We start from the raw sequence: 72,089 nt of genomic DNA, 5'->3' as shown, positions 1-72,089 counted from the left end.
ATGTGGAGATGTATTCCTCATTTTCATATATCAGTTAACATTTCGTTGCATAATGACAAAATGTGCAATAAACATGTGCATCCACCTGGGAACTGAGTTACTTAATCATATCAATATCATGAAAGATGTCTAGGAGTCAGCATTCCATTTTACAAGACAAAATATTTCAATCCTTAATGAATATTTCACTTTGTTTGATGATGTCCCTTTGGGAAAATCCTACTGATTTGAGGAGTACTATGTCAATTATATTGCCTATAAACATGATAAATATGCTGAAAATTTGGAAAAAAATTGTTTCAAATGTCATTTTTTCTAGTCATGAGGAGTTGGCTATTCTTGGGGATAACTTGCCTCTGAATGAACACAATCCTCTTTTAATGTTAGGTACTTAATACAAACGTAAATATAACGGGATGTGGTATGATTGTCAAAGAGAAAACTTTCGCAAAGATACCAACAATGGATGTAAGCAGTTATACATGTCACCATTAAGCCTTCAACGGTGAGAAAAACCCGTACATGTAAAACGTAAATTGTGCAATATTTAAATGGAGAAAACCAACGAACTGATTGTTGAACGATTACAAAGTCTACAGCAGCAATTCATAGACTGAAATTATGTCAATATGTTTTGTTCCCAGATGATATCTTTGAATCAATGGTATATACACGAAAGCAAAACAGCATGGAAATGACCCCTTTATATTTAACAAGGCCAAGTTACATGCTTTAACCATAAAGTGATCAATTATTCTGATATCGGCTCGACTACTCTTGGTCCGAAGAAGATCACTATTGGTATCGGGTTAGTTGGTAAAGTTTAAGATTCATAGATAGACTGAAAATTTGGAAAGTGATTGTTTCAATTCAGTATCTTTTGAGTCAATAATTTGTTGGGGATTCAGTGTTTTGTAGTTTTAATCTTTTTTGGGTCAGAGGTTAATGTCACAGTGGTTATCAATAGACAGAAATTATTGTTGACTCTGATTTTAAAGTTTACGGACCTAAAACTGTTTTCAATCTAAGAGTTTTCCAAGCCAGTAATCCAACCACTTATCAATGACAATATTATTAGAAGGCATACGTTTTTGTGAACACCAAGAAGGCATTTGAGTTTTCAGAACAGTAATTAAATTCCCCTTTAATTAATTGTGTTTGTATCGAGTGCACTTATGTGTCAAAACAATCACCTTTGGTAGTCTGGTGCTAATGTACTAACCGGAGAGTGTTGTGGCCGTTAGATTGACCCAAAGCAGGTCCAAAGACTTGAACAATGGTATTTGCTTTATATCTGCTAGAATTCAGCATTAAGAAGTTAAAGAAAGGATTGAGACTACTAAGAATTTTCTGTGGACTATAACCTTTTGATAAAGAAATAATATCTGGCCTGGTTTTTGGCTTTACTTTATATGGATCCTTTATATCGAGCCTACATCGTGATTCCCCTTTCTGTCGTATAAGTTTTCAGTTTGTAGTTAATATGAAAATAAAAAAAAAATATGTGATTTTCAGTACAACTGTACACCTGAAATCAAATGATGTAGTTGTAAGCAATATTATGTCACCGTACGGTTTCAACAATGAGCAAAAAGTAAAATCACAAACATACTGAGCTCCGACTAAAAATTAAAAACGAAAAGTCCCTTATTAATCAAATTGAAAAATCAAAAGCTCAAACACATCAAACGAATTGATAACAACTGGCATATTACTGACTTGGTATATACGTTTTTCTATGTAGAAAATGGAGGATAAAAGCTGGTTATATAGCTAGCCAAAGCTCTCACTTGTATGACAGTTGCATCACATTCCATTATATTGACAACGATGTATGGAAAAAAGATATTGTAATGTTAATTATAAAAGGCCCCGACATACATGATAAAATACGTAATAACAATTCCAACGAGACAATCAATGACGTGATTCATTTTCAGAGAAGAAAACAAATATAGATAGCACCCAACGACCATGGAATCGCAGTCTTCTGACTCTGGATGTGTGGGTTTATACATGTTTGGGTGATACCAACCCTTTCCCTAAATTCAGATAGTGGTGTAACATCCAAACAAAGGAAATAAGGGGATTTGACATGAGCATAAAATGCAATCGTTACCAGTTAATCTCACCTTGATGTGTTTATGAATGGATTTATATGATCAACTGGAACTATTGTGCTCACTCTCCGTTAAAAGTCAAATAGCATCAACATGTCTTTGTCCTTATATGTAGTGTTTGCAACTGGACAATAAACACGAATTCTTCACCATCTTCAATTCATACACTTATCCTGTCTTGTCCGTTACAAAATGAATGAGCATTACTTAAACAAGATATTTCAAACCTGACACTACTGTCATTTTGTTAGCTTTAAAAGACAAAGTAATCAACTGTTTCCACAGTGATTCAGAGAAATATATTTACTCCGTATGTATGTGCTTCATGAAAAATTAAAAAAAAGTGAAGTTAGTATGATCAATTATTTTTTTCTTCAAAAATGAATCTTTAATTTAACTTAATACTTTCCTGAATTGTGTGAATATTCATATGTATGCAACGAATATATAAATTAAGTTCCATAAAAGGATAATTGAGATTCATAACAAATTAAACTTTATAGTTTCAACGGAACAATAATGCTTAAGCGTTTAAATGCAAAATAATGTAATTCTTAACTATAACAAAAATATATGATATGTTTGCAACGAGAAACAACATGAAACAGAAAATAACAACTACAGGAATCCGGAGGACCTTCAACAATGTGCAAAGTCTATACCGCATAGTCAGCTATAAAAGGCCCCGAAATGACAAATGACAATTCAAAGGAGAAAATTAACGGCCTGGTTTTGTACAACATGTATGTAGACGTCTTTTCCGGCTTATTTGTATTTTGCATTTAATGTTTCATTCATTTAAGACCAATCAAAGAGTGGAAGCCGAGAACGTATTCACTTTTATAATAGGCCAAACATTGAACATTTTGAATTAAATACTGAAATATAATTGATTTTCAAATTCCTTAAAATTAATTTCAATATATAAAAATAATGCTGTTTGAAATAACATGGAATAGTCGACACGTATTATGACAAGCTGTCCGTTTGTGACGTTTAATAAAAACATATCTATAGTATAGTATAGTATGAATATTTAGATGTAAGGCAGTGGCATAGTTGATTTTGATTTTTATTTGTATTAAAAAGAGAGACGAAAGATACCGAAGTGACATTCAAAATCAAAAGTCCACAATAAACTGATCGCCATGGCTTGAGCAGTAAAAAAGTGCACAAAACACAACATAGAAAATTTAGTCGGGGTTCTACTCCGTTTAGAATTGTCTCACCTTTACGCGAACATTTTTTTTAATAGCGATAATGGACGCCAATGTAAGGTTGTCACAATGTCAATTAAATATCTGGAAAACTGATAAATACCCACATAGCAATATTACATGACAGTGGTATGTCAATAGACAAATACATCTACTTGCTGTAAAGCATCATTTTACGATACTATAAATATGGTTTTCGTCAGCATAAAAAATCAATCTGATAGAATTTTCGGATGAACGGACAAACATCAAAACAATTAACAGTGTATGGTAAAATGTGGAGCAAATCATGACTGATAGATGTATACATGTACATCAATACCAGAGACAAAATAAAGTGTCATGTAGTTCTTTTCATGACGGCTATACTGTAACAATTTATAGTACGATGTAGATCTCCCAATGATCAATAGCATTCCACACCAGTTACAATTTATGCTGCCATAAAGAGCTCGTCATAACAGTCAGAATATAGCACCAGTAACACTGTATGGTGCCATGTAGAGCTCATCATGACGGACAGACCTTAACGCGAGTAACATAGAACAGTGCCATGTAGAGCTCATCATGGCGGCATACTTCCACACAAGTAAAAATGTATGGTGACATGTAAAGGTCATCATGACGGACAGACTTTAACACGAATAGCAATTTACTGTGCTATGTAGAGTTCATCATAACGAACAGACTTTAACACTACATGTAGTAACAATGTATAGTGTCATGTAGAGCTTATCATGGCGGACAGACTTCAACACGAGTAACAATGTAGGGTGCTATGTAGGGCTCATAATTGCGAACACACTTCAACACGAGTTACAATGTACAGTGCCATGTAGAGCTTATAATGATGAACAGACTTCAACACGAGTAACAATTTATGGTGCCATTCAGAGCTCATAATGACAAACAGACCTCAACACGAATTACAATGTACAGTGTCATGTAGAGCTCATAATGACGAACAGACTTCATTCAACACGAGTAACAATGAACAGTGCCATGTAGAGCTCATAATGACGAACAGACTTCAACACGAGTAACAATGTACAGTGCCATTGTTGTGATCAAAGCATATAATTAATAATACAAGAACAATATATGAAACTCACCAGGATTAGTGCAGGTGATACAGCAATTAATACACAAAATACAGTTATAATATAAACAATCAATGCAATCAATAAATGTCAATATACGATCATTGCATGTGGTTATAGGTAAAGAATTCGAATCTTGCGTTATGTGTACTACGTCACGGATTAATGTTATTGTACATATACAACATAGACTGGTTTAGTACTATATATTGGTGGTCAGCACCACAATCAACCCATCTCAGTAGAACTAGATCAGGGGTAAATAAAACGACTAGACATAACGCACTTTCTGTGAACAGTAGTCCATATACATGTAGTAATGTCGGAATAAAGGAGGTTTCATATTTCACACATGTTCATGCATAAATCCACACTTAAAAAGTTCTATATTCCTTCTTAATACAATTTAAGTAACTGAGTTCATGAAATACTCAAACTTAACAATCATTCATAATCCAATACGATAGCATGTATACATTGAAAATATGCAAAATAAACGGTCATAAGAATCAAACATGTATCTTCCTCTTCGGAAACATACTCAAATTCGAATTAATAGATAGTTTCTGTTCGACACTATTCTCTTTGATTAGCGATTGGAAAAACTTCGAAGCATTTTCTTTTACGGTCTACATACAGTTCACGGTATAATCTTAAAACCCACACTTCAAACCACGGATAGCTTACTGGACAGCATTCGAACGGAAGTGTTTGATGCTACAATTGGTTTAAAACGAAAGTGTAAAGTTTTTCCTAAAAAATGTACATTGTAATACATTATAATTTTCATCGCCAAAAAAAATCTACCAAAGCCTCTTGAACTTCACAGCTCCCACAGGTCGTTCCCAATACGTTTTCAAATGTTGCTTTAGGTCAAGGTGCATCATCTTGACCTGTGTAACTAATCCACACACAACACACTGATGTGGTCGACTTCTATATGAAGTGATGAATTTAAGTTCAACTGCTGCTGAAATAGATGCAGTACAGATAATTTTGTGGGGCCTGGGGCCCCTGAAGATCTCTGTTGGAAGACTTTCTTTCCATATATTTTATGGTTATTAGATGTGTGCACCAAGTCCAATACTGCAGTGCACGCTTTCAAAATATCAAGTCTTGTTTCGGTAATATATATCATACACACATCTAAATGCGTAGTGATATGTCCTATTGAAATGGTTGTGTTTGTGACAAAGTTGCCACTAAATGGTTGAGGTCTAATTCCCTTAATAAGTACATGTTCACGGTTTACAGGAGTGTTTAAAATACATGATCTGCTTAGTAAAGATATAACAGCAGTGTCAATCATATTCTGGAATGATATTTAATTTACTGCAAATATCAGACCACGTATACCTACAGTCTTAACCACGAGCTCTTGTAGGCTCTCTTTCTCAATGGTCAGAAGTTAGCCTAATCACCTGACCCTGTCTTGTTTAAATATTGATCTTCTGGTGTATGCACAGACGAGGTCCCCTGGAAAAAGGGTGATATGTTGTTCTATTTTTCATAAAGTTTTGGTCCTCTGTGTGGTGACGGAAAACGTGAATTAAGAAGACTCCGGAATTTTGATTGTGACATTGGTCGGGTTGTAGATATGTTACTCCTTATATCTTTTAATAACTGACCAACTATAGACACTAAGTTTTCAATATCAATTTTTAAAGATCACTCTTCTTTATCAAACCTCTGATTGTATTGCAAGGCCGAGAGCTCTGCGGAGAATGATCAGAATTACCAACATCAGAAAAGGTAACTTGTCGTTGGGTTTATAACTGAGAATAAGACTTTCGGGCTCCATAAATGGCTTTTTGATTAGCTAATGAAGACTTGATCCATTTCAGTGATTCGTTTATAGTCCTTAGATTTTTCTCTATAATAACGATCCGGGCTGCCTCCTTCTCCTGACATACACGCAGGAACGCCTTAGTACCTATTTGATCAAGGATGTCATTGTTGCTTCGGTAATACCCCTCCATTGTCAAGAAATGTATTGACTCACGCCGAAACGAAGCTTTAAAGGCCAAAACATAACTAGTGTAGTAATACAATTCAAACAGGAATACCACCGGAATATTTTATATGACAACTAGAAACGAAAAATACATATGAACCTTACCAACAGACAACAACAAGTTTACAACAGAATTCTGTCTTAGGACAATTGTTCTGAAATGCATCAGGTTTAAACATTATAACAGGGACCAGCCTTCATCTTTGCATAAGACAGTAGTGTAACATTACAACACAACATAAAGTAAAATCACAAAAATACTGAACTCTGCGGAAAATTCAAAACGGAAAGTCCCTAATCAATGGCAAAATCAAATCATAAAACACATCAAAACCTCTACTGGGACCCCCCCCCTGGCTTCCATTATTAGAATAATTTACACTTAAGCAACTTAATTAGCATTACCCTATGTAATGTTATTGTGCTTTTTATTTTAGCCTTCTCACACCAACATATATGTTTTTATATAATATACTGTTATATGTTGTTTATTGTTTATTGTCTTTTGTTCTTGTTTTGTGCCAAAAATGCATATACATTCTCTAATATCTGTTTTGTGTTTGTATGAATTATTTACAATGGAAAACCAACTCTTTGCCAAATTTATTTAATGTTGTATCTTAAGAAAAAAATACTGCTGCCAAATTCCAAATTTCAAGGACTTTCTATTATTTTTTTTTTTCTCCAGTTTTTATTTTTTTTTGTTTTTGTTTTGCATTTTGTGTTTTAATTATTTATTATTTTCTCTTCTCTTCTCACTTTCTCTCTTCTAAATAAAATTCTCACTTTATTGATCAATATTGAAATAATTGATACTATCAGATTATTACATGGCATTTTTCATATCGCATGTATTATCAGCCCTAGGTTCAATATCAGCCCAAGAGCCGCATGGCTCGAGGGCTGATATTGACCGAGGGCTGATAATACATGCGATATGAAAAATGGCATGTTATGATCTTTTTATCATATGCTTCAACAGTAGAGAAAAATAACATTATATATTGATCCTTTTACGTGGTTCCCGAAGACGTAAAAATGTTCACGGCCGTCGGACCCAAAATTGATACATTCAATATGAAATCTTTCTATCATATGCCTCAACAGAGAGAGAGAAAAAACATTTTGATATGGACAAATCGACAAAAAAATAATACAACAATATACATAATGATCATTGTTTGGAAAAGTCAACTTTCTAAAGAAACTTTCTAAATTATATTTTTTTAATTTTAATCTTTTTATTATTTTAAAGAATATACTTTCCAGTATTCAAATAATTGTTTTGTACACTACTTTGTAATGTTTTTCACTGAAAACGTAGCATTAAGGTGTATTTTCCGGAATTGGCCGAGTATTACCGGAATGCCATGTGATAACGTTACGGAAAAGCATGTGATAACAATCGAAGCATGTGATAAACTTTTCATATCAGCCCGCTAAGCACCAATTCATAAAAATATGGAATTTACGTCAATTTAATGCTATTATCATACTGGAAAATTTATATGTTATTTAGTCTAAGTATATGATAAACAATAATATACTGTATATATATTTTATAATTTTGAGTACTAACAATTACTAACAATTTTTCTAAATATACAATCTAATGTTTAACGAGGCCGGGATAAGGTACCGGTACTTTCTGTATCAAACTAACAAATGTAAAAGTTTTCAATAAAGTATGTATAATTTATAAAAAAAAAAAAAAAAAAAAAAAAAAAAAAAAATTAAACACATCAAACGAATGGGCGAATGAACATATTCCTGACTTAGTACAGGCATTTTCAAATGTAGAAAATGGTGGATTGAACCTTGTTTATAGCACTAAACCTCTCACTTGTATGACAGTCGTATCAAATTCCGTTACAACAATGCGTGAACAAAACAGACGTAATCAGTAAAATAGTCAAAATATGGTTACAGCAGTCATCAACGTGTCACAATCTCAAAACAATCAAATATTTACAAAGAAGCAAAAAAGCATCTAATTAAAAACAACACATTCATTGTTTGGCGTCAAAAAATGCAAACGTCACATAGGAGGAAATTGTGTCGTTCAATGTCAGTACAATTATAATTTCGCATGGGGAATGGTGGCATTCAGGGTAAAAAAAAAGTTATGTTAGAATTAATTTCAAAAACAGACAGAGATTTAAAATTATTCAGAAGTTCTTTAGAGTTTTTAAGAATCCATATATGGTTAATACTATTTCGCGAGTAAAATGATTGTGTCGTTTGTCGTTCAAAGTATTCTCAAATTTATAATAGAATGATATCATAATGACATATAATAGAACAATAACATAATGACGGGATTTTAAAAAGTACCGAGTCACGTTATACAATGTTATAAGAACCAAAGAAACACACGCAGTCGCATATACAATACACACCAGCAAAAATTAAACATAATACAAACCCATTTACGGGATGTATAATTACCGAGCCACGTCAAATGGATAACACATAAACTAGACCAAACAGTAAAAGTAATATTAGTAATTGAACACAGACAAATAAAAAAACCATATAACATGTATAACACGTAGACAAATAAAAGAACCATATAACACGTATTTAAGATGATAAACAACGTCAGTACGCAAAATGTATACATCAAGACCATCATGTATTATTTGTAAAGTTGATACGGAATATTTATTAACAAGGTATTGGTACCTTCCGATGATTTTCTTTATAAAAAGAATGAGACGTTCTTTGACAACCCCTGGTTCATGGATTTTTATTTCCGGCAACTTTTCAATTTCACATGGGGAATGGTGGTACACAGGGTTGAAAAATAAAAAGTTCTGATAGAACTGATTTCAGAAAGAGACCGAGATTAAAATTATCTAAAAGTTCTTTAGAATTTTTAAGAATCAACATATGGTTAATACTACTACGCGAGTAAACAGTTCCACAGTATTTATGAAGACACTCTTTCACTGCGACAGAATTTTATTCAATCTAATGGATAATTCTTTAAGTGAACATGTAAATGAGTCGGTAATGTACTGTTGTGTGTACGCAATTTTGTGAATCTTAGGTATCCAATAAAAACAAGGTAAGTACTCCGATTTGTTGGTCAATGTAATGTTCATTTCGTTAAGCAGCTTACTTCACAAACACAGATTCAAATCGTTGTCTAAAATCTAAACCCTCAAATTGAGAAACTGACAGGCTCCACGTTTATACCGTACTGTGATCTATATTTGCTTATTTTTACTACTTTAGGTCTTGGATGGAGAGTTGACATACATGTATCATTGGCAATCAAACCAAATCATAAAAAAAACCCCAACTCCTATGGAATTCATTCAAACGGTCTTTCCTGGAAATAAATATTGCATTAGACTTTGTCCTTGGCTTATGTGCTGAATTAATTCTTGATTGCGATACATCTTCCATGATGGCCAATCTAATCACCAGACTTCTTTAACACTGTTCCATTCACAAGATATTAATAAAGGTAAAAAGTCTCAAAATAACTTTTTTCCCTTAACAAATCAATCTATTGGAATAGTCTTTGTTCCATTGCAAGTAAAGCCATAAATAAAGTAATTTGCTGCAAAATGTCATTGCAGCAGTTCCGCGAAAATGGATGTCGATTTGAGGCCAAAAAATTGGACGTCGATTTGGATGCTTGTTTTATATTATGACGTATAAATTGGGCGTCGATTTGAGTCTAACATATATACTACATGTGTTCATGTACCTGTACTGTCGGGTTGGCAGACTACCGGTGATGAACATATATTTCAGCTTGGCAGCAAGAGGGTTAAGGAAAGGGCACAACCTTAATTACATGTAACTTACCACTTCAAACAGGTATCAAGGATTGGTACAGGAAAAATGTTTCTTTTGATGTTTTGAAATCAATGGCTCTATCTCCTTTACACTTTGTTGTATGGACTGGATAGGCACACTTCAAACTGTTTGTTTTCAAATAAGTCCCAAGAGAACCTCAATGGGCTTTGCAAATAAGTAGCAATTGCCTGTAGGTTGCATCTTCATAAAATAATCCATCGCGATACAATATCAGATCCTGCTCATTTACATTTTCACCTGTAGTACACACTTTAAGATATATAAATAACATCTTTTTGGTAGTCAATAAAGTCGATTATATGGTCAGAACAGTCTCCTAACCTTCTAAAACTGCAGGAGTCATTTGTTCCCTCCATGTTTCTTATAAGTTGTATACAAATGCAGTAAATGAATCTGCAGTAAATATATTTCATTTTATTTTATTTTTTCAATAAAAAGAGTTTTATCACAGTCTGTATCTGTATGTTACACAGTGCAGGATCCGATCGCGGATATAGTCTTTGTGTGTTTTTCCCAATATTGTAATTGATTATCAATGATAGAATATTAATTGTAATATTTTATTGACAAAATAACATATTCATTGAAAATATTCCCACTGGTATTCAAAGATACTAGTGTTATGATATGTTTCAAACAAAGAAATAGGCACTAATAATTGTAGATCCCAATATTTTTTTGGCTTAAGAGTATGAATTATATATTTATCTAATTATTTAAACAATTTTTACTTTTCAAATAAATGTGGAACAAAAAAAAAAAAACTTTAAAAATTGCACTTTTACAATGGACATAAAAGGTAAAACAAGGTTCTAAAACATTCCATTTTTTTTTAGACTATATCAAATTTTCATCCAAAAAATAAATACACACCATTTGTTGCATCTAATAACAAGGCCATTTAATGCAAGAAAACTAATTTCAAGAAAATTTAATGTGCCAACATTTATGCATCCCTTACCTGGTTTTCAAATGGACAGCCTCTTAAATCTATTCACATTGGTCCTCTTCATTTGTATTGACAGTATGAAAACAGTTTTTTTTACGATAAGAGCCCCACAATTAATGAAATTAATGAAACATGGGAAATCATAAAAATTGTGTTCTTTCAAAGGAATATGAATGGTTTCATCAACAATATTGTTTTAGCCATATAAGCCTAAAATCAGCTTAGGAAAAAAGTAAAAATTTAGAAATATTGGTTCCTTAGAGGTGAACATCCTAAATTTAAAACTTAGATTTTTAATTTGAATGAATTTTTAAATATCTATGACATGTATGACTTCTGCACAAATCATTATGAATGGTAGTATTGTACTTATATTGAGTGGAGCGTATGCTCCATATGAATTCCCTTCAATTTGAAAAGGTAATGATATTTGTAGCATGAAAACAAGTAACCAATCATTGACAACATAATCAGATAATTACTATTCTAATGCAATTATTTTGTAACAATTGTTCTGATTGGATGACAGCAAGCGTAAAATTCTCTATCTCCTTGTCTGTAACTAAGGAAGCCGACATTTTGAATTTCGGAATGAATTGACATGTTATTTCTACAATAATAAACAAAAAACTCACTTGTTGCGCCTAAAAATCTTCTTTTTATCAAGTTTTATTACATTCTGAAGCGGCACAGAAGCCAGAAAACGCCTGGTGTTTATGTTTGACGCCGGAAGCATACATATGACGTCACGTAGTGTAGGGACCAAAGAAGATAACATCTTTTCGCGGAATTTTCTTTAATGAAGATTTTACACTGAAAGTATGATTGAAATTTAATTATGAACTTGTTTTGCATTAGAATAGAGATAACTGTATTGTATTTGAAGCTTTTCGGACGTCCATCGGTAGTTTTACTGTCGCAAATACCCGTTTACCTGTCTCCGCTCCGCGTCGCCAGGTAAACTAAATTTGCGACAGTAAAACTACCGATGGACGTCCTTAAAGCTTCAAATACAAACAGTTATCTCTTAATTGCCCTGTATTTAGGCAATGTATGTATTGATGCAAATCATATTCTTTTAAATGCTTAACGAAGACATCGGTCTTTAATGTAGGTGGACTTTGAAATGCATTTATTCGGATATCAAATAAATTCAACCTGTATATGACACATCAACATAATCAAAAAATTATATTCAGGCAATGTACTAATGATATTCCTTTAAAGGCTCAACTTAAACACCATAAAATTACACTGTTTATACTTTTACCTAAAATTATAGTTGAGGTCTCTCTTTATTCCTTAGCACATTTTGCAATAACAGGTAACCAAAGAAAATTTAAAGTACTTACTACTTATACCAATTATTGTTCTTTTGTTTGTTGATAACTCACATCAACCGTTGTTTTTCGATAGTGATACAATTGTTATTCAAAACAAATGTTTATTTAGTATGTATCAATATACATTTGAATATGTCCGGGACCGGGACAAATTTATCATCATATGAAGTATATGATGAATGTATAATATATGTAACTGCATTATATTTTTCCCTGTTTTTCTATTTCCTTTGTTTTTTAATTTTCGATACAGATTCACAATGATTGACATATTTTTAAATTTTCAGTTTTGAATGTGTTCTATATCTTTTCCGTATTAGTTCATTTGGGAAGTATCGGTAGACATATTCACTTACCTACCCATTGTTCTGCATACAATACTAGACATATTTAAATAGTTTTGAATGACGAAGTAGGAATGTATATATACGCATGCGCAACACATTTAGAGAAAGACACACTTCTTATTCATCTTTTATTTAGTAACGCGGACACATTATATAGTAATTCAGACGTGGGTAGTGATTGCAATGTTTCCTGCATTGTTATTTACAGATCCATATTTGAATCAGATATAACATGCCTTGAAGTAAGTAGTCTCATTTTTTTTCTTCAACTAAATTTGTTTTATAATGTTCACAGTAAGTACTAGTATAGTGTCTAGCTGAGAACGTGTGTTTTATCTTCTTTTTTAAGTGTTACGCTTTTTTTCTCGAGTGACTATGATAGATACAATTGAGAATGGACAAATTTAATCAATCAGACATCCATTCTTGTAAAACTTTAGAATATAATATAATCTTATATACAAGGTCTTACTATGTTACTAACGACTCTCTCTTCACAACCCATTTCAACTGACATGTACTTGTTTGTCTCACTAAGCCACACGGATACCCTCTTATTTTCATTTATTATTTGTGCTGCACAGAGAAGGACCTGTGTGTTCATACATTTTTAGCCATATACTCATTTAAGGCATGACTGTAATATGTTTTCTGTCTTTGAAAAAATAACATACAAAATGTTGTGCACACTAGAAAACCCGTATAGCAGGTTATTCAAAAGTGCTTGCCACATTATTTCTTGTTATTTCGTATAGGCAGAACCAATATTACAGTCATTTCTTATAATTCAATTCCTAATTCCATTTTAAACCGGAGTGAATCATGAAAAATCACTGATGACATCATGGTCTCATAACAAAATTATGTTTTTGAACTAATAAACAAAACGACGTCAACTAATCAGAAGACGCATCCAAAATTAAATCATTCTTCAATTCCCCGTGAAGGCATGCAGTTTTATAACGGTTTGTTATAAATTATGCCTAAAATGACTATTGAGCTGATGAGTACCGGCACAAATATTAAAAACAAAGTTAAGAGGGCGTCCGTTTGGCTTAGTGAGACACCCCAGTACACAACCGCGTCTGGTCAAAATGGAATTCGAAGAGAGAAGGAATGTCACGCTCCCTATGTGTAAATAAGTATAACAACAACTTGTTCTTGGGTCCAGCGGTGGCCTGTAACAAGCCAAATGTTTATCTCTATTCAATTTTTACCCATTTCCTTTTAGCATTCCGAATTGCCCTACCTTCATATCGGTGTCTAAGACCTTCCTGTTTTATTTATTGTTAGTTTGTTCTCATCCTAAACATGAATAACAAATTTGTCACTGGACATTAAGGGAACAATACTCAATCATTTCCAAAGTTGAACCTTAGATGGAGTTGTTATGTTTATTTTCATTTGGTAAATTAGCTCTTTAACTGTTTTTGATTCTGTTACTTTCCTGGAATTGTTTTTTTTTTTTTCATTAGGAATTCAGGATGAAAGTGAGACCAGAAAAACGCTTTAGACAACAAATATTATGAAGTATTATTTAATGTTGACAAGACATTTTATTCAAATTAAAGTCAGACGTATTGTCAATTAGAAAGAAGACAATGGTGGATTATGTTTCATATTTTAGTGTATTTACCTATTGTGACGTCGGACTCTGACTTCTTTAAAATGTATTAATGTGCGTATTGGTGTGTGTTTTTTTTTATTCTACATTAGCTAGAGGTATAAGTAAAGGGTTGACATCTCATAAAACATGTTGAAACCAACCGCATGTGTGCGCCTGTTCCATGTCAAGAGCATGTGGCCGTTGCATGTCTTGTGTGGTTTTTTTTAATTTAAGTCCTATTAACTGTTTTTGAGTTTAGTATGATGTCCATTTTTACTGCACTAGTATCAATTTGTTTTAGGTTCGATCTAAAGACTGTCTCTGGATCCTGAATTTTCTCGCTGTGTTGGACCCAATGGTTCATTTGGTTGGTTTCTGCTCTTAAAGAGGATTGTTGTCTCTTTGACATATTCCTCATTTCCATATTCTCTACACCGTACATGACTTATTCTCTTTTGTAGAATTTAAATATACTGGATTGTCAAGTAAATACACTGACATATTTTATGTTTCTCAATAATTTATCAATTTGAACTATTATATCTGTATCACTTGTTGCATATACATTAATCTTTAGTCTGCAATAAAACCATTTGTTTGGGTAAAATCAAAGACACAAATTTCTGACCGTGTTGTCGGACAGACTAAACAATAGCTAAACCGAAAATTTGTTTTTATATCAAGTAAAAAAACGAAAAATAGTCGTTAACTCCATCTTTCTTTCAAACCATGTTCATTTGTAGCCCTATATTAAAAAATGTAGATTCTTGTATTTACCCCTTTATTCTTGTTTATCAACAATGTATTTAATTTCGAATATACAAATAGTGTATTACTTTTGTATTTTACTTTGATATGATATTTTTAAAAATCAGAAATAGATTTTGTACAATAGGGTCACTACATGAATATTTGTGAATGTTAGTTAATTCCACAAGCAAACACATCAGTGTAAACAAACATTTTTGTAAAGCAAAACGTGCACAAATATTTTTGTCAAGGTGTCGATTCTAGTTGGAATCTTTTTATGAACTTGTGTAATATAATATATCCTTACACGCTAACATTGTGTTAGTTTTTGTATAAATGTGTAGTTGATATACAATAACACTGCACACTGATACATAGCATGTGTATACTTAATAATAGACTTTAGAAAAATTTACCAAGTGGACATTTCCTCAATAACATTATGCTTTACAAACTTTAAATCAAAATACAGCTTGGGCTATTGATTTGTGAGGCGTTGAAATAATGTTTAGAAGAAGATGATACACTTGTCGTCCGACAATGTTGATAGCTTCTCTTTTAAAATACCAGTAGATCATTTGTAAGAATATAATGTACTAAATATGTCCATGTAACACTAAACATTTCAAAAGGCAGGATTGTTGAGCGTTTTCTTTCTTTACTTAATTCATGGTTGGAATGAAATAGGTTGAAGTGCTTCGATTGAACGTTGATATACGTCGATTTAATGTGGTGGCAAATTAGGTAACGATTGAGGCAGTGTCGAGAGCATATTGTCTCGACTTTTGAATGCCACTTATCGGATTTTCATTTGCCGTACCCGCTATATCGTCAACTTATCATTAAACTAATAGATGTACCTTTCGTAAGGTGGATGTGACGATTGCTATCATTTAAAATGGTTAATGGAATATTGTCTTTTCCAATTACGTGCAAAAATATTACACGACTAGTCCGCATACATGGCTCTTTTATTAGTTTTAATTTTAACAGACATTTTAAAGTTTTACGGAACTGTGATGGGTCGTTTTATGCAAACTTTTCGAAGTTGAACTATCACATCCACTGTAAACAAATGCTGCATTTATTACTGTGTTATTAATGGTAAGTGTGGGAGTACTCAGATTTATCACTGAGCCCAATGTATCCGAAATACCTAGTCCAAATTTAAGATTGTCAGTTAACGGCGCTTGCACACATCCCTTGTATGTTTACTTTATCAATGTCGAGATAGGTGTTCTTTATAATCTTTCCAGTAACCAGCTGCTCACCCAAACCACGTAGCGTTCCGGTCTTCGAATCTTCGTTATTTGTTTATAATTAATTACTTATTCATCTTTAATAACAAGGACACAATATATAGTATTTTAGACGTGGTAGAAATTGAAAAGTCTCATTTTTGAATCAGATGTAAGTAGTCTTATCTTTTTTCTTCAACTTTTTTTGGCTAAGTGAGACATACAAGAAGATATCCACGTCCGAAATAAATGAGATATGATGCAAGAGAGTGCATGCTCGGTGCACGTAAATAAGCCTAACAACAACTTGTTTTGGGTCCAGTGGTTGCCTGCAGCAATACAATAACATTGATTACTGATACAGATCATATATCTACTTAATATTAGACTATAGAAAATATACCCAGTTGATGCCTCCTCAATAACATCATGCTTCTTAAAGTTTGACACCAAATAATAGTAATAATCTTTAAATCATTCGCCTTTGATTCGATGAGTGTCATATTTACAATTATTTGAGAGGCATTGAAATGCTGTTTAAAAGAAGAAGAATTAAATTGTCGTGATCACTGTAGATCATTTGTAACAATACAATAATGTCAAAATTATGTTCGTGTAATACTAAACGTTTTTAAAGGAAGGCTTTTTTTTGTATGTCTTTGTGATTTATTTATTTTTAACAATAACATCACGTATTTAAATTTTAAAACATTCTAAAAACCTTCCTAATACTTATTCTGTAAAATGATTCTAAAATTAAGTTCTCAACCCTTACATGCAACGTTGCTCTAAGACGGATTACGCTATTAAATTTGATCCTTTTTAGTCATCACGCTCTTTACTGTTTCGGTTTCGGTAAGAAGAAAATGAAAGAAAAAAAAATATAATTTTCAACATTTTTTGCCTACATTTTGGAACCGGAAGTAACTTTTTCGTCATGTATATATTGTTTCATCGTACTAAAGGAACAGTTATCTACGTTTTATCAAAACTTAATTTGGAATGATTTACGAAATGTAGCCTATTGGATATGACGCCATTTGTAAAATGAGCGGTGGCCATCTTGAAAAAATGGATTTTTCTTTTATGGTTAGAAGCTGATTTTTTTTTAAATTATCTTTTAGTCAACCTTTATTTCAAACGGCATGCGTGTATCATGATTTGAACAATTATTTTCATAATATCTCCTACTATATAGAAAGCGTTTGGTGAAAAAAAATGTCAATAAAGAACAAAAGTATGTTGTAATGTCACACGGATTCCAATTGTATCTTCATTCAACTCCACAACGAACCAAACAGTACACTTAAGTTGTATATACCCAATGCAATGTCCATACTATTGATTGGTTATACCAAATTACTCTGTTAAAAAGTCGTATCTGTCATCTCGGATTTTAATTAGTATTTTTAAAAGTTCAACTTATATTATTTTGTCCCTTTTCACTAACTCATTGACACCATCTATTGAAGAACTAACTTAAGATAAAATTGAAAATGTACCCGGAATTCACAGAGGGAAAATAATGACAAATATCCGTTATTAACACGTTCCCGCATTCTCTGGGACTAACAGAGGGAAAATAATGACAAATAATCGTCTATAACACGTTATAATTATTTGAATCACGCGATTAACATTTATTGCATACCCCATATAATTCTTTTCACAGCTCATTACAAAAATCTTTCTCGTATGCGGAAAACATATAAACAGTATGGTGAATGGTTAACACATATCTGGTCCTGAAAATAATAATTTACCAATTGAGACAATATCCCTAATGCGCCTTGAAATGAGGAACTCAAAAGTCACGTGTAAACAAAAAATAAATCTCTGTGTAGTGATATCTGACACATTTTCTATGATAAACAAATGACTGAGCTGAACCATTTGTGTTAATTTAGAAAGTAAGGGAACACAGAATAAATTTGTAAAAACTATGGAGTTATTAAATGTGTTTAAAGTATTAAACTTTTAAAGAACTTATTGTGTCAAAAATGGGATTTTTTACCATGAGGAGCCACATCGCAAAAGGATACTCGGGGTTTGCTAATTTACGGAAAAATGAATCACGTATTCCGAAAATTTAACCACATATGTAAACATTTCTCAGCTTCGAAACAAGCCATCATACTTATACAAGTTTATGATATGGGCTGAGCAACAGAAGGAAAACGTTACCATTACCGCCTATGTAGAAACAATTGCGCATATTGCCCCAATTGGTGCAATCCTTACCTGTACAGCAATCAAACTTGACACCAAGTCATTTGAACTGGTCAAAGTTAAACTGTAAAATGATTTAGGACCGTTCTTACATCCACAATCTAGTTAACCTGAAAAGCAGACTTTGTGTTATACTGTTTGTATGTCTGTCGAAAAGTTTATGCTGTGTATTTTTATGTAACTTGTTGATTTTCTTTGTGTATCTGTTGACTGGTGATTTGCTGTGAGTATTTCTGTATATCTCTGTGTATTGTTGATTTTCTGCATGTAGTTCTGTGGACTGTTGGTGTCCTAAGTGTACTCGTGTAGGCTATTGATTTGCTGTGTCTAATTCTGTATATTGGCTGTAGGTTTTTTGTCTGTTTAGTTTGCTATGTGTTTTTCTGTGTGTATTTCTGTAGACTGTTGTTTTTCTGTGTGTATTTCTGTAGACTAATGATTGTCTGTATGTTTATCTGTAGACTTTTGATCTGTTGTGTGTATTTCTGAGTATTTCTGTAGACTGTTAATTTTCTGTGTTTATTTATGTAGACTGTTGATTTGCTATATGATGGGTCTGGTGATAAGGTTGATTTTAATTCCCACTTTTGAGCAAATGCTATCATCAATAATTATTATGAATATGAACAGGGGATTTACCTTACTGCTGCTCTTCAGTGTCTTCAGCGGTTTACCAACTGATATGAACATGAATTATGATACCCTAGTGAAATCATTTGAAGAGCATTTTGCTCCTCCAAATCGGAACGAAGTATATAGAGATCAGTTGAAGGAGACACGATAGCTCGCAAGTGAAATCTTGCCAGAACTAGGACAAACTATACGGCTATAAGTAAACAACGCATACCTACTAGCACCAATGAAGACAAAGACACTTTAGCAAAGGACTATTTGTTTATGCATTACACGATAGTGAGATGAGGATAAACATTAAACAATCCAGACCGCAAAACTTAAACCAAGCAAATTGTTTACCTGTCGCACTTGAGGTGTTCTGCAAAGCAGAGAAAAGACAAGAGTTTATAAAACCTCAGATACGGGCTACGCATGCAGATGCTAGTATCCAAGAAATGTCTAAGAACGATAAGTTTACAGAAATGATGGATTCGTTTACAAAGCAATTATAATCACTTCGAATGGAGTGAATATTATTATTTTAAACGAATATGTAGGCTACAAAAGCAGGGCGGAAACGTCAATACAAGAACTATGAGAGTTGCTTCGCTAAGCCAGTGCATTCTTACACAAGAACACAGCGGAGAAAACAAATTAAATTGAAGGTAAAATAAATCAACGACAGAAGCAGGGGGATATATAAACGTAAGTATAGGATGCATAAAGTCCAGTTTTCAGGTAGACACAGGCACTGTCACTCTTATATCAAATAACTTATTCAATTTTTTGAGAGGGGTAGATATGTCAAAGCTAAATCAAGTGCTTCAAACTATTACGTCCGCTAACGAATTGAACTTTACGTTGCCGGAAAAGGAGAATTTCAATTTTGGATTGGTTAAAACATGTACTATAAGAGGCAGTAGTAGGGGATTTTGCTATTGACGGTATAATTAGTGATTAATTTACAAAAAGAACATATGGTTTGCCATAACCAAGTGATACCACTGAACTTCACTGTACAGATTGGTTGTTATAGTCTTCAACGACTGAACAACCAGTAACATAAAGATCGCCCAAACTGCATTTGCCTCCCAACGGAAACTGTTTCAATTTCGAAAACCTGGTGATTGTTCCAAATTAAAATTGAGAAAGGAAATGGTGAATGTTTCAAAGCGACAACAACCCGACCATAGAGCAGACAACAGCCGAGGCCACCAATTGGTCTTCACTGTAGCGAGAATTCCCGCACCTGCAGGTGTCCTTCAGCTGGCCCCTAAAAAATATGTATACTAGTACAGTGATAATGGACGGCATACTAAACTCCGAATTATACACAAGAAACTAAAACTTAAAACATACAAGACTAACAAAGGGCAGAGGCTCCTGACTTGGGACAGGCGCAAAAATGCGGCGGGGTTAAACATGTTTATGAGATCTCAACTCTCCGCCTATACCTCTAGCCAATGTAGAAAAGTAAACGCATTACAATACGGACATTAAAATTCAGTTCAAGAGAAATCCGAGTCCGATGTAAAAAGATGTAACAAAAGAAAATAAATAAAATGACAATAATACATACATAACAACAGACTATTGTCAGTTAACTGACATGCAGCTCCAAGCCTCAATTCAACTGATTGAAAGATTATGTCTTCATCATATGAATATCAGGTACAATCCCTCCCGTTAGGAGTTAGTATCATACTATCATAAAATATATGAGAAGAGCATTACCCGTGTCATGCCAACAACTGATTTTTAGAAATAGATGTGTTTAGTTCCGATGCAAAGACCCTATAAGCGAATCAATATTAAAGCCAAAATATGCAATCTTTAATGACCTGACAACAGTATCGTAACTATATCCCTTTTTAATAAGTCTATTTAAAGCTTTTGTTCGTTTCTGAGGTGAATACTGACATTTTTGTGCTTTATAAAGAATATTTCCATAAAAAATTGGATGTGAAATACCTGAACATATAAGATGTCTGCATGTTACTTGAATATTCTTTTTCCTCAGAGAATATTCGTTAACTGTGGTAGATGGGGTCGACCACAGGTGATACATGTAGATAGAATGAGGTTGTACAAGGGCTAACGTCTTAGAGGAGAAACAGAGATGAACGAAAACGAAAATCAGGATGACATTTTTGAGCCGGAAAGAGTAATGTCCGAAATTTCTAATGATAACCTTGAAAGTGCGGACACTGTTGCATGGAGTACCATGCTTTGTTCACGTTGAAGGTCCATTTCAACAAGCTATTTGAGTGGTCCATAAGTTGCCGCTTGTTAGGCAACATAGTTTCATACCAATTTTGGCTTTGCGTTGTTTTCAGTGGTTTTCAAAGTAGTATTTGGCTTGTTGTTTAAATGGTTAAAATTTGGTTGCTCAAAAGTCTGTCAGCATGCAAATTTAAAATCCAGATGTAAAACGACTTAAAGGAGATTAGTATAAAGTTGATGTTTTTATGCTGATGCCCATGTAAAATGAGTTATCCAATGTAAAGATGACACTATACAGTTGAGTGGGCATCTTGGCATGTCGGGTAGATCATACATCTACGAGTTGTTCTAGTGGTTAGATACTGAAGAAGTAACAGTTGTGAATTTTGAATGACATGACTTGAAGCAATACATTGATACAGTTTGGGACAGACAAATGTCCTCTTGATTTAGATGTGCTGAATTGATTTCGATGCGGGGTGACCTTATCCTTTATTTTGTATATATATGTTTTTTTTATATTATGCAATTTTCATACTTTTAAGGATGAGCGAATCAAGTGAGTGGGTGTGTTCGTATGCTGTATGACATTGTACTTATTGTTTTGAGGAAGGTTAATTTCTGGTAGTACGTAAGCATCAACATTCTAATATACGGTCAGAAAGTTAGGACCTCAAATTTCAATGAAACTTGGTAGTTAATACTCATATGTCACCCTTGTTTTAAAGTTGGTATAATAGAGTTGCGGTTGTCATGGTTACCATACATCATGAAATTATTTTAATCCAAGGGGCCTACCTGTTAAAGCAATTATTCTTTTGTGTTTTTCATTTTACATCTTATACCAAGCTTAATACATGCAGTTTTAACATCAAAGCAACTGGAAACAACACTCATGATTTTCTTATTATCTAACTAGGATTTGCTTTGAAATTGGATGTGAACGTGTCGGGTGCAATCGGAACTTGGGTACGAACATGTAGGGTGCGAAAGCGTATTGGACGTGAACGGATCTGATACCGTGCGAGCACATATATCTGTTAAACATATAGGTTTTAAAAGGTTGTAAAAGACTTAAAGTATAAAATATTTGCTGGTTGTGATGGTATAACACACGAAATGATAAGAGTGTAATGTTGTAAATTAGTTAAACCATATGTGTTGATTTTCAATTTGATATTTAAGGGTGAAATCTTTCTTTCTATATGGAAAGAAAACATCTTAAGCCTATATTTAAAGGAGGATGTGTAAATGGTCCCTCGAACTAAATGGTCAAGCTTTTTCTAGCTGTTCAGGTAAAAAAAATACTTATACGAAAATCCGATTATGTAGAAATATGCATAATGTCCATCTATATCATATCTACCATGTCTACATTGAAGCGCTAACCGTTATTGTAAATGGTTGGCAGATATTATATCATTATCATTTTAAAGGCGAAGGAATAAAACTGTTTTGAAGTCTAAACTTTGAATAATCAAGAAAAATATTTGTTGGAATTAAATAAAAGCAGCTTGATTAAAAGTTAATATCATAAATAATAATTATGAATCAATTACAATATATCTAAATAGAATTGCAGTGTGTGCTACAATTGTGAAAATACATGAATAGTAAAATATAGGTCACTTACTAAAAACAGCTGATCTGTCTGCGATCTAATTTGAAACTGAATATACTTTTCTCTAAACGTTTAAAAGATCAAGTTAATCAATACACCTAAAAATAGTACGTGTGTAAGAAATCCATTTCTTGTTCTATATTTTCCTTCTGCAACTTGGATTCTTTGAAAAGAATATCAATATCAAAATCTGCTGACTCAGCATCTTCATTTCTCATCCCTAAGGCTGACACTTGGCCAACAGTCCCAGCCTCTACTTGTTTAAAGAATTCTCTTCAGTGCTATTCTTATACTGTTGTTGATCATTTTTCTTATTTGGGCAGTCCCTGCTGTAATGCCCTGCTTGATTGCATGAATAGCATTTGGAGTTGGGTTTCTGTTGTTTTTCACTAACTGCTCTCTTCTCTGTGGTTAGATTCATCATCTTTTCCTCCACTATTTCTCCAACTGCCTTTATTATATCTCTGGTCATAAACTCTTTCATGTCCCTACCAAACTGATTCAGTCTCTCCTCAGTTACGAATCTCTGGGGACCTGCTTTTCTGCAGTTGAGGTCTTCATAGTCATATTCTTCTTCTCCTTCTATTGTCTCCACTTTACGGATCTGAGTTTTGCCTTTCATGCCATTCTTACATGTTAGATGCCAAGTCACCAGGTTTATCTTTTCTTCCATGGTTTTTGGTCGCTTGGTCAGCACATCATATGCCAGACTCTGATCAGGTAATCCAGACAACATATATTCAATACTGATATTATTGTCCATTCCAGGGTAAGCCTTTCTAACCATGCCTTCTATCCTAGCAGTATATTCATGGATGCTTTCTTTATATTGTTTCTTGGTGGTCTGTAATTCACGTCTGTAGGTCTCTGGAAAACTGTTGTTTCCAAAACGTCGTTCCATTTCTGAGTTAAACAGCATAAAGGAAGTGCGAACTTCTGGAGCTAACTCTGTGGCAAAAGTAAGGGCCTCATCTTTAAGGACTAGAAGGATTTCGTCTGTTTGCTGTCGTGGACTCCAGTTATTACGTTCTGCAGTTATCTGGAACTGTACCATAAAAGCTTTCCAGTCTCCTTTACCATTAAAAAATGGAAGTCTTGACTTATAGGAATCTTGACTTGCAAATGATTCTGTTAGATTTCGCATCGGATAGGCGGTCTCACTAAATCTTGTGGCAGGGTAGTATGTGGAATTTTGTTGATTCCATCTATATGGTTGTTGTTCACCGTTACCATGGTTATCATAATTTCTATATTGTGACTGCATACTATGTGCTGAAGGTTGGGACTCAGTAGTCATTGTTTGCCTTGTATTAAATTCTTTCTCTCTTTCAAGTTCTTGTATCCATCACTTCATCTGGTTGATGATTCACATGATATGTTGATCTGTTCAGATTGCTGTCACTCAAAGAAGATGTTCTGGGCCGTGATAGGTTTGTCATGGTATTTGTCTGATTTGCTGTCATTGGTTTTGTCAAATTAGTAGTACTATTCCTTGGATTTGAATAAGAACTTACATTTATACTATTAGTACTAATATTTGTATGTACCCCCAAGCAGGATATGACTGACTGTTTAACCTAGTACTAGGTGAACTTATAGTATTAAAGCTTGAAATGCTGGGACCAGCCATTGAACTTTCAAAATTATTAACACTTGTAACTGAAGGGTAAGTATCAGAATTAATACCACTAGCCCCTGGTGCACTATTCGAAACAAATTGTGTCTCATTTTCTCTTGTTAAACCCGAAAAATTGGAATTAACACTACATAAGGAAGCTCTTGGGGACCCTACATTATTTAAAAACATAGGAGGTGGTAGTTGTCTGTGTCTTAAATTCATATTTAATATACCAGACTGAATTAATACTTAATTTCAGTTACCCTTATATTATCAAAATATTTTAAGAAAAAATACACCTTGAGTTTCAATAACTCTTGGTGCTCAATAATTTATTGATGGAAAAATACACCTTGAATTTCAATAACTCTTGGTGTTCAATAATTTATTTATCGAAAAATACACCTTGAGTTTCAATAACTCTTGGTGCTCAATAATATCATATGTAAACCACAGTTTGAGTTTCAATATAAGCTGATTTGTATGTTGATGTTGTTTTTTTTTAAATTAATGAATTCCTTTTTTCCTCTCTTTCTTTTTTTTTAAATGTTCTTTTTACCGCTGCCACCAATTGAAGCACCAACCGTTATTGTAAATGATTGGCAGATATTATATAAATATCAGTTTAAAGTCGAAGGAATAAGATTTGTTGGAATTAAATAAAAGCAGCTTTATTAAAAGTTAATATCATAAATAATAATTATGAATCAATTACAATATATCTAAATAGAATTGCAGTGTGTGCTACAATAGTGAAAATACATGAATAGTAAAATCTAAGTCACTTACTAAAAACAGCTGAACTATAGAAAATCATTACGCATAACAAGCAAGTGTACAAAAAGTGAAAACATGTATGACCTAGTTTCGCGGAAAAAATACGCCGGGAAATACCAATGTATGAAGGTTACTATTAAAAGAATACTGCAAATAATCGTGGCACAACATACATGAACTTCAGTTGTTTTGTTGATGTCACCTTCGACCTTTAATAAAGAATCTACATATGTTTACAATGCACACTCGTGTCTTTTTCCATCCGGTTTCATAACAATATCATTGGAGCCTCCTAGTTACAATTGCTATACCGTTTTCATGTTTAGTGACATCTTTTGTTTTTGCAGGAATCCATGAACCATTAAGCTACAACGATAAAGGGTTCTTTTGTAAAACGAATCTGAAATCATGGCACCTCTTTCTATAGAAGAGGAGAATTATGTCCGACTAGCGTTATTGTTAAAAGGGGTGACACCTAGAGCAGTCCGTACTCATTTTGACAAAGAATTCCCACCTACCTCTCTACCCTCAACATTAAGTACAAGCCACAACACTCTTTTAGACTTGAAAATAAAGAGAATCATAAATCAGGCTCAGTGGAAAATTTTGATTCCAAGAAATGGTAAGTTTTTATTTGACTGCAGCCATTTTATGGATCACGATTTCACTTACCAGTAGCGGAGGCTAGTGGCATTAAGTCTTACCATTGTCCATCTGTATGTTCGTACGTCCGTACGTCCCAAAATTGGTTTCCGTTTTTTAAACTTGAGATTACCTCAACCTAAATATTTTTTTTAAAAACTTATATACAATGCTTACTACTGCTAAATACAGATCAAGCTTGAATTTTGGTAGTGTCACTCTAAAATTTTTAGAAGAATGACCCTTTATAAATGGAAAAAGTAAAAAGAAAATAGTTTCCGTTCTCCTTTGCTTAAGTTTGCCTCCACCAAATGTTATGACACTTTTACAAAATGCTTAATACTACAAAGCACAGATCAATTTTGAATTTTGGTGGCGTCACTTAAGGTAGCACAATACAAAGATTTTATAACTCCAACTCCCAAGTTTTAAAATGCTGTAACTTTCTTAATAATGCTTGAAAATTTATAAAAGTTGTAGTTTTGGATAGCTAACAGATTACTCTTACAAATAAATGCAGTGTTAGTATTATGCAATAATTATGTAACCAATTATAATGTTAACTGTGTCTAAAATATTGTTCACCAAATTTCCACTTTCAAATGAAATTAGCTTCTGCATAGGTATCTCTAGAGGGTTGATTTGTATTATATGTTGTTCCTATGGCCATTATCTACAAAAGGGTGTCTCAGATTTTAGATAGAATGTATAGAACAAATTTTACACCTAATTAAACATTATCTTCTTTTATGTGGTTAGGATGTTTACACTAATTAGAGATTTATGAGAGAATGGAATACCATAGAGACAATCTGAGACACCCTTTTGAAGCCCATGATGTGTTGATTAAGATTTCGTTAAAATTTTCTGTATAGTTAAAGAGATGATAGAGCTAATGAACTTACCCAGATTTTGCCACTAATTACATAATAATTGATTACATAATGATTGCATAATAAAAATATGTCATTCATTTAAAAGATTAATCTTTTATCTATCTATATATACCTCTTTTATTAGTTTCTATGCATTCATAAGAAAGTTACAGCATTTCAAAGGTTAGTGATTTGAAGTAAACAAATCTTTGTATTGTGCTACCTTAAATGGTTCTAATGTTATGCCTCTTTATAAGGCCAACTAAAATTAATAAGTAGATTTTCATCCAAATTTTTGAAAAAAATGGGGCGGATGGGAGGATTTTATTTTTTAAATTTTATTTCATATGAAACCTTCTTGTCACGTGTTTTTCATATATGCAAGTGTAATAACAAGCCTGTATCATGTAAATACATCCATAAGGTATAGTGTATAAGACAATAACAATCAAAACCAAGGAGTAACCAAAGACTCATAAAACCAAAAGACATTTACATCAACAGCTACAAATAATAAGTAGGAAACATCACGAACTCTACTAAAACCAGGTGCTCCGGAAGGGTAAGCATTTCCTGCACCGTATACGGTACCCGTCATGTTATATTTTTGTTCAGTTCGGTAATGATGGAAGGTTGTTATGACTGAGGAAGAATATCACTGAGATATGATTTCTAACACACTTTTGTCATTATGGCATATCAGCTTATGATGGTGGCCATAAAATTGTTTGAGTGATCACTTTAATTTGATTGATTCATAGCCCTGTCTTTGAAATTTTTGAGAAGGAAGTATACCTCGTTCAACAAAATCAACATACTTTGAGCTAGCTCTAGAGTAACGTATCAATTGAGACACACACATATATACTCCATATGCTGATGCCGCTTTTTCAAATTCATAAATATATATCTGATTGGCAACCACTGTTCTACATGTAATTGCCGCTGTAGAAACCTATCTTATAGTAAACAGCAGAAATGTGAACAAATGCTCTTTTCAGTTGGACAACCTACATCAAATGTATTTTGCTTTTGAATCCGGGCAATGTTTTGTTATCCTAATAAAATGAAGCAAATGCAATGATATGCAACACGAGTACGATGAGTACAGAATAAAATGAAAAAACTCAAACAGTGTTGAAATATAAAGTTGGTCCTTAATATAATTATACAAGATGCAAATATAATTACAAATTGAATGTAGAACATAAAGTTGTTTAGTGACTCTATCGTGGGTATTGGGACAGAGGATGTTTGCTGTTTTTTTCTACAAAAAAATAAAGGCGCCATTGCTAAATCTAAATCTAAGAGCTTGCTATAAATTAATAAATTAAAAATGCTTATGTTTGTCCATTTTCTAAACTCAATATACGGTCACCATTCTAAAAAGATCATGCTTGTGTCAATTTCTTTATTCCAGTCAAATGTGTTCCACGATTCTTACGCTTTTGGGTTTCATTCACAGTCCAAATTTCTTGACACAAAGTCATGTCAGTCATTGTATAAATAAAATAAATCCAAGGTGTTTTACTCACAAACATTTGTGTCATTAAGTTATGACATACGGCGATTTGCGTTCTTGGACACAGCGTTTTACACGTTACCCGAATATTTCATGCCCTTCTCGTAATCATTCTCTATTCTCGGTAAATGATAAGAATACTCTCTCTAAGAAATACGAAAACCGAAATTGGAAACAGGAAGTTTTACATGAAACGAAATTATCGACGGTTACCGGTAACAGAAATGAACAAAATCCGGGAATCGTTATTTTTTATAAAATAAAAAAAATCGGGGTGGGAAGATTTCAGAGGGGCGGGCGGGGATGAAAATCTATCAATTAATTTTAATTGGCCTAAATGGAAAAAAATTGCTAAATTTTTAGTTTCCGTTCTCTAACATTTTGCCTCAACCAAATGTTATGAAAGTTTTACACCACATGCTTATTATCACTTAATACAGATCAAGTTTGAAATTTGGTGGTGTCACTTTTACTGTTCTGGATTTATGCCCCTTTATAAACATAAAAAAATAATGATTTTTTTGTTTTGTTCTCTCACTTTAGTTTACCTCAACCAATGTTATGAGAACAAAGTAAAATCACAGAAATACTGAACAATCCCTCATCAAATGGCAAAATCAAATGAAAAAGCACATCAAATGTATAGACAACAATGTCCTGTCATATTCAGCGTGTTTAGACTTATTAACAAAACACACATTTGCATTACCTCACTTATACTGCTTTTAAATTATGTATTTGGAAATAATGTCCAGTTAGCATTGTTGTTTAAAGGAGTGACACCTAGAGCAATCCGTACTTATTTTGACAGAGAATTTTGAACATTTGCCAATAACTTTAATATAATAAACTCCATTGAAAGTTTGCCAGTAATTATAGTATATTAAACTCCATTGAAAGTTTGCCAATAACTTTAGTATAATAAACTCCATTGAAAATTTGCCAATAACTTTAATATAATAAACTTTATTGAAAATTGGCCAATAACTTTAGTATAAGTAGATATAAATTTATGAAATTTAAACACAAGGGTTTTAAATCACAAAACGAAGGTTAGAATTGATATGGGGAGTTATGGTCCCTATGGCTCAGGAATAAGTGACCAAAAAGGGTCCAAATCAGCATTTTTCTAGTGTCCAGACAATAACTTGTGGAACTGTGTATGGAAAAAAATAAAAACACAAAAATGCTGAACTCCGAGGAAAAATCAAAAAGGAAAGTCCAAATTCAAAAGACAAAAATCAAAAGTCCAAACACATCAAACGAATGGATAACAACTGTCATATTCCTGACTTTGTACAGGCATTTTCTTATGTAGAAAATGGTGGATTGAACCTGGTTTTGTCTGAAAGTGTAACAAAAGTTTACATATCTTAAATGAACTCATCATAGATACCTGAATTTTAATTGTGTATTTATGCCAGACGCCTGTTTGGTCTACAAAAGACACATCAGTGACGCTTAGTTTCAAAAAGTTAAAAAGTAAAAAGTTGAAGAGCATTTGGAACAAAAATTCCTTAACGAATTGCCGAAACTGTAGCCTATCCATTCCTGAGGTTAAAAAGCTTTAGTATTTCAAAAATTTAAAGTTTTCGAAACAGTTAATTTAATATAAAGATGACCATATAAGTCATGTCAGCACGTTTGAGCTGACTAATGGGCTGGCGATACCCTCAGGGGATTAAAACTATTTCAATTTTAGTTTTTTGTGTACAATTTGAACATTTGTATGGCGTTCATTATCACTAAACTTATATATATGTGTTTAGGGGCCAGCTGAAGGACGCCTTCGGGTGCGGGAATTTCTCGCTATATTGAATATACAAAAGCAGATGTGATATAGGAAGATGTGGTGTGAGTGCCAATGAGACAACTCTCCATACAAATAACAATTTAAAAAGTAAACCATTATAGGTTAAAGTACGGCCTTCAACACGGAGCCTTAGCTCACACCGAACAACAAGCTATAAAGGGCCCCAAAATTACTAGTGTAAAACCATTCAAACGGGAAAACCAACGGTCTAATCTATATAAACAAAACGAGAAACGAGAAACACGTATATATTACATAAACAAACGACAACTACTGTACATCAGATTCCTGACTTAGGACAGGTGCAAACATTTGCAGCGGGATTAAACGTTTTAATGGATCCAAACCTTCTCCCTTTTTCTGAAACAATAGCATAACATCACAACAAAGAAAAACATACGATAAAATATCAATTGGCAGACTTAACTCAATCAAAAAACGTATGATTAAACAATGAACGAATAAATTTGATCTGCGATATCTGAATACAAATGCACAGTTAATTAAATATTAGAGACAAACAATGGTATGATTGCCAATAAGACAACTATCCACAAAAGACCAAAATGACACAGACATTAACAACTATAGGTCACCGTACAAGCTATATAGATGATGTTCTTTTACTAAATAATTCAAAAATTGGTGACTATGTGGAACGCATCTATCCCATCGAACTAGACATAAAGGATACTACAAATACAGTTAAGTCGGCTTCATATCTCCACTTACATCTAGAAATTGACAATGAGGGTCGGTTGAAAACAAAACTTTACAACAAAAGAGATGATTTCAGCTTTCCAAATTGTGAACTTTCCATTTCTAAGTAGCAACATTCCAGCAGCACCTGCATACGGGGTATATATCTCCCAATTGATACGATACTCCCGTGCTTCAATTTCCTATCATGATTTTCTTAATAGAGGGTGGCTCACACAAGGACGCTATTAAACCAAGAGTTCCAAATGGTGAAGTTGAAATCATCCCTTTGTAAATTTTACAGACGCCATTACGAGTTGGTTGACCGTTATTGAATAACCGTTTCACAAATGATATCGGATATATTCCTTACGTCCTAACTACAATCCCCTTCCCTTGCATGAATGTGACCTACCGAATTAGACTATTTACCGTATTTGTAATCACATAAGCAACACGGCGGGCGCTACATGTGGAGCAGGGTCTGCTTACCCTTCCGGAGGACCTGAGATCACCCTAATTTTTGGTGGGTTTTGTGTTGTTTATTCTTTAGTTTTCTATGTTGTGTCATGTGTACTACTGTTTTTCTGTTTGTCTTTTTCATTTTTAGCCATGGCGTTGTCAGTTAGTTTTAGATTTATGAGTTTGACTGTCCCTTTGGTATCTTTCTTCCCTCTTTCAGATAGTATCAAGCTTGAATATTGTGTGTCCAAATTTGCTCCATCTGTTCAGGGTTCAAACTCTGCGGTTATATCAGACTGCTCAGCAAAACATTTTATAAGTGATTATCTTGAATATTATTATAGATAGAGATAAACAGTAAACAGCAATAATGTTCAGCAAAATAAGATCTCAAAAGCAGATACATAAACGGCTAAAATAAGAACATGGGGTTAAAATGCAGGTTAAGCTTATATCTCTGAAACTAATGCTTTTAGACCAAATTTGACAATTAGAAAAGAACGTTCATTAGGTTAAGATCTATCAGTCTTATGTATATTATAGATAGATGTAAATATGACATAAAACTGTAAACAGCAATAATGTTCAGAAAAGTAAGTTCTACAAATAAGTCAACATTATCAAAATGGTCATTCGACCCCTTGATAAGTTATTGCCTGTTAAATTCAATTTTAAACAATTTGTCTTAAATTTTTGTAATCGTTTACAAAAGTGTTCTCCTCTGAAACAACTGAGACTAATTTAACCAAATTCGACCACAATCAACATTATGGTATATAGTTTTCACAATGTGTCTGGTGAACTTGCTTGCCAACCAACATGACAGACATGGCTAAAATTAAAACAATTGGATACAAAGCAGTTTTTGGCTTTTATTAATGAATCAATCGTAAATGAAAATATTAGGTGAGCGACACAGGCTCCTTGGATCATCTAGTTTTTGCCAAACTGTCAAGCCTCTTACGTCAATCATTTTGTTTTATAGCATGGAAATATCCTCAAAATGTCATTCTGAAATTGATGAGAAGGAGACACACAAATGAACCAATTGATATTTAATGTTTCCAACTTAGTTACGTCATTGTTGGAATCCCACGCTACGATGAAGAAGGAGTACCATTCACAGAATTCTTGTACTAATTTAAAATTGGTACTTGTTTAATCTAAACATAAAAATGTTTGCTGTAGAAGATTCAAACATCAACATTCAATGCTTTTATTTGTATGTCAACTTTCACGTTAAAAAAATGGTGACACGTGAGATTTGGGGAAGGAAACGGCAGTTTTCATTTTTTCTGTAAAATTCTGATTTTAGAATCTTCCTCCAATATAGGAGCACATCAATTTATGTGTAATTATCCACTATATAGAAAAAGAAATTAATGTATCTGAACACTTAAAATGTGACATTTAGTATATGATTCCATTAAAGGGAAATTCCGCGATTTTTTACTTATCATCTAATTATGTTCATCTTAACATAAAAAAACACATTTGCAAAGTTTTAAATTTATATTCCTTCTAATAACGGAGAAAATCAAGCATTTGTAACCTTTTTAGTTGACCTTCTAGAGTGGGTTTCGACGTTTTAGCCCTATGTGTTGAATTCTGGGAAAAAATAAAATCTGTTAAACTCTTATAGCTTATCGACAATATACGTAATTAAAAGCGCACAGGTCGTAGTTATTAATTACAATATAAGAATGAACGAAAATGAATATCCATATACCGTTTTGTATTGATTGAATTAAACTCCTACAAAATTATCTCTAGTAAATGTTTTCGAATAAATTTCATTAATTATTGTTGAGATTTTTTCAAAAAATATATTGAAAATTTTTACTGATATTGAACTGAAAATATTTCCATTCTATTTACCATTATTGTTTTGATAATCATTTCAATGCAACTAATGTGTGAGCAGAGTGTGTATATTATTTTGTAAAGGTCACTGTATATTTCCTTGAGTGAGGTCAATTCGTTTACCTCGTAGCTATTTAGCCGCAGGTGTGAGTTCAAGCGTACACAGGTATGAATGTTGATATTTAGAAGGGATGAACAGAAAGAATTAGAAAGAGTATTCTGTATTTAATACACTAAGATTTAATACACGATGAGAATAAAGATACAATAATTAATTGAAAATTGGCGTAAAGATTCAAATATGAAGTAAAAAATAGTAGTTTTAATCTTTAATAAAAACTAAATGCAATATTACCCAATTTGATCAGGATAAAACATTGCACATATGTTTGCTATCATTGACTTTACCGGAATTTCTTAACTTGTATTCAAATCTGGCTGTGTTTAAATGCTCGTAAAACTATCGCAAATTTTAAAGTTTTTAATTGAAAATAATTACAGCATACAACATGCATGATTTTTTTGTAGTTTCTTTTTAACATTGCATTCTTACATAATTAAATTCATTGGATAATCATTTACACGAACTTTTTGTGAAAAGAATACCAATTATCGAAGCTAAGACATTATTTTTGAGGGGATTTATCTACATTTTTTTTTAAATTCTATGATAATATTTGTGCAATGTTGAACAATGATAGCCGTCATTAATCCAAATAAGTAATACAGTTGTTGTAATACAACTTATATTTTAGTCATGCATAAACTGATATTGACGAATTTAGAATAGTTCGTCCCTACATCGTTGTTCTTGAAACAATCATAATTAGTATACATGTAAGTTTTCCGACGTATAAGCGCCATTGAGGATGAGCTCCAGAAAAAGCAGACTAGTAGCATTTCGTTAGTTTGTTTGTTGGGAAAGGAGAGGAAATGCAACCACTTGTACAGATAAACGACATAATTACCATACAAGCATATATAGTCAACACAACCAGAAAGAGTTTCCATCGTTGGACGGGGAATATGAAGGCTTCCAAGAATGAACAAGTGACATGTCTAACTCTGAACAGTTAGAAAACGGAATATCGACATCGACCGCTTGTTATTGATATTTGAAGCTGCATGCATATAAACGTATACGTTTATGATAGTGATGAGTTCTTGCGTCTGACAAACACTAAATTCCTTCATGGTTATATCTTGCCATACGTTTATATTGGTTTGTTAGGTGATTACTCAAAATCGTTATTTAAACATCCTGTTTGTGAGATGTAGATTCATTTCAATACCGAAATTTCGTCTATATATTAAGTTTCACAAGTGTATAACACGGAGAAGCTCTGAAGGTACATTACTTCCATTTTATTTGGGTGTGAACCATCGATGTTTACAGCAATATTAAAGCATAAGATGATGATGGAAGAAAGAACTATGCGCGTCATGTGGCAAATAGTACATGGATATCGGACCATGAGTTGTCAATCTGTATGAAAAGATTTCCAAAACAACCATATTATTGAGAAGGAATGTTTACATCCTATATTATCGTACTAGTATTACAGGGTTCTTGTGGCGTTCACCTTAGACACACATCTTTTTAACGATGTTTAAAAAAAAAGACAGAACCAATTTAATGTTATATTTCCCTTTTTTTTTTAATATAAGGTCTTTTATCTGACAAAAATATCCCTATTTAGCGGACAAGCAATTTATTCATTTTTCTGTTATTGAATAGCAAGAAAGAAAATAAATCCCGAAATTAATTTGAAACTTTGATATGCAATAGTTTCCCAGCAAAATATTCACATCCCTTGGGGATAATTAGTGTTCGTCCAGTGCAATATATAACAATTGTGATGACGAATTCCTTCCTTTGTTCGAGAACAATCTTATTGAAATATAAATCTGTGATTTTACTATGTCCACAACTTCGATGAACCAAAGCAAGTTAAACATTGACCTGTATTTAAATCAAATTGGTTTTGTTCTTCTTCTTCTTCTTCTTCTTCTTCTTCTTCTTCTTCTTCTTCTTCTTCTTCTTCTTCTTCTTTTGTTATACAATAGTCTATCGACATTCGATGATCACATACTGTTGGCATACGTGGACTAGTCTATTTACAAAACTTTTACCCCAATTTATTCAAAATATATGTTATAGATAATGCATATTTTAAGGTTTTTCTTGTCGAAGAACACACCGAGGGGTGTCAGGATTGATCAAATGAAAGACCGACCGGAGGGAGGTCTTTCTTTGAACAATCCTGACACCCCGAGGTGTGTTCTACGACAAGAAAAACCTTAAAATATGCATTATCTGACTTATATACAGTAAAAAAATATTAATTTTATAAAGTTTTGTAAAATTTAGTATCCTATTTTACCGACAACACTAAAGTGGGATATTCCTTTCTAATGCGTTCAAGTTTTAAATACGCCCTGCGGCTCATTTAGAATGTGAAATAAAACTCACTTAATAATTTAGATATAAACCTTTTAAAAATTATTATCCATGCACAATAAAAATATTACTGTAACTGCATGAATAGACACAAATGTATTGTTACCATCCGATAACGTTGTATGACAAATACAAGACACATTGTAATTGTGAGTAATTTATTGTACCACATACAAATGTAGCTTATGGAAAAGGGGGAGGGGTATGTTTTTTTTTCTATTTGTTATGTTATTTCTATCGCGGAAAAGTGGTTATTTGTTTTAACAATTTTATTTGAATCGAATGAGATTGTCTTTTGAATAGCAATACATTTTATTAAAAGATAATCTGGATATAATTATATACCCTCCACACCTGACCCTTTCGTGAGTTACGTTAACATTATTCAATAGAATATTCAATAGAATATAAGATTATCTTATTAGTTGATCATTTGATAGAGTAAAAGGTATACGTAAATTTAAAAAAAGTTAAGAACTGACACGAAGACGAATATAAATACATGTAGGTCACAGTATGATTTCCTATTCAGTGTGTATCGTTCTGAACATGCATGAAATATTTGCCACTGGACGTTAAGCAAGCAACCAAAAACCAGTCAACCTTTTCAGTTTGACTCAATAAGATTTTCAAAATCTTACACACGAATATGTTAAATCTGGATTTATTTTATGAAAGTCTACATTAAAATTCTTCTAACATATATGATAATGTTTCTTTATTGTAGCGATAAATTAACAAAACTTCACGTTATTTGTTTCTAAAATTAAAATACGGGACTACAATGACGGTTTCTTTTACACCTTTCATCGATTAAACTTTAAAAAATAAATTTCCAAATCGACAACAAAAAACTATTAGACGAATAAAGTTTTGAAGTAAATCATAGATTGCATGTTTATCAAGGAAAATAATGACCTCTCACAGGTCATTATTTTATGCCTTGGAGCATATATCATTGAAACATGGTATCGTCCGGGTTCATTCTGAAAAAGAATGACCTTTCGTTCTGAAAGAAAATAACTCCATATAGGTATATAAGTTTTGCTTATGTTCAATGTATACATGTATATATTTTAAATTGCGCTATAGTTCCGTAACTTTCTACCCAGTCGTATAAACGAATCGTCGACAAGTGCGTACATTTTTTTAAATCAATATTTCTGGTATGTTCTATTCTGTCCTTCACTATTGACAACGAGTATATATTACATTTTCCAAAATTCACCCTTGGAAAAAATATTTAAATAGATTTTAATTTCATAAAATCTTATTTTTTGGGTATTATTTATATTTTTATGAATTCTATTCTTTACACCAGAAATGTTATTTATAAACAAGCGTATCAGTTTAGTAATGACAAGTAAGACAGAGTTGTATATTATACATCTGATAGTTTCAAATGGAAAGTTATAAGTTATCGGCCGTGTACACTGATCATTACCTGCAGAAGTGAAACGATGCATGAACTTACAAGCCCGACAGGAAATAGCTTGAATACCTGGACGTGTCACCTGACACCCCTCACAATACCTTTGGAAGTAATACCTTTAGGCATGCTGGTGATCAGGTGAAGGAAGATCAGAATTTATTTGAAAAAAGTTTATTACTTTAAAGAATTATGAACAAATTAGATTTTTGAAAACAATTTATACGGAACACTTATTTATGATTTCAACTTTAACTTTTTACCTAATTCCAACATTAACAGTTTAAAAACAACAGACCATGGTAATTTTAAAAAATAAGAATATGTTCCGTATCAAGGTAGTTAGTCGGATAAAACAACCGTACGATTGACAAGATATCGACACGCAATTACGACTACATCGGTTACTGTAGTTTTGTTCCTTTGTGGTTTATAGACATATCGTTAATATTAATCTGGAAAGAAGACAAAATGGCCGAACGCAGATAATTGTTACTCTAAATTTAAAATCGATGGTGATCGCTTATCTAGCGGAATAAAACTTTAATATCTATGAATTTGAGCCTTTTTATACAGAATGAACATAATATAAATGTTTGATTTTTTTGCGTAGTTTCCCTTTAAAACAAAATAGTATGTACCAATACAATCATGATAATCATTGCAATATAAAAACAAATGATAACAAATTGAAAATGTTGATTTTTGTAGTTTAAACCTATTTATTCATGAAATTTACAAATATATCAAAATATAGGATTTGGAAACAAGCTTCACACCACTTATATCAATAATATTGGTTTTTACAAACGTTTGCATATATTCCTGAGAGTTGAAACTGGGAACTTTATCAATGAAAAATTAAAACGGAATAGATTTTTCAGTCCTTACTTTCTTGAGAGAAAAAAAAGTCATACATAGAGTACTGTCACAAAAAATTAAGAAAAGTCCAGCCTGCGGTTCAATGAAACACAATTCAAATTTTGAAATATATTGAAGTAGTTTTTAAATGATAGAATTCTATGGAATTTTAAAGAATTAACTTTAACTGTATTCAATTATTAGTCTTTGGATGGTGAAAACTTCCCACCAACACTATACACCATTACACCATTACACCATCACACCATACACCATCACACCATACACCTTGTACCATTACACCATACACCTTACACATTACACATTACACCATACTACATTACCCATTCTATCTACACGATCCGAAATTACCCATAATGCAATTAAATTTTAAATGTTAGGATTATTATTATTGTTTATGTTTTCAATCCTAAAAATTAAAATAAAAAGAACATTGTTTTCAACTAATGAAATGTCCTACACCATGTATTCACACCATTTCCGATCGCACGTTACACAGCCACATCATTCCTCATACACCATTACACCATTACACTATTACACCATTTCCCTTACACCATACACCATAGCACCATACACCTTACAAAATTGCACCATATGCCATACACCATTGCACCATACACGTTTTTTGGGAAGTTTACACCATCCAAGGGCTGTAGTCACTTGATTGCACATTTTTTAAATTTCTAATCGAAAAGCAATCTTTAAACAGGTTTAACATGTATAATACTTTATTTTTTTGAGAATCTTAGATAAAACGTGACAAGAAAAAATACTTTGGAAGACAGATTAATTATTCTCTGACTTTCTTGTTACATTGTAAAGATATTACAATTATTTTTTTAAGGAATCATGTTGAATTTTAAAAAATTAGATAAGCTACATCAAAAACTGAATGTCAGGAGTGTATTAAATGTTTGAAAACTTTCTAAAGTTCTGTAAACCATCTATAATATGAAGAAAAAACGTGTTCTCATATAGATGAGATTAATAATAATTTCGACGAGACGATGGAATAATTTAATTTTGGATGTAAGACTTTTTTCTAATTGACTGAAATTGTTTTGTCTATCAGCTCATATACATTTGCTTGATGTGACCATAAACTCATCAACGTTTTTTTTATCACTTCTTAAAAAAGGTCATGTTTTTCTCTGGCTGTTTATGACGTCTTTATACTAAATCCATTGGATGTTGGATGTGTACGGATTGAATGTTTAGTCTTAGATACATGATTTGTTTGTTAGTTGTTAGTGGCTTTGAACTGGTTGTCAGATCTGTTCATTGTGTCTTTTTGTGTCGGGATGTATAAGTATCCGGCCACGTCCACTTGTATTTTTTGTACATCTGATGAGTTAAGCCTTTTTCAACTAATTTGTATAGTTCGTTCTTATGTTGTACTGGCAAAACGCTGTCCCAGGTTAGGGGGGGGGTTAGGATCCCGCTAACGTGTTTAACCCCGCCACATTATTTATGTATGTTCCTGTCCCAAGTCCGGAGCCTGTAATTCAGTGGTTGTCGTTTGTTTATATGCTACATATTTGTTTTTCGTTAATTTTTTTACATAAATAAGGCCGTTAGTTTTCTCGTTTGAATTGTTTTACATTGTCTTATCGGGCCTTTTATAGCTGACTATGCGGTATGGGCTTTGCTCATTGGTGGAGGCCGTACGGTGACCTATAGTTGTTAATGGCAATCATACCACATCTTCTTTTTTATATTTTAGAATTAAATAATAATACCGCAGTCCCACTCGGCCACGATAGCACTACGATCTGTGTAAATCGCAGTAAGGTCGTAATATTGTCGTGGTGAGGTCTTGAAGATTGTGATGGTCGTGGCCAACTTTGAAAATGTTCATAACAATCGTGGTGCGGTCGTGGCAAAATCAAATCGTAGTAGACGCGTAGTAAGGGCGCACTAAGGTCGTGGTAAGATCGCAATGGTCGCTGTACCGTTGTTGCGAGTGCGTAACAAACCCGTGCTTCTTTTCGGAGAGACTGCTCTACGATCTCACAGCGATGTTACTACGACCATTGCGTTATCAATGCGACTCATATATGCTTCCATTACAATTATACCACATTTACACCACGCTGTTTAAGACGATAGTACGATTCTAGCACGCCCATGCCGTCCTCATCACGCTCTTCTTATGACCTGACTACGTTAATGCTACGACCATCATGCTCTTTGTCATTAAAATACATGAAATATATAAAATTAAAGCTCTCCAGAGTTTGTTTCTCTATATGAAATTTGTCCCTTTTCTTCAACGGCTGAACTATGCTTGATACATCTGTGGCATCCCTGCTATATATCACTCACTAAAACATTGTCATTTGAGCTTGATGGACCAACAGTAGGTTATGATTCAGGTTGCCTTGGTCGGTCTGACATCTATGTCAGTTCAGGATTCGTTACTTTCAGAACTCCCTCTGCTTCTACATCTTCTCCTACAACTAATCCCACGTGTTCTAGTAGATTTTAGTGGCATGACTGTGCTTTTTTCGAGAAATCTACATATTAATCAGAAATATAAGGAATGGAACAGTATGTATATTGAACACGATGGAAACGTTATTGCTGAGAACGTAGTAATATTGAGGTATGGATATAGTATAATCGTGGTAAGAACGTGTTAAATCGCAGAAGAAGCGTGGTAAGATCGTGTTGCAATCGGATAACCCGTGGTATGGTCGTAGTGAGAACATTATGAACGTTGTTTGATCATGATAATCGTAGGAAAGTCGTGGTGAGAACATGACACAATCGTAGCGGGATCGTTGTAGAAGTGTAGTATGGACGTAGTATCAACGTGAAATCAACGACAATAAACGTTTTCATGCCGCTCATATCGTGACCTTACTACGATCTTAGTTTTTTTTTATTGCGGTGAGAATTTTGCGATCGTGGTCTAGTGAGACTGAGGCTTAAGGAATGACTGTGATATTTTTTTCTATCTATTTAAAATAACATAAAATACTTTTGCATACATGACATGTGCATGTTATTTAGTTTGCACCGCATTTGTCATGTTATTTCTTCATAGACAGAAAACAGAATACTCATTCCTTAAATAAAATATTTATTAAAGTAATATTTTATCTGTAAATAATTATACTTCATAATAAACCTGGTGAGTGAAATACTCAAGTGTAACATTTTTCAATACTGATTTTAGCACTATAAGTGATGCATTTCTGTTGTTTTCAATGTTACAGGGTTTCCCGATTCTAAAACATTTGATGTAACATTGATGATATGTCTGATCAGAAACTTGACATCTATTACTCAGCCAATCAATGGATTTGACAGTCTACCACTACCAGGAGAGACAACTCCAGGATCTGATCTAGCGAGGATAAAATTTTACAGGAATAAACTAGCTCATCACGATAGTAATGAAATAGACACTGTTTATTTTGATACAGTATGGAGAGATATATCAGATGTAAGTTTGTCTCGACATTTATACTTGTAGTTATGTTTAACATGTTGTATAATGATTCCATTGTCAATAGAATCAATAAAGTAACAAATAACATGTTCTTACTATGTATATTAGCACCAACTGCTTTAATATATGAAGGCCTTTTTGGCCTTTTTGGGACTGATGATTGACTTTTTAAAAAACCTTCTACCCTGAAACTATGCCAATTGCTACCATACAGGGAAACTGTGCCTGGATATTTCTTAGGGTATTTTGTTTCTAAATTGGGGATTTAATTTACCAATAAAAATGGGTCATGCTTCTAGAAATAGAGAAAAGGTGGTGAAATGTAGTTTTTAGGTAAAGATTTCTTGAAAAGCTATCAAAACCTTATGGGACTGACTTGATATCTAAATCTTACAAGATTTATCACTACCTTAATTGCTACACAAAATATAGTGCATTGATCATAATGTTCTATACATCCTATCCATAAACATTTCCGGAAACTAATGTCAATGTAATATATGCTCAGTTATCCAAGACACAAATTGATGTTACACTTATCAATAATTTTGCCTAACTTTTGCAAGGTCGAGAGGTGGAGCAATATACTATCTGTTCTAAAAATATATATGGTGTCATTCATACCTGCCATCTTTTTAAAATGTCCATTGGGGTTTTACGTGCAAGATTACTCTTACAGTCCCAAAAAAAAAACTTCAAATGCATCTTAATATTGTTGTTTTGCTTCATCATACTTTTTAAAGCCTATAGTCATTGTAACATTAATTGTTTTGTTTGAGATTGTGGACAAAATTGCTCTTTCAAAATTTCCATTTGGGAGCTTTCATGGAGAAAATTCCCCACAAATAGTGACAGTTGGCAGGTATGGCCATTGTTAATGCCATTTTTAAAAATGAAAGTTAATTTCCGTTGTCTAAAATTGCAGTTAAATCAACAACAACCAATGCAATATTTAGTTTCACTTCTCACTGATAAATTGAAGCAATCTTTATCCTCAGTGCTACAAGCACTTTGATTGGCTTATATCTTTGTTCATATCTCAAAAATCAAAGAAGCAGTTACACAACCGACAGATAAAACATTATCAGCAGATCAAGCTCTATCTAAGTTAAGATTTTCTGATAATATGACAATCTATTTTGGAATTATTGTCAATTTTTATACGCCCGTTTATAATAGTAATAAGGTATATCGTTGTCCATCCATCGTCAATATGTCGGACAAATAACCTGAAAACGCCTTAACCAATTTGCATGAAACTTTTGTGCATTGTTTATTTCTATTGACTATCTCCCTTTTAATATTTATAAATTTTAGATTTTACGTTTCCGAGTTGAGGGGTTTTATTCTGCAAGGGTTCCGCAAAACCCAGTGAATTGCCTACTTTTGCTGTTGTCTATTCCATCCATACACGATACTCAGAGACTTTTAACACCTTCAAATATATCAAATTATTGGTGCTATAAATAACTGTTGTGAACATCACCGGCATTATTGACATCTGTGGTTCGTCTGATACTTGTTCAAGTGCTTTCAACATCACGGATAATGAAATCATCATCGCCATTTTGAGCTACTTGCACTTGATACCGTTGACTAGCAAGTTTAACTTATTTCTCCGAAAATTTCTCAAACCGATCCACTTAACTATCGGACATTTTTGTATTGCAGAATGTTACAGACCATAAGATGACATTTTACTATTATTTACTACCAATTCTGTGTAGCTAACAAGGAGTAGTCGAGGGAGGAAATTGATTGAATAGTTTTATTTAGATTACCCAAAAAAGGGGCGCGACCTTTGGCAAACATGGGAACAATTCAATAACCGTGCCCACAGGAGTCTAATTATTAATTGATTTTAGTCTGTTTGGAATTGTAAAACGCATTTTTCGTATTTTTGTTTCATTATCTTTTTCAATAAATCTTAAAATCAAATTTGTCTTTCCTTCCAAGTTACATGTTCTTGACCAAAAATCTTTGCATCACTTGTTCGAATCACATGGCGACGGCTTATTTCGTTTGTTGACGCTACCAAACTTTCATTGTATTGCAGTAAATATTTGGTATCAAATTCAGTCAAAAAAGGTATTATCAAACTGTGATATATGCAAGCTTCCTGAAAAGCAATATCGTTTTTGGCTTAAATGTAGATTTCCTTTCTCAATTTTACTTGGAATCATGTGTTAAAAAGTGATTGACGATGCCTGAAGACATTGTTATCTTGAAAATGTTAATACAAATAACTTGCATACTTGTTATTATTTGTTATCATATGCTCTTGACTATGCTTTATTGTTGGTCCGTCCATCCGTACCAAATACTCAGAGACTGTTAAAACAGATAACTTGCATACTTGGTAGGATTATTTGTTATCATATTCCATTGACCATATTGTAACTGTCTGTCTATCTATCCATACACAATACTCATTGATAGTTTGACAGATACCTTGCAAATTGGTAAAGTAGTCCCTAACCGTCGAAGTCGAAGTGGACTTAAAGTTTGCACTTTGTCAGTCTGGCTGTCATTACATTACATTGTGTATGGATAAAAGATGTTGACATTTTCAAGATAAGTTACTAATCTATATAAGTTTGTGACAAATGATAGAAAACAATCTTTAGAACTATAAATTATAATTGATAATAATTTGAGAATATATTTAGACATTGTACTACATCTTATCTAATTTCAGGGACCTATTTATCATATCTAATGTTTGAGTATTTTCCACACTAATAATTTTTCATTATACTTTAAAATATTGATTAGTAATTGATTATATATAGTTTTATAACGACAAGTTACAGATCAAGTTCAAATGTGTACTTCCGTCTGATATATTTGTGCAGAGTTTTGGTCCTTGGACTTGAAAAATTCTGTCATATAATCAGTTTTCCACACTGTTTTTTGTCTTGCCTGAAAATACATGTACATGTATTGACTTGATATTTACTTTTTGTTCACACCATGACAAGTTATAAAACAAGTTTGCATATTGTTTCAGTATAATTATTTTTTACCTGGTAGGGGACTTTAATTGTATTGCTTTGCAGTACTCTTATAATGTTTGTTTGTTAGAATATTCCCTTGACTATATTGTGGTCTGTTCGCCTATTTATACACAAAACTCAAAGAATGTAAAGACACATACATGTAACTTGCATATTTGGTAGAATTATGTGTTATCATATTCCCTTGACCATAGTGTACTGTCTGTATATTCTCTGGACTAGACACTACTTTCTGTCAATCTCTCCATTCTCAATACTCAGAGAATGTTACAGCAATACGTTAAGACAGATTACTTGCATACTTGGTGGAATTTTTTGTAATCGTATTCCTTTGATCATAGTGTACTGTCTATTCGACGGTTCCATTATACACAATACACAGGGAATGTTACAGCAATGTGCTAAGAGAAATAACTTGTATACTTGGTAATATACGTTGTTATCATATTCCTTTGACCATATTGTACTATCTGTCTGTCGGTCTATCCATTCACAATATACAGATAATGTTTAGACAGATACTTGGATACTTGATCTGATTATTTGTTAGCATATCCCCTTGACCATAGTCACTGTGCTTAAACGACTCAAGATTGAGCCGCCTGGCATCGGTAAGAAAGTTTGTCCCTACATAATAACGATACCATGAATACGACAGAAATGTTCTGTAATTAAAAAGTTATATAAATCTTGTATGGAAACTCTGCAATGTAAAAAGTGAATAAATACTATAAAAACTGTTACAGCACAATTTTCCTGAAAACTTAAAATGTCCGTAACTTGAAACAAAACTAGTCCGAAACTTTTTAATTATACCAATAGGCTTGTCCGTAACTTGTGCATGCTGTCCGTAACTTCCAAAGAATCGAAATTAAATATTGTTTAAAAGAAATGATAACATAACAAAAATACCGAACTCCAAGGAATATTGTTTAAAAGAAATGATAAAATAACAAAAAGACCGAACTCCAAGGAATATTCAGAACGGAATAAAAGTCCTTTATCAAATGGCCTCTATAGTTTGCACTTTATCAAATGGCCTATATAGTTTGCACTTTATCAAATGGCCTCTATAGTTTGCACTTTATCAAATGGCCTCTATAGTTTGCACTTTATCAAATGGCCTATATAGTTTGCACTTTATCAAATGGCCTCTATAGTTTGCACTTTATCAAATGGCCTATATAGTTTGCACTTTATCAAATGGCCTCTATAGTTTGCACTTTATCAAATGGCCTATATAGTTTGCACTTTATCAAATGGCCTCTATAGTTTGCACTTTATCAAATGGCCTCTATAGTTTGCACTATTAAAGTTCATCTATGTAGTCTTCTTGATCGTTATTATGTTAGATTAACTAGAAATAATATAGCATCATATATTATCAACCGTTCGCTCCAATCGTAACTATGCGCCCATTCTCGCTACGCAGTACAATTGTTTCGTTCAATCAGAAAGGCCGAGTAGTTCCGAATGCGATGGCTCAACACTGGAAGTGACGATGTGCACACATGATATTCACTAAAACCAAGTTTTTGATGGAACTGCAACGAACTCGAAATCGATCTATTAATTTTATTTGAAACTTGTTAGTAGTTACACTATAAGACAGAATATCGGACGTACTGTTTATCGGTGTACTGTATACAATTCTCATATCCCAACTTATACAACGTCTGAATTTTAAAAGGGGTTTTGTATGACAAATGTATTTATCACTACAATGGTTTTAGCAGAATCTACTGCTGATTTTTCAGTCCTTCTTATACCTGCGTCTTAATCCTTTGTATTAGAGGAAGACGAGCATCGGAAATATTTAAAGAAATCAATTTAAAAAAAACTGTAAATCCTTGACAATTAGATCTGCTTTTTTTTTTCTTTTGGTTGATTTGAAGCACATCGTAATAGAATAAATATAAGTAATAATCAAGGGGTTGGATAGTTTTTATTGTCCTTTTATGTTGAAATTGTCATTCTTGTAATTTTGAATAAAAATACCCACATCCGAAAATAAAGTTACGGACAGTTTGACAAGTTTTTGCTTATAAGGTACGGACATCTTATTCATTTTTGTAAGTTGGCCTTGCGCTAAAGTGACCTCAAAAGTCACAAAATTATGGTGATGGAAAGTGATTTCTTTATTCAATAATCATATTTTCTTCTTCCAAATCTTCACATTCTTTATATTACAACCACACTGCTACAATATCCGTACGACATGTGAAAGAAAACCCACCACCATGAATGCACGAATATATGTACACTATATATTAAATAATACTATCTTCCACCAATATACACAGGATAATTACAATAACGATATAGAGCACGAAAAATGTTGCAAAACGTAGATTTTAGATCAAACGTCTTCTATGCGTATTTAATTCCAATTATGAACACCTTCTCTTGGAACTATTTCCGGATGAGGAGTTATAAAAAGTTTATGTCGCACACATAAAGGTTTCTAGTACAATTAATACTATATACACGAAAATCCAAAGTTCACGGATAAAAATAAAATAAAAAAACCAAGATCACTTAAGCTTTATACAATAAAAATAATAGGGACACCCAGCCTCTACCTTATCACAATATGTACAACCAGTTCATAACACAAATGTTCAAGATATTCTGTTTAACTTTATATACATTTAATTGAACCACAACCCGACCATAGAACAGACAACAGCAGAAGGTCACCAACAGGTCTTCAAAGCGACGGGAAATTTCCGCACCGATAGGCGTCCTTCAGCCGGCCCCAAAATACTCATACACACTAGTTCAGTGGCAATGAACGCCATACCAAACCCCAAATTATACACAAGAAACTGAAATTAAAAATAATACAAGACTAACAAAGACCAGAGGCTTTTGACTTGGGACAAACGCAAAAATGCGGCGGGGTCAAACATGCCTATGTGATCTCAACCTTCTCCGACACCTCCAGACAATGCAGAAAGGCAAAGACATAACAATACGCACAACTAAACCCAGCTAAAGAGAAGTTCGATGTCAGAAAACGGAAAAAAAGATAAAATGACAATAATACATCAACAACAAAAAACTATTTGCAGTTAACTGACATGCCAGCTTTAATTCAGACATTAAATAAACTTATTTGAAAGATTATATCTTCATCATATGAATATCAGGCACAATCCAACCCGTAAGGGGTTTAGTATTATACCTTCATAACATGTATGAGAAGAACAAAACCCGTGTCATGCCAACAACTGTTTTTTTAAATGAATGGGTTTAGTTCCGATTCAAAGACCCTATATGTGAATCAATATTAAAGCCAAAATATGCAATCTTTGATTACCTGGCAACATTATCGTAAATATATCCCTTCTTAATAAATCTAGTTTAAGGTTGTGTTAGCTTCTGAGGTGAATACTGACATTTGTGTGCTTTATAAAGTATATTACCTTAAAAGATTGGATATGAAATACCTGAACGTTTAAGAAGTCTGCATGTTGAGTTGTATTTACGAATGATGTCCTTGTACCGATGATAAATTCAGTAAATGTTTTGACTAGTTTGTGATATCCTGCCTGGTGTTATAATTTTTCAGTAAAACATAAATTTCTCTCGTTACAATCTGAAACGTTATAACATACACGAGCGAATCGTACAAGTTAAGATATGTAAACACCGTAAGATGGTGACAAGGAAACGTCACCATCTGAAAATGGAGAATTAACGATAGGAAATGAACAATCATCTGTTTTATCATACCTTTTAGTATGAAGCTTCCCGTTAATGATATAGCTATCAAGATCGAGGAAACGGCAGTGGTCATTGTTAGTATTCGCTTTATTTAAAGTAAGTTCAACAAGATAAATTTCTTTAGTATACATAATGAGGTCGTTATTATTGAAAGCCAATATATCAGCCATTTTTTTTTTAATTATAATAAATTTTGTATCAGATGTTGTTTCGGGGGGTCTTTTCTGATTTTTGTCATAAATTGTAACCAATAGCAATACGAAAGCAGGTCCGTAATAAGTGGTGCACAGTTAGTCCCCATTTGAATTCCGATAACCTGACGATATACGGAGTCTCCAAAACGAACAAAAATGTTATCTTGTAAAAAAATCAATAGCAAATATAGTATCAACGCATATCCAAATGACATAGGTATTTTGTTTATTGCTACTAAGAAATGATATAAAAGAGTTTGAACATCTATATTCACATTCTAACTTTTTAAATTCCCGTTACAGATGTCGTTTTCTGAAAATGGAGTCAGTTGGAATGTTGGTGAATTGGTGATTCATTTTTTTCAGAACCGCAATGTAAAATTTACGTTAAACACTCTATAAGTTTATGTTTGATACGAGAAATAGGTTTATTTGTATAGCCTCGGTCAAGCCTTACCGGATAGCACGAACGGACGCCTATCGGATGAAAATAAAAGTTGTCCGTTGACAATATTGTTATCCGTTGGGAGTCCGTTGATGTACTGACCGAATAAAACGGACGTGTAACGGATGCATAACGGACACATACCGGATACGCAACGTACGAGAAACGGACACGTACCGGACAGAACGGATGTCGAACGTACATCCAACGGACGAGTAATGCATAAAACGGACATCTAACGGAATCGTACCGGATAAAATGGATGAACAAGATATACGGACAAATCAAAGCCGACATATTCAAAATGTATCTGTGTAACGGGTTTTTGGTTTGTTCTTCAAAATTCCGACAAAGGGCAGTGTATGGCCTGAATAAGAACTGCTTGATTGTGAAGACGTGCATATACTATAAGATCGATTATGAATAATAAAAATTCATGAACCTTTAGAAATCTGCCATACCAATAATTGGCATTTTTTACGCGAAATTTTCAATTGGCATTTATCCGTTTCAGATCCGTGCATCATCCGTTTTATCCGTTATATGTCCGGTAGAAGTCCGTTTCTCATCCGTTCAAAATCCGTTTTATCCGTTAAACGTCCGTTAGAAGTCCGTTGGTGAATTTATCTCCCAGATCTCCAACGGATGTATAACGGACACGTAACGGATCCGGATACAAAACGGAAACGAAACGGACGAGTACCGTACAAAACGGCCGCCTAACGGACGTTCAACGGAAATTTTATCCGTTGGGCGTCCGTTCAAAGTTTTGAACATGCTCAAAATTTTACACCGGACAGAACGGACGTCGACGGATAAAACGTACACTTAACGGACATGCAACGGATATGGACAGACGTCTAACGGATAAGAACAGACGTATAACCGACATGAACGGATTGAAAAAAAAAGTTATCCGTTAGGCGTCCGTTCGAGTTATCCGGTAAGATGTGACCGAGGCTTCAGTAATGTTAAACAATTACCCGTACCTTGTGAAGCCTATTGATTATGACCCTTAATTAATGCTACTTCTCTGATACAGATTGACAGAGGCCTTTGAAACTTGGTATTCTTGTTGGTGATATTATACCAACATGTTGATTGTATCACTTTTATAGGAGTAATATATATCTAACTATGTGACCCTTTTTTGTTTACTATATTTTTAAATACAAGGACACCTAGCTGATATTGATAATGACTCTTCTAAATGCTACTCATTTAAAACTGCTTGACAGAAAATCTTTCAAACTTGATAGGATTGTGTCGCCATTATGGGAAGTCGGACATATTATACCATCATGTTGGTGCAACTTTTTTTTATTTGGAGTTATAGGACACAGCTCAAATCAATGTATGATTTTTTGTACAACTTTATATTGAACACACATATTATTTCTCATGTATACAGCAAAGCCTAAATTAAAACTTTTCATAGAAGGTAGAAATAAACAGACTACTGTTTTGAAGATTAAAAATTATCAGATATTGATCTATTCATTTATAGGCTGTCAGTCGATTGGGAGGTCAAACAATGTATCAGGAGTGTCATGACTTAAAGGTTAAAATCCTAGACCAGTCTAATAAGGAAATCGTGTTGGAAATCAAAAAATCATTGGAAGAGATGAAAGAACTGAAACTTACAATAGACAATTTGAGAATGGAGCATTCAAACTTTATGGAAATTTTGAAAGACCCAATACCAGTGAACATCAAAGGTACCTAATAATTATTGATACTGATAAAAGTAGATTAACTTATTCACGAGAAGGTATGGCAAACTGAAGTGACAACGACATTATCTATTTTGATAAAGCCTAGGCACACGAGCTGGACAATTCATGTCTTGTAAGCAAAAGTTTTATGGTCTCAAGGTTCCATCTTAATATACCGTTTGTTGTTCTTGATCTCATTTACTTGGTTAAGTGACTGCAAAATAGACAATATTCTTCATTCCAATCAGAACTTAAATACAAACTGACCACAAGAATGATACACATTCAGGTGGTACATACACAAATGATTATTTCCCGCATGTGACGAAAGTCTCAATATGCAAGACATGGTTATGACAATCCGGCGCCGGTTAGGGCGTAACCTTTTTGTTTAAAGCTTTATATGTTAGAAGGTACAAGACCCGGCTTCTTCATACCTTGTATGCAGATACCTGATGTGACGAAATTTCTGTCTGTCATATGTCCATTGCCCTTTCCTCATTTTCATGGTTGCTTGACTGCTTTTAAAAAAAATTGTTAAGTGAAATACTCACTTATTATGAATTATATGATATATTTGTTAGTCTTTAGGTTCCTTGCATTGTCTCCCATGTATCAGTAATCAAGATAAGACTTACATGGAAAAGACCGTATCTCAGATTATATAAGCTATAGGTCAACTGCTTTTAATTTTGTGTATGGAATGATTGAAAGGTGTACATGTTTGACTGACAGGTTTCATCTGACATTTACCTCAATTTCGTGGTTCATTGGACAATCGTTAGTTGATCTGTTTCCAAAATACCATAAGCAATAAGGCCACGCTATTTGGTGTATGTAATGATTGTCAGTCCTACATGGCCGCCTGGTAGATTTCAACACAGAATATAGGCTAACCTGTAAGGGACATGTAACCTTGGCACACACATCACGCACATGTAAATTTGTGTGAATAGTCAGATCTCTGAGGGGCAATATCCCGTATTCGCCTCAAATTAAGGTACTCAAATATAGTGCTTAAATAAAAAATCTCTGCAGTGATATTAGACATGTTTCATTTTTAGACAGTTAAGCTGCCCTATGCGAGTACCCTGGTAGATTTGTGTTCTATACAATTTACTCTGAAATACGTGCCATTGTAATTATATAGCTGGTTATTATGTTATTTATAACTAATTGGACATTTTTGTCATACTCTTATTATTTCTGAAATTCAAAAACTATGACCAGAAAAACCTTAAATGATCGTCGAACTACCCAAAACTGTTAAAGCTGCACATAGAAAGAAGTGCTCAATGGAAATCGGTACTTAGATTAGTATACCCTTTGCTTTTGGCTACGATGTCAAAGAACACTTGAATGAAATATTTCATTGCCAAAAATCTGTAATTACAAGTCGTTTATATTTCAAATTAAATATATGGGGAGTCCCTGGGGTCACCCCAACCCCTCCTGTTTGAGAACTAGGTGTGGTTGAGATATCCACCCCTAAACCATATAAATTCATATATGGGACAATAAAACAAATCAAATGAAATATATTGGGAGTCCCTTGGGTCACCCTACCCCTCCTGTTTAAGAACTTAGAAATGGTTGAGATCCCAACCCCTAAATCATATATATGCATGAATGGACAATGAAACACATAAAATGAAATATAGGGGAAGTCCCTATGGTCACCCAACCCCTCCTGTTTGTGAACTTAATACTCCCATTTATGATAAAAGATATGAATTTTCATTTCCTATCGTTAATTATCCATATTTAGATACTGGCGTTCCCTTTTCTCATTTATTACAGTGTTCATATATCTCAACTTGTACGTTTCGCTCGTGTACGTAACAATGTTTTAGATTTTAACGAGGGAAATTTATGTTTTACTGAAAAATTATTACACCAGGGTTTTCGATATCACAAACTAGCCAAAACATTTACTAAATTTTATCATCGGTATGAGGACATCATTCGTAAAAATAGCTCAACATGCAGACTTCTTATACCTTCAGGTATTTCACATCAATGTTTTCTTATGAAAATATTCTTTATAAAGCACAAAAATGTCAGTATTCACCTTAGAAACTAACAAAACCTTTAAATACACTTATTCAGAAGGGATATAGTTACGATATTGTTGTCAGGTCATTAAAGATTGCATATTTTGGCGTTAAATTGATTCACTTATACATTTATAGGGTAATTGCATCGGAACTAAACACATTTATTCAAAAAACAGGTGTTGGCATGACATGGGTTATGTTCTTCTCATTAATATTATGATGGTATGATACTAAACCCTTAACGGGAAGGATTGTGCCTGATATTCATATGATGAAATCATAATCTTTCAATCAGTTTGATTGAAGTCTGGAGCTGGCATGTTATTTAACTGTTAGTAGTCTGTTGTTATTTATTTATAATGGTCATTTTGGTTATTTTATTTTGTTACATCGTCTGACATCAGATTCGGACGTCTCTTGTACTGAATATTAATGTGCTTTACGTGTTGTTATGCATTTACTTTTCTACATTGGCAAGAGGTATTGATACCCGATTTATATAATTCCAAGGCTGTTAGCTGGCACCAGAAGCGAAGAAGCAGCGCATCTATTTTTGGATGGGCAAATATCCATTGTTTGATATTGGACGAGCTCTGAATCCCCACAGCCCCAGCTTATCTGGCAAAACAGCCGTTTGACGTCAGAGTAATCTCGGACTTCACACTACTATCAAATCACTGGATGAATACCTTAACTACATAAGAGTCCTTACAAACAACGATATATTGCTGGGTCTTCCAAGTGCTCCACGAAACCTGTTTCTAAATTATCAACATCTATTTTATCAGCAATCAAAGACGGGTTTCAAAATTATTTTGAAACTGCCTATTCTAGAGATGGCGTGAATCAGATAAGGATACTTAAAAATTCAAAAGATCTTTTAGAGTACTCTTTAACCTTGCAATAGTATTTAATTATTTGAATTTCCTACACTTTACACAAGTATTCCACATTCCAAACTAAAAGACACATTGAAAGAGTTGGTATTGTTTTGTTTCATAAAAAAGAATAGCCAACGTAGATATAAGTATCTTTTCTTAAGGAGGGATAAATCCTACTTTGTAAAGGATCAATCTGATTCAAACACAAAATTATCTGAAACTGACATTATCAAGATGATTTATTTCTTGATTGACAACATATTTGTTACGTTCGGATGACATGTTTTTTAACAGACTGTCAGTGTTCCAATGGGAACAAATTGTGCCCTCTTTTTGTCGAAATGTTTCTTTATTATTATGAGGCTGACTTCATACAGGAACTTCTAAGGAAGAAAGACAAGAAGTTAGCAATATCCTCAATGATCTTATTACAGTGTTTAATTGGTAATCTTTTAGCATAAGTTTATTTAAAGACTGAAGTGATCAGTTTACCAAGATCATTTCCGGGCACGGTTAACAACATTTCCGTAGAAACGAGCATGTGCTAACCCGTTTGAAATAATTTTTCTACAGGTACAACCAAACTTCAAAACTAAATTATCATATCATATCTATGGAAAAATTATGTTACGGTTATAAGTAATTTATGGTAACGATATCCCTGGTTTAATATACCATACCAGTAATACATAGATTACATTAGTTAAAATCAAAAACGTTAAAACATACATAGGCATGGCGAAAGAACATCAACATCTAAAAATGGAAAATTAACAATAGGGAACACAAAATCGTCGCTTTTGTCGTAAATATAAGTGTAGAGTTTCCCGTTAAGGACCGAAATATCTAAATTTAGGTAAGGACAGTTATCACCATTTAAATTTGATTTATTTAAAGGCAGTTCCTTTTGGGAACATTTCAGCAGAATAGTGAGAAATTTCTTAATTATTTAACATCTTTTAGATAACTGTAAGTGTTTATCAATTAATGCAATTTCGACCGTTTTTTGTTTACCTTATACAAAACGTATAACCAAAGATATATACAAGTCAAACTTATATATAGAAGGGTATATATAAACTTGGGTATACCGAAAATTTTACCTTTTACATAGATTACTGTGTCAAAAAAAACAAACAATTAGACAAATTAGTAAGTTCCGGAACTAACCAATACTATTTTCTCTTAGTCATTTCATTGTATGTCACATGTTACCTACTACCTTATCTGTACGTTCCGCATCAGTGTTACCTATAACCTTATCTGTGAGTTCCGCATCTGACAAGTACACCACAAAACGGTTCATTCGAGATTGGCTATAATCATGGGTCATAATCACTGGGTTGACACTACTAAATTCAATGATTGTCAAATTATTTCCTATAGTAGTATTTCAATCAGCATGACTTTGTAAACTGGCAATACGAATACTAAAAATCTAGACTAAAGGAGGCTCGCGGGTAAAAAAAAATTCAGTAAATATTAAAACATTGTTTTTTCATTACAATTTTTATTCATTTCACTATTAGGTATTACTCGATGGTATGGTACAAAATCAGCCCAAAAAAATCAATTAGTTTTGGCCCCAGCTAACTTTTAAAATGTTTTTATCATTGAAAAGCTCCAAATTATCTTCCTTTGGTAAACAAAAAAAAGGCCTCCATTTTGCATTAAATTTGAAATATCTTTTTTAACTCATCGATTTCATATACTTTATTATTTGTTTTTTTCAAATAAGCTTTACTTAAACAAAACTATTGTAAAATTTAAGCGATTTTTGTAATTTATTTTGTTTTTTATTTCCACATTACCTTTTTTCAGCTATTAGTTCAACAGAAAAAAATGGCATAAAGTTTACAAAAATGCATGCTTCTTTTAAAGGCAGATTGTGAGCTAAAATGAACGGCGACACAATATCTTTATTTTATTTTTCGGTATGGAAAAAAGTTTATTTATAGAAAAATAAGCAAAACCCCATTTTGGAAAAAAAATTGATTAACACCCGTAAGCCCCCTTAAAATAAGGTATATGTACAGTTTCTCATTTGTTAGCCAACATGACGTAAAAATGGCGAATCAAATAATTCACCTTTATTGATAACTTATATAGTACAATGCTGTTGATTAAAACATACTCCATTTCATGCCCTTTTGTTTTCCGAATAATCAATACTACCAATAATTGATAAATTCTAGGTCTAAGGTATCAAACAGAACTATTTTGACAGCAGAGAAAACTGTGCATCTGATAATCAGCTTGATTGTATCAGATGATATTAGCAATATAAAAAATCCAGGCTAAAAAAAGGCTTAAACACAATGAGATACTTTCATTCAGTCACTGACCCGCGATAGCGAGGGTGTGTTCTAGTATATATTAACCTTGAACATGCTTTGTAGCTATTTATATTCAATATTTGGTCAGTTCAAAGGTTTTCAGATCTGTCAGATTTAGCCTAAGATTTCTACAATATAAGAGGAAGATGACATCTGACCTTGAATGTTTAACTCAAGGTCAAACACTTGATCTTAGAATTGACAACACAATGAATGGACATATTATTTGAATGATTTTATAAGTACTTGCTTGTTTATAGACATGTTCAATGGTTTACAAAGAAATTCTGTTATTTTCTTGCTATAAAGTTTATATTTTGAGGGTTTTTTAAACAGGCAGATGTGGTATGCTAGCTCATGAATCAATTGTCTCTTAAGCACTAGCAAATAATAAACGATTGGTCATCTTCAAGCCATCAACAATTATCAAAACCCATATTGTAAATAACGTGAAATAATATGCACCATAAACTAAGTGCACTATAAACAAGGTATTAAATAAAACTGGAAATTAATATATATATATATGTATATATATATATATCAATATTATATGTTTATAATGCACAATATATCTTTACATCAAATTAAAAAATGATTGAACTAACATCATGAAATTAGGCGGTAAAAAGAAATGGAGGTGTTCTAAACTTGTTGTCGATTTCCAGTTTTATTTAATACCTTGTTTACAACAAAATATTTCGAGTTCTCTTTTTTTTAAATAAGATTTTATAAAAACAAGGAGATCTGGTATGATACCAAATGAGTCAAGTGTCCTGCAATGCACTAGCATGTACACAAATGCAGGTCCCCAGCAAGCATTCTACAACAATTAAAACCAATACCATTAAGTAAAAGTTCCTGCATTGACAATATATTTCTGAAATTACATACAACAAAAACTAAGTCTACAATATTTTAAATGATAATGCACAATTCATATAAATAGTGTTTTTTTTTTTTTATTTTAATCAGCTACTCATATATTGTTTCAGGTCAGATACAAACACAAATAGAAGACTGGGAAAAGCAAGATAAGATGTTTGTGAATACGCGAGCCAGTGATTATGTCATGGAATGTTTACAAGAAAACAGTTGCTTGACAATAACTGCCCCATCAGGGGTAGGAAAATCGTGTATTGCCAGACACACAGCACTTGTGTTAAAGAAGAAAGGATACAAAATAATACCAGTGGAATTACCAGCCGACATTAAAACTTATTATCAGCCTGGTAAACATACAGTCTTCATTGTAGATGATATTTGTGGAAATTTCACTGTGAACCAACAACAGATTGATAACTGGAAACAATTGTTACCTGTGATTGACAGAGTTATTGCCGACACGTTTTGTAAGATTATAGTATCGTGTAGGTTACAAGTATATAAAGATGATCAGTTTAATGTATTAGTGCCTTTTAAATCCTGTGAATGTAATTTAATATCAGATAAGTTATGTCTAACATCTGTAGAGAAAACAAATATAGCAAAAACCTATATTGGCACAAGCATGACAGATATTGATGATTTGTCTTTTAAATGTGATTTTTTCCCACTTCTTTGTTCCTTATATCACGAAAAAGAAGATGTAGATGTCAAAGATTATTTCAAAAATCCTTTTGGTGTTTATAAAAGAGAATTAGACAGGTTAAGTGAACATGGTGATGAAGGAAACTATAAAATGTGTAGTCTTGCTTTATGTGTTCTCTTTAATAATCAGCTAAATGAAAAATGGTTCCAAGGTAAAGCGACGGATGAACAACGACAGATCATAAATGACACATGTGAGGCTTGTGATTTCAACAGTATACCAAAGCCAAAACTAAAGAAAGCACTTGACACTCTAGATGGTACATTTATCTGTAAACAGAATGGTATTTATAAAACTGTACATGACAAACTATTTGATTTCCTTGCTCATTACTTTGGTCAGAAAATGATTGAATGTTTAATAGATCATGGTGATAGTGGTTTAGTACATGAACGTTTCATTTGGCAGACATCACAAACTGACAAGAAAAGTAACATAGACTTCATTATTGAAATACCAGATGATTATTTAGTATCATATCTAGAAAGGTTTATAAGGGACTGGTCAGCAGGAAAGGTGAGAGTTATATTCAGGAACAACAACTTGACAGTAGCAACATTTAGACAAAAGTTATTACAGCACTTAAAACAACTAGACAAAACACAACAAGTAACATTAGCCAACACAAAGGATAAAGTGTTACCAAAAGAGCATCATGGATCAGGTTCTACTCCACTGATACTAACTTGCTATGATGGTTTTATTGATATGGTACAGTGGTTATTACATAATGATGTGGACGTGGATCAATGTAGAGATGATGGGGTTACTGGATTGGACTTTGCAAGTCAGAGAGGACATACTGCTGTAGTAAAGTTACTGTTAGAGAAGGATCCTAATGTTGATGTATGTACCAACGATGGCTGGAGTCCTCTGAATACAGCAAGTGATAATGGACATACTGATGTAGTAAAGTTACTGTTAGAGAAGGATCCTAATGTTGATATATGTACCAACAATGGCTGGAGTCCTCTGAATACAGCAAGTGATAATGGACATACTGATGTAGTAAAGTTACTGTTGGAGAAGGATCCTAATGTTGATGTATGTACCAACGATGGCTGGAGTCCTCTGAATACAGCAAGTGTTAAAGGACATACAGATATAGTAAAACTACTGTTAGAGAAGGATCCTAATGTTGATATATGTAACAACAATGGCTGGAGTCCTCTGAATACAGCAAGTGTTAAAGGCCATACAGATATAGTAAAACTACTGTTAGAGAAGAATCCTAATGTTGACTTATGTAACAAGGATGGCTGTAGTCCTCTGTACTTGGCAAGTAATAATGGACATACTGCTGTAGTAAAGTTACTGTTAGAGAAGGATCCTAATGTTGATAAATGTAACAACAATGGCTGGAGTCCTCTGAATACAGCAAGTGATGAAGGACATACAGATATAGTAAAGCTACTGTTAGAGAAGAATCCTAATGTTGATATATGTAACAACAATGGCTTGAGTCCTCTGAATACAGCAAGTGATGAAGGACATACATGTATAGTAAAGCTACTGTTAGAGAAGAATCCTAATGTTGATATATGTAACAACAATGGCTGGAGTCCTCTGAATACAGCAAGTCTTAAAGGACATACAGATATAGTAAAGCTACTGTTAGAGAAGGATCCTAATGTTGATATATGTAACAACAATGGCTGGAGTCCTCTGAATACAGCAAGTCTTAAAGGACATACATATATAGTAAAGCTACTGTTAGAGAAGAATCCTAATGTTGATATATGTAACAACAATGGCTGGAGTCCTCTGAATACAGCAAGTGATGAAGGACATACTGATGTAGTAAAGCTACTGTTAGAAAAGGATCCTAATGTTGACCTATGTAACAAGGATGGCTGTAGTCCTCTGTACTGGGCAAGTAATAATGGACATACTGATGTAGTAAAGTTACTGTTAGAAAAGGATCCTAATGTTGACCTATGTAACAACAATGGCTGGAGTCCTCTGAATACAGCAAGTGTTAAAGGACATACAGATATAGTAAAGCTACTATTAGAAAAGGATCCTAATATTGACCTATGTAACAAGGATGGCTGTAGTCCTCTGTACTGGGCAAGTAATAATGGACATACTGATGTAGTAAAGTTACTGTTAGAGAAGAATCCTAATGTTGATGTATGTGACAATGATGGCTGTAGTCCTCTGTACTGGGCAAGTAATAATGGACATGCTGCTGTGGTAAAGTTACTGTTAGAGAAGGATCCTAATATTGACCTATGTAACAAGGATGGCTGGAGTCCTCTGAATACAGCAAGTAATAATGGACATACTGCTGTAGTAAAGTTACTGTTAGAGAAGGATCCTAATATTGACCTATGTAACAAGGATGGCTGGAGTCCTCTGAATACAGCAAGTAATAATGGACATACTGATGTAGTAAAGTTACTGTTAGAGAAGGATCCTAATGTTGATGTATGTACCAACGATGGTTGGAGTCCTCTGAATACAGCAAGTGATAATGGACATACAGATATAGTAAAGCTACTGTTAGAGAAGAATCCTAATGTTGATGTATGTACCAACGATGGTTGGAGTCCTCTGAATACAGCAAGTGATAAAGGACATACTGCTGTAGTAAAGCTACTGTTAGAAAAGGATGCCAATGTTGATCTATGTAGCAATGATGGCTGGAGTCCTCTGAATACAGCAAGTGATGAAGGACATACTGATATAGTAAAGTTACTGTTAGAAAAGGATGCCAATGTTGATCTATGTAGCAAGGGTGGCTGGAGTCCTCTGAATACAGCAAGTATTAAAGGGCATACTGAAATAGTAAAGTTACTGTTAGAGAAGGATGCCAATGTTGATCTATGTAACAATGATGGCTGGAGTCCTCTGAATACAGCAAGTGATGAAGGACATACTGATATAGTAAAGTTACTGTTAGAGAAGGATGCCAATGTTGATCTGTGTAACAAGGAGGGCTGTAGTCCTCTGTACTGGGCAAGTAATCATGGACATACTGATGTAGTAAAGTTACTGTTAGAGAAGGATCCTAATGTTGATGTATGTACCAACGATGGCTGGAGTCCACTGAATACAGCAAGTGTTAAAGGACATACAGATATAGTAAAGTTACTGTTAGAGAAGGATCCTAATGTTGATATATGTAACAATGATGGCTGGAGTCCTCTGAATACAGCAAGTGATAAAGGACATACTGCTGTAGTAAAGCTACTGTTAGAGAAGAATCCTAATGTTGATATATGTAACAACGATGGCTGGAGTCCACTGAATACAGCATGTGATAAAGGACATACTGATGTAGTAAAGTTACTGTTAGAGAAGGACCCTAATGTTGATCTATGTAACAAGGATGGCTGGAGTCCTCTGAATACAGCATGTGATGAAGGACATACTGATGTAGTACAGCTACTGTTAGAGAAGAATCCTAATGTTGACCTTTGTGACAAGGATGGCTGGAGTCCACTGAATACAGCAAGTGTTCAAGGACATACAGATATAGTTAAGTTACTGTTAGAGAAGGATCCTAATGTTGATCTATGCAACAAGGATGGCTGTAGTCCTCTGTACTGGGCAAGTAATAATGAACATACTGATATAGTTAAGCTACTGTTAGAGAAGGATCCTAATGTTGATCTATGCAACAAGGATGGCTGTAGTCCTCTGTACTGGGCAAGTAATAATGGACATACTGATATAGTTAAGCTACTGTTAGAGAAGGATCCTAATGTTGATCTATTTAACAAGGATGGCTGTAGTCCTCTGTACTTGGCAAGTAATGATGGACATACTGATGTAGTAAAGTTGCTGTTAGAGAAGAATCCTAATGTTGATCTACGTAACAAGGATGGCTGTAGTCCTTTGTACAGGGCAAGTAATAATGGACATACTGATATAGTCAAGTTACTGTTAGAGAAGGATCCTGATGTTGATCTATGTACAAACAATGGCTGGAGTCCTCTGAATACAGCAAGTGGTAAAGGACATACAGATATAGTCAAGTTACTGTTAGAGAAGGATCATAATGTTGATCTATGTAACAATGATGGCTGTAGTCCTTTGTACTGGGCCAGTAATAATGGATATACTGATATAGTCAAGTTACTGTTAGAGAATGATCCTGATGTTGATCTATGTAACAACAATGGAGGTTGTCCTCTGTACTGTGCAAGTAATAATGGGCATACAGATATAGTTAAGCTACTGTTAGAGAAGAATCCTAATGTTGATCTACGTAACAAGGATGGCTGGAGTCCTCTGAATATAGCTAGTCATGAAGGACATACAGATATAGTCAAGTTACTGTTAGAGAAGGATCCTAATGTTGACCTATGTAACAAGGATGGCTGTAGTCCTCTGTACTGGTCAAGTAATAATGGACATACTGATGTAGTAAAGTTACTGTTAGAGAAGGATCCTAATGTTGATCTATGCAACAAGGATGGCTTGAGTCCTCTGAATATAGCTAGTCATGAAGGACATACAAATATAGTCAAGTTGCTGTTAGATAAGGATCCTAATGTTGATCTATGTAACAAGGATGGCTGTAGTCCTCTGTACTGGGCAAGTAATAATGGACATACTGATGTAGTAAGGTTGCTGTTAGAGAAGAATCCTAATGTTGATCTACGTAACAAGGATGGCTTGAGTCCTCTGAATACAGCAAGTGATGAAGGACATACTGATGTAGTACAGCTACTGTTAGAGAAGAATCCTAATGTTGATCTATGTGACTAGGATGGCTGTAGTCCTATGAAAACAGCAATTGATAAAGGACATACTAATATAGTTAAGTTATTGTTAGAGAGAAATCCTAATGTTGATCTATGTGACAATGATGGCTGGAGTCCTCTGTTATTCGCAAGTCATCAAGGACATACTGATATAGTTAAGTTGCTGTTAGATAAGAATTCTAATGTTGATCTATGTGACAAAGATGGCTGTAGTTCTCTGTATATAGCAAGTAATAAAGGACATACTGATATAGTAAAGTTACTGTTAGAGAAGGATCCTAATGTTGATTTTTGTGGCAATGATGGCTGGAGTCCTCTGAAAACAGCAAGTAATAAAGGATTTACTGAAATAGTAAAGTTACTGTTGGAGAAGGATGCCAATGTTGATGTATGTGACAATGATGGCTTTACACCACTGATCACGGCATGTATCCGTAACTACATCAATATAGTAGAGGTGTTAATGAAACATAAACCAAACGTTGACGCACAGACATATAATGGAAGTAGTGCTTTAATTTTCAGTGCACTGAATGGAAACCTAGATATAACAAAGTTACTGTTAGAGAACAATGCTGACTGTAATATATGTTGCTGTAGTAAACAGTGTACAATAGATACAGTTAAAGACCACCCAACAAAAACATTAGAAGAAGAAAAACAGGGTTGTTTTGATTATCTAATGGAGAATGCACCACCACATTTAACAGATTATGTCAATCAGAAGTCAGTAGATTATGTCTTTGATATAGGGGCTGGTTTTTCCCCATTACACTGTGCGTGTTTTATGGGTAGGATAGATACAGTCAATTGTCTTCTGGACCACAATGATATCATCAACATGACAAAAGAAGATGGAACCTCACCATTATATTTTGCATGTGAAGTAGGACATGAGGATATTGTACGTTTGTTATTAGATAAAGGAGCAGATACACAGATATGTAGACTAGATGGGGAATCCCCGTTAACCATTACAACAGATAATGGACGTACATCTATAGTTATGATGTTAACAGAACACAAAAAGGAAGAGGAAACACTTTCTTCTTAATACTTGTTCTTTAGTCAGTGGTTCTTTATGACATGTGAACAAACATACAAGGGATGCTGAAATGTTTACTTTTAAACTCTTGTTCTTTTGTCAGTTGTTCCTTTTTTGTCAACAACATAACTGAAAATATATTTCAAATATCATTCATGAGTCCAAGCTCCTCCTGATGTTCCCTGCTACAATCCATTAATCACTCAGAGTAGTGATTAGTTGTAAAATACATTTTTCATTTTTACATCAAATATATATTAAATACTTTTACTTAATATGACTATGCATTTGTTTGGCCACGAGCGTCACTGAAGAGACATGTATTGTCGAAATGCGCATCTGATGAAAGAAAAATGGTACAGTTAATTTTATTATATGATAGTTGCTAAAAAAATCACTTTTAATTTTCAAACATGCTCTTCTATTTAACTCATTGAGAAAAATTGAGAAAAACATTGACATATTGTGTCTTTTGATCAGATATGTAATAGGCTTTGTAAATTGAAAAACCAAAAATTGTTCAACAATTTAGAGTTAAACTCCATTACAAATGCAAACATTGCTGAATTTATGGTTTCTGTTCTCTAACTTAAGTTTGCATCAACCAAATGTTTTGGGTCATAGGTGTTATTACAACAAAACTCAGATCAAGTTTAAATAACTTCACTTCTACTGTTTTTCAGTTATGTTCCTTTCTAACTGTAGATGATATGCAAGCGGGGACATCATCTGTGTCCCACGGACACAGTCCCCATTTATATTTGTATTTGTATTTTTATGATGATTCATGTTTTCTCTTGTGTAACATTTTACTGATTGTATGACATACTGTTTATGCTGTATACAAATATAGACTATCATTTTATTTTTATTGCTATGTTGGTTAATTTTTACTCGTGTGTACTATTTTAATAATTGTATGAAAAACTTTATATACAGTGTGCAAATAGACTTCAATTTTATATTAATTGCTATGTTGATAAATTTTTATTCACATGAACTATTTAATGATTGTATGACAAACTATCTACATAGTTTACAAGTAGAGACTTCCATCTTATTTTTAATGCTCTAGTGGTCAATTTTTTCTCTTGTTTAACCATTTACTGATTGTATGACAAACTTTCTATACAGTTTACAAATACAAACTTCCATTTTATTTTTATTTGCTATATTGGTCCATGTTTCTCTTGTGTAAAAAGTAAAAACACAAAAATACTGAACTCCGAGGAAAATTCAAAAAGGAAAATCAAAAATCAAAAGGCAAAACCAAAGTCCTAACTCATCAAACGAATGGATAACAACTGTCATATTCCTTACTTGGTACAGGCATTTTCTAATGTAGAAAAATGGTGGATTGAACCTGGTTTTATAGCTAGCTAAACCTCTCACTTGTCTGACAGTCGCATCAAATTCCATTACATTGTCAACGATGTATGAACAAAACAAACATACTCAAAGAGTAAAAATGTCAAAATTAGGGGTACAGCAGTCAATATTGTGTTATCATCTTAATATCACTATAAAAACAACAAATGTAACGAAGAATAACAAAAAGGCATACATCAAATTTAACATACTCATTTTGCTTTTCTTGTACCACTGAACTTATGTATATAAAGACTACCCGTAAAGGAAAGAAGGTTTTCATTGCTGGTGTAAAAATGCGCGTTTGAAATTCGTACAGGTAGACATAAAAATAATTTTGTAGTTCAAAGTATGCAGGCATACATACTTGCATCACTATAAAAACAACAAATGTAACAAAGAAGCACAAAAAGGCATACATCAAATTTAATATACTCATTTTGCTTTTCTTACACCACTTAATTTAGCTATATAAAGTCTACCAGTAAAGGATAGAAGGTTTTCATTGCTGGTGTAAAATTGCGCGTTTGAAATTCGCACAGGTAGACATAAAAATAATTTTGCCGTTCAAAGTATGAAGACATACATACATGCATAGTCACGTAAAGTTGATATAACAAACAACAGACTCAACAGTAAATGTAATAATAATAAATAAATAATGTGTGGTTCAAAGCATGACGGGATACATACGTACAGTATCACGTCAAATGTATAACATAAAAAACAGACTTAACAGAAAAAGTATTTTTATTGAATAAAATAATTTTGTCATTCATAGTATGTCAAGATCCATAAGTAAGAGTAATTTAAGTAAATGAAATAATTTTGTTGTTCAAAGTGTTATGTTTTTATATAACCACATAGTCAATTCAAAAGAATATCTCAAAAAATGAATTAACAGTACAAGTAATATTAATAAAGACTAATAAAATAATACTATAACACGTTATGAAGATGATAACCAACGTCAGTACGCAAAATCTATATTTCAAGACCATCTAGTATTATTTGTGAAGTTGATACGGAATATTTATTAACGAGTTCTGGGTATCTTCCGATGAACCTTTTTAGAAAAAAAGACGAGACGTTCTTTGACATATGCCTGGTTCATCAACTTTCTGCTCAGACACTGGTGACGTTTTACAAAGTCTGAATAGGAGCAGCAAGCTCTTGAATACCTAATAAGTTGGGAAATGTATATTTCATATGCAGGTGAAGTTGGTATATTACTACTAAGGTGGGGGAAATTGATAATTTCAAAATTAAAGTCGTCTCGTTTGTCACAGATTCTGGTACTGAGATGACTGTGTATGTCAAATTCGAGGTATAAGTCTAAAAATGAGGCGGAAAAGCCGTGTCTGAAGGAACTCCGATTCATATGAAAATAAGAAGAGGTCGGCAAAGAGAGGCGCACAGTTCGTTCCCATAGGAATGTCGACAATTTGTTGAAAAAGTCTACCTCCAAATTCAACAAATATATTGTCAATAAGAAACTCTAGCATACTGATCACCTGTTCCTCTGTGTAGTATGTTTTACCCTTTTGTTCATTATTAACAACATATGCCTTATGGTATCCCAACGTGATAAATTTATAGCGTATGCTACCATTTTTATGATGAAAAGCATTGTGGATTATTTCTTTTAGACGGTTTTTCAATCTCACATGGGGAATGGTTGTATACAAGGTTGAAAATCAAAAGTTTTAAAAGAACTAATATCAGAAAAAGATCGAGATTTGAAATTATCCAGAAGTTCTTTAGAGTTTTTAAGAATCCATATATGATTAATACCACTACGTGAGTAAACAGTTTCACAGTATATCTGAAGACCCTCTTTAACTGCGGACAGAATTTTAGTCAATCTAATGGACAATTCTTTAGTAGAACAAGCAGATTAGCCAGCAATGTACCGTTGTTTGTACGGAATTTTGTGAAGTTTAGGTATCCAATACAAACAAGGTAGGTCCTCCGATTTGTTGTTCAATGTAATGATCATAGAAGCCATGAAGGACTTATGATTCGCTAAAATCTCATCCTTGTCAAATGATATGTTTTTGTATGTGGGATTACCTGAGTGCTCATTTATTCCCTCTTCTTTGATAAGACACTCGTAGTAATACGATTTACATATAAAGACAATATTATTTGAAGCTTTGTCCGCAGGAACAACAACATACTTATCTTGAAGAGATGATAGACATTTTACAGCCTCTTTGTCACTAAAAATGGACTTGGGTCGATCATTCACACAGTTCTTCAACTAATGAATGCGACGTTTTATCAGAGACCTGATTGTTTTGACCCATTGTGACAATGTGTCCAGTTGAACTTCTTCTCGTTTAGCCCATGCTCTGGCATATTTCTCAATGGAATCCATAGTTATTTTAAAGTTATGGTTCCAATTGATGTGTTGGGGTTCTCTAAACTTGGGACCACGAGAAATCACCTTTCGGAGATATTCATGTTGAATTATGTTTAGATCCCCAGTAATAACATGGCCAGAGGGGCTGTAATTGTAAGGCGAGTGGGAACAGTCACATGTCAGAGGTGTTTTTAGGTATTGTTCTAAATTAAGGTCCTGTAATGCTTGTTTATAGTTAAATATTTTGGGTGCAATGGTTTTGGTGTAACTGTATGATACAATAGGAACAGACTGATTTTGAAAATAAATAGGAATTTTTGATGTTACCTCCTTGTGATGTAGAACGTTGCTGATGTTGATTGCATCAATTCCTCTATTGGTAAAGTGAACAGTAAGGGATTTCCTCTTTTCCTCATGTAAAGGTTCCGATCTTACTGGTTTAAAGAGACGGAAAAGAGCTACATCACAAATTATACTGACAAGTCTGTATATTGGAGAAAATGTATTGGTGCCTCCTTTGTCAAGTGCATAATCTCTCAAACATTTTAGAAAATTAACCGGCAGTGAAAAAAGAATAGTTCTAATGTAATGTAACCCTAACGGATGATGTAGATGAGAAAGAAGGTCATCAAAGCTTCCAGAGGCCGATCTCGATTTGGAAGACTTTTTTACATTAGGCCGGTGGTAACGTTTTTGTCCATGACTACGTTGGTTTCGTACAGTAGTATTAAATAAACTCATTACATTAACATCACTGCAGGCTGGACTTGACAAATTTCCTACTCCTTTAACAGTGTAATTGCAACCATATGGCATTGTAGTATCTAGTTCCCTTATCCAGAAATTTACTGGTTGCATGCCAAACTTTCTATACAGTTTACATGTAGAGACTTCCATTTTTTGTATTGCTTTGTTGATCCATGTTTTCTTGAGCTCCTGTGTAGCATTTTATTGATTGTATGATAAACTTAGTATACTGTATACAAATAGAGACTACCGCTTTATTTGTATTGCTATGTTGGTTAATGCCTTCTCTTGTGTAACTATTTACATATTGTATGACATATTTCATATATCATGTATATTGTGTACAAAAACAGTCTTCCTTTTTGATTATGTTGCTATGTTGAATCATATTATTTTGTGTGTATGTACTATTTTATATGTTATTGCGAACATGACAAACCCCTATATTTCTTATTTTGTTGGGGTACTGTCTCATACCAAGATATGAAATGCATCAGATAAAATTGACCTTATCGCGTGCATGTATACATACAATAAAAGTATATACATACATATACATTTTCACTTTTTTTGTCTTTTGGAAAATGTTGTTTGTGCTGTTTTTATACCCTTCTACAACGAAAATTGTTTTACATGCACACGTATGAAAGTTGCGGTTTTTGTCCAACGCAATCATAGGTTTGAACGTAGTTTACTCGTTTATATTTTTTCGTTTATATGATCCCTTCATCCTATACTGACTCTTAAAATTCAAGAGTCTATCTAAAAATGAGGGTATTTTTTTTCTAAAAATGAGGGTACTTTTTATATGGCCTTCCATATACCGTTTCGATCCCTAACATCACTGAATAGACAGTTATTGTCGAAATCCGGATCTGGTGTACTAAACAAATATTGACACCGTATGTTTGTGGCATATTGATATGTTTTGGTGGGGTTCGTGTTGTTTATTCTTTTAATAGTTTTCTATGTTGAGTCATGTGTACTATTGTTTTTCTGTTTGTCTTTTTCATTTTTAGCCATGGCGTTGTCAGTTTGTTTTATATTTACGAGTTTGACTGTCCCTTTGGTATCTTTCGTCCCTCTTGCATTTAATAGAACTAATCAAATTGACATGTTATAGCAACATTTTCTACAGAAAATACAGTGATCTAGATAGTCCTTTGATGCAGGAAAGATGTGACATAACATGTTCATTTGGTTTTGTTGTAATGTTGAGGTACTGTCTAATAGCAATATCTGTTGTGTTAAGTAGAATTCATTGAATATAAAATTGTAAAGAAAAGCATCTGTAGAAAATGAAATTTTAGCATGACAGCTCCGACTGTTTTCATGAAACCCTCTGAAAGAAGCCAATGTCCAATATCAGAACTATTACCGTTTTAGATGCTTGTATGCGATGCAGACTGTGGTGAACAGCTTGTTTCCTTTTAAAATTCAACTTACAAATAGTGTAATGAGTCCATGTTTTCATGTATCTATATTTTTACATTGTAATATAGATTACATTTTGTTGATATAATTATAATCATAATAAAACATGTATTAGTATTGAATGTGTTTTAATTAGCTGAAGTATTTGTTAAAATGACCATTTTAGATGGTGCTGTATCAATGTATCTTTGAATCAAAGTCCTATCCACGAAAACCAGCATGGACATTACCCTTCTGCATGAAGACGATCACTATTGGTGGTGGGTCAGATGGTCGAGTTTAAGGTTCAGTACCCATAGATAGATTAAAAAATTGGAAAGGATGTGTTTAGTTTGAGTAATTAATCACTTATTTGTGGTGGATTCAGTGCTTTATAATAATGTAAAGTATTGAATTTTTGGGGTCAGATGTTTATTTTTCAGTGGTTGTCAATAGACTGAAATTATTGGTTATTTCTGTTTTTATGGTTTACGGACCAAAACTGGATTACAATAAAGTTTTCCACGCTAATAATCCAACCACTTATCAATGGCAATAGTTTTACAAGGAATATGTTTTGAGAACACCAAGTACTGATTGTGTTTGTAACGAGTGCAATTATTTGTCAAAATAACCACCTTTGGAAGTCTCGTGATAATGTGCTTGACGTAGAGTGTTGGGGGTCATGAGGTCGATCCCAAGAAGGTTCAACGACTTGGACATTGGAATTTGCTTTGTTTCTGCTAGCATGCATCGTTTAGAAGTTAAACCTCGATTGAAAATAGTGTGCTCATTTGAAGGGACATATTTTCTGTGGACAATAACCTTTTGAACAAGAACTATTTTTTTGGCCTGGTTTTGCTCTACTTTTTATGGGTCCTTTGTATCGCGCCTCAAGTGATTCCATATTTAGTCGTTAAAGTTGTCAGTTTAAGATGTGGTTAAGATGATATCAAAATGACTGCTGTACCCCTATTTTGACATTTTTACTCTCTGAGTATGTTTGTTTTGTTCACGCATCGTTGACAATGTAATTTGATGCGACTGTCATAAAAGTGAGAGGTTTAGCTAGCTATAAAACCAGGTTCAATCCACCATTTTCTACATTAGAAAATGCCTGTACCAAGTCAGGAATATAACAGTTGTTATCCATTCGTTTGATGTGTTTGGACTTTTGATTTTGCCTTTTTAATTTGGACTTTCCTTTTTGAATTTTCCTCGGAGTTCAGTATTTTTGTGTTTTTACTTTTGCGGTTAACATGTATGAAAACAAAAAGATAAATGATTTTCAATGAGACAACTGTACGCCAGAAATCATATGATGTAGTTTTTAATAAAGGCAACAGTAGTATACCGCTGTTCGAAATTTTTAAATCGATTGAAAAAACAAATCAGGGTTACAAATTAAAACTGAGGGAAAGATATCAAATATAAAAGGAGAACTATGACATAAAAGAAACACAACACTAAAATGTATGACATACAAAGGCAACTATAGGTCAAAGTACGGTTTTAACAATGACCAAAAGTTAAATCACAAAAATAATGAACTCCGAGGAAATTTCAAAACGGAAATTACCTAATATAATCAAATGGCAAAATCAAAAGCTTAAACACATCAAACGATTTTATAACAACTGGCATATTCCTGACTTTGTACAGACATGTTCTCATGTAGCAAATGGTGGATGAAACCTGGTTTTAAAGCTAGCTAAAGCTCTCGTTTGTTTGACAGGTGTGTCAAATTCCACTATATTTACAACAATTTATTGTAAATGCATATTTTGTTATGTAAATTATGAAATACCGCGACATACATGGCATTACAAGTTCTAACGAGAAAATCAATGATTGAATGATAAACACATATAGACAGCAACCAACGACCTTTGAATAGCAGCCACCCGACTCTGCACATGTGCAAGATGTGTGAGTTTATACATGTTAAAGTGATATCAACCCTTCCCCTAAATTCGAATAGCGGTGTTACCGCACAACATAGATCATAAAGTAACGTGCCACGATCATAAGATGCACTCGTTACCCATAAATCTCGGCTTATGTGTTTTTGAATGGATTAGTATGATCAACAGAAATATTGTGAGCACTTTCCTTTGATGTGATGAAGGTCAAATCGCATCAACATGTCTTTGTCCTGATTTTCATGTAATATTTCCCACTTTGCATTCAACACAAATTCGTCACCATCTTCAATTCATACACTTACCCTTTCTTGTCCATTTCAAAATCAATGTGCAGAAGAAGTATATTTATTCCATATGTACACTTTTCCCTAGAGTTTACAGGTATGTCAAAGAGCACACAGACTTAAAATTTTTCTGTTATTTAAAATTAATAAACTTAACCAATTTACTGGTAAATTTTGTATAAAAGTGCTCAAGAATCTAACCTACATATCACCTCCAGATATTTAATCTATGAGATTGGTGAACTGTTTGAATTTTTTATTCTGGTTAGAATTTTGTCATTACTAACTTTCTAGTTCTGAAAATCTCGTTACAGTTTACCTTATGAATTTTGCAAAACTATCATAATTGCTCGGTCAATTGCTCTGTATCCTCTACCATAGTTTCAAAGTAGCAGTACCAGTACGTATGTCGTGTGCTTCATCCCTGCCTATCACATTTTCAGAACCATCCTATTTCAAACATAATTATTGATACTCTCTTGCCCTGATTTTATATGAAATATTTGCCACTATTTGCAACTGTTTGTTAAGAATTCAACTACAAATGTATTTG

The 72,089-nt window shown here is 33.3% G+C and overlaps 2 protein-coding genes across 2 annotated transcripts; both read left to right on the top strand.

The window, feature by feature from the left end:
* Positions 1–13,038: 13,038 nt before the first annotated feature.
* LOC143055022 (E3 ubiquitin-protein ligase DZIP3-like) lies at positions 13,039–43,517 on the top strand. The gene is made up of 4 exons (XM_076228155.1): positions 13,039–13,166; positions 25,949–26,223; positions 41,474–41,703; positions 43,381–43,517. Exons 2-4 carry the CDS (start codon positions 26,010–26,012, stop codon positions 43,438–43,440), a joined length of 504 nt encoding a protein of 167 aa, XP_076084270.1. The 5' UTR covers positions 13,039–13,166; positions 25,949–26,009; the 3' UTR covers positions 43,441–43,517.
* Positions 43,518–50,611: 7,094 nt separating this feature from the next.
* On the top strand, positions 50,612–62,393 carry LOC143055159 (uncharacterized). The gene is made up of 5 exons (XM_076228298.1): positions 50,612–50,812; positions 57,079–60,045; positions 60,163–60,306; positions 60,565–60,761; positions 61,008–62,393. The coding sequence occupies exons 1-5, from the start codon at positions 50,629–50,631 to the stop codon at positions 62,391–62,393; spliced, it is 4,878 nt and encodes a 1,625-aa protein (XP_076084413.1). The 5' UTR covers positions 50,612–50,628.
* Positions 62,394–72,089: the final 9,696 nt, after the last annotated feature.

The sequence above is a fragment of the Mytilus galloprovincialis genome, chromosome 12, assembly GCF_965363235.1.
Source record: "Mytilus galloprovincialis chromosome 12, xbMytGall1.hap1.1, whole genome shotgun sequence".
Lineage (NCBI taxonomy): Eukaryota > Metazoa > Mollusca > Bivalvia > Mytilida > Mytilidae > Mytilus > Mytilus galloprovincialis.
This window is presented reverse-complemented; position numbering and strand designations above follow the sequence as displayed.

Bases quoted from the DNA above. Each gene is read 5' to 3' on its own strand.
- LOC143055022 (XM_076228155.1), top strand. From the start codon at position 26,010: ATGGCACCTCTTTCTATAGAAGAGGAGAATTATGTCCGACTAGCGTTA. The intron at 26,224-41,473 runs GTAAGTTTTTAT...TCAATGTTACAG, and splicing joins AATTTTGATTCCAAGAAATG to GGTTTCCCGATTCTAAAACA. The intron at 41,704-43,380 runs GTAAGTTTGTCT...TTTGTATTGCAG, and splicing joins TATGGAGAGATATATCAGAT to AATGTTACAGACCATAAGAT.
- LOC143055159 (XM_076228298.1), top strand. From the start codon at position 50,629: ATGTATCAGGAGTGTCATGACTTAAAGGTTAAAATCCTAGACCAGTCT. The intron at 50,813-57,078 runs GTACCTAATAAT...ATATTGTTTCAG, and splicing joins AATACCAGTGAACATCAAAG to GTCAGATACAAACACAAATA. The intron at 60,307-60,564 runs GTAGCAATGATG...ATACTGATATAG, and splicing joins GGATGCCAATGTTGATCTAT to TAAAGTTACTGTTAGAGAAG.